The sequence below is a fragment of the Parus major genome, chromosome 4, assembly GCF_001522545.3.
Source record: "Parus major isolate Abel chromosome 4, Parus_major1.1, whole genome shotgun sequence".
Lineage (NCBI taxonomy): Eukaryota > Metazoa > Chordata > Aves > Passeriformes > Paridae > Parus > Parus major.
In genome coordinates this window covers 24,421,272-24,482,219 of record NC_031771.1, presented here as the reverse complement: position 1 = coordinate 24,482,219, position 60,948 = coordinate 24,421,272, and the positions used below count along the sequence as shown (strand labels likewise).

At 41.0% G+C, this 60,948-nt stretch overlaps 2 protein-coding genes across 2 annotated transcripts in view; both read right to left on the bottom strand.

Moving 5' to 3' along the window:
- Window positions 1-2,189: 2,189 nt before the first annotated feature.
- On the bottom strand, window positions 2,190-44,341 carry LOC107202786 (transmembrane protease serine 11E-like). The gene is made up of 10 exons (XM_015623731.3): window positions 44,051-44,341; window positions 35,416-35,537; window positions 34,604-34,722; window positions 22,111-22,178; window positions 18,781-18,944; window positions 10,364-10,402; window positions 8,188-8,383; window positions 7,127-7,386; window positions 6,209-6,351; window positions 2,190-4,871 (listed from the first exon to the last, which is right to left on the bottom strand). Exons 1-10 carry the CDS (start codon window positions 44,212-44,214, stop codon window positions 4,710-4,712), a joined length of 1,437 nt encoding a protein of 478 aa, XP_015479217.1. The 5' UTR covers window positions 44,215-44,341; the 3' UTR covers window positions 2,190-4,709.
- A 6,818-nt stretch (window positions 44,342-51,159) lies between these two features.
- Window positions 51,160-60,948, bottom strand: part of TMPRSS11E (transmembrane serine protease 11E) — an 18,424-nt gene continuing 8,635 nt past the window's right edge. The window contains exons 3-10 of the mRNA XM_033513960.1: window positions 60,707-60,822; window positions 60,227-60,294; window positions 58,551-58,714; window positions 57,574-57,612; window positions 56,320-56,500; window positions 55,828-56,093; window positions 54,781-54,923; window positions 51,160-54,375 (exon numbers count right to left, since the gene is read on the bottom strand). Of these exons, the coding sequence (XP_033369851.1) occupies window positions 54,214-54,375; window positions 54,781-54,923; window positions 55,828-56,093; window positions 56,320-56,500; window positions 57,574-57,612; window positions 58,551-58,714; window positions 60,227-60,294; window positions 60,707-60,822 (1,139 nt within the window). The 3' untranslated portion in view covers window positions 51,160-54,213. The remainder of the gene's footprint in view (window positions 54,376-54,780; window positions 54,924-55,827; window positions 56,094-56,319; window positions 56,501-57,573; window positions 57,613-58,550; window positions 58,715-60,226; window positions 60,295-60,706; window positions 60,823-60,948) is intronic.

The following is a 60,948-nucleotide window of genomic DNA, read 5'->3' as shown; positions in this document are numbered from 1 at the left end:
TATATAAATAATAATAATTTAAAAAATAATTTTTTTAAAAAAATTTTTAAATCTTCTACCAACCATCTTTTTGTCCAGGTCATTACACTTTTCAAGACCTATCTATACAGCCATCTCACATGAAACAAATTTTGCTTAGTCACAGCAAATACTGACAAGGCTTTTTCCTAAGTGGAGAAACAGCAACATCCAGTTAATTCTCACGTAATCCTTTAGCAGTAACCAGGCAAACACTAACCATCAGTGAAACCATGAATATAGGCCTTCTAAGATAAAATGCCAAAAAGAAATGGGCAGATTCTGTTTACCCCAGAAGCCAAAGAAGCAAGTTACCAAATGCATCAATTAGCAGGTGTACCTAGGAACTCTCTAGGCTGATGGTACCAAATCAAAAAACATACAGATTTCCCCCTACCTTTCTAAGACTGCAAAATTTGAAACATCTGGAATCATTTTACTTTCCTTTTTCCCCATAGCCTTCTTCTTAAAAACTACATGTGACATTAAAATCTTGGTAAATTTGGTTAAATAAATTTTAAAGGAAACCTCAGCTCCATATTTGCATCATGTTAAAGTCAGTTATAGCTTTTGAGGCAGGAAGCAGAGCTGTCAGTTTACAGACTTGCTGAAGCAATGAGTGGGATGAGGCTGTGGCCAGGAGAACACCACCACCTCCAGAGTTGAGCCTATTCATGTCCCAGATATCTGCATCTTCAGTGTATGTGCGCCACTGTAGATTCATTCTGCATCCAGGTATTGAATACATCTTTAAAGCCAGTATTTTCAAAAGGAGCTGAAGCTGCAGTAGCTGTAAATCTCTTTTCCATCTGCTGGGGAAATCCAAGCCACTTGGGTACTTTTAGTCTTTAATTTCCTGTTTTACAGGTGCAATTTCACATTCTTAGTGGGGACTTCATAGTGGAGATATGGAGATAAACATTTGTTTCCCTGATTGATTTAGTTAATAAGCAAATTAACAGACAGAACTCTTGTAGTTTTTTCCCTAAAAATGTGTTATTTGAAAATACTAAGGCAAACACAGTCAAGTTTAGCACACAGGCGAGTCCAGAAGTTACCATAAAACTACATCAACATCTTTCAGTGGGTTTCCAAACATCCTGCCATAGGCTACGGCTTGCCCTCAGCTCTTGCAGGAGCAAGGTGCTGACTTGCAAGCCTTTGTCTCCTCTTTTTGGCAACCCATGCAGAGTAGGAGTATTTTGATAGCATATTTAAAATACTGCAGCTTCCAGCAGGGTGGGCCAAAGGATCTTGCCACTTAAAGCTGCTCTGGCAAGTGAAACCTTCCTAGAAACCATGTTAATAATGTTGATAAATCCAGATAAACAACAGCACCAATTGCCTAAGCTGATTTCACACTGAGATGTGTATGACTACATTTCCAAAAGCAAAAGCCTGCTTTTCCATCTCTGTGAATCTGCAGCACAGGCTACAGGTTGCCAGATAAACATTCATTGGGTTTAGTAATGACTTTTGTCTCTCAACTCATCTAATTTGTTAACAGGAATAGCAGATACAAAATGGGATTTTCTACAAGCTTTACATACATAAGGAATCCTGATGACAGATTGATGTCATTCATCCAGACCTCCTCACGTGATTAGGCCTTGTGCAATCAGCCGCTTCTTTCTTTCCTACTGCTCCAAGCTGAAAATTAGCATTGGGAAAGCCCCAGACAACTCAATTTGAATAAACAGAGGTTTGGAACACATTTCTTGATGCTTTAAATCTACCTGGGAAATTCCAGGAGAATTGTCGCAGCTGCACAGAGCTCCCCATAGCCAGTTTGCAGAGATGCAACATCACACACAGGTTTTTTCCTAAGGGCAAGGTGTTGAATTCTTGAGTGAAGCTTCGTTCTCAAATCAAAGATCCATTCTCAAATTTGCATAGCACTATCTTAACTGAAATTCACCTCTGAGTATTTTAGAAAAGCAAATGTCTTACCTTCTCTTCACTGAAACCACTGTTAATAACAAAACAATTCCTAGGATAGGAAATGGACAGAAAGCTGTTGTTTTAGAATTGTTTTATATAAAACAAGGAAGATTAGTATTTTATATCATATTCAAATTTTAGCTTGATCATTCTTATTATGCAAAGAAAAAGGTCAGAAAAAGATCACTTGTTTTTAAATACATTTAATGTTATGAAACATATTGCCTTTATTTTGTTTAAATCCTTGCTAAATCTTAACATCAACAATAATAAAAGGCTTTTAAAAACCTTTTCTTTAATCACACAGTGGCCTCATTGTTTTACTCTAAGGCAGAAAACAGAGTCATCATAAATAAAACACTGACATGGAATATAAGACAAACCCAGGCCAGACAGTTTGCTAAAAAGTTTATGAAAAGTGCATCTGGCTGGCTCAGGACTCCCTGAGTAAGGTAGACATTCTCCCACACACCTCTTGGCTATTTAGCCACTCAACAAGAAAATCTGAAATAAAGGCTGCCTTTCTCATTTTAAAGGTATTGTATTTACATGCCACTTACTGTGTGAGGTAGGAACCAGTTTCTAGGGGCTGTATCTGGGCCTCACCTCCTTATTGTTGCCCCTTCATTTGCTATGCAAAAAGAGATTTAAGTGCAAAACAAAGCTGTAGCTATGAAAGTGAACTATTGTTCATTTTTATGTTTATTTTCAATCACAATTCATTAGCTGATTGTAAAGGACACTTTTCATGATTTTCACCTTCAAAGCAATAAGAGGAACAAAAATCTAGATGTAACTTTTTTTCTTTTTTTTTTCCCAAAGGATGCCTCTGAAAAATGGGGACTTGAGCACTAGAAGAAAACAGTGTGTTCAGGTTATCGAATTCAAAGCTCGATGAAGTTTCTGTTTTGTAAATGCACCCGGCCTGGAGTAAATTCTTAACTGAAAAATAGCAGCAACTCAAAAGTGCATAAATTACAAACTTCATCAATAAATTAAGGAAATGGATTTGCTGCATCTAACTATCCTAACTGCTCCAAGATCCTTTTCTTTTTACAATGACATGGAAAATCTAAATAAAGGTACTACTAATTTGAAATTTTCAGTAGATTTCTTTCTGAGATAAGGCAACTTGTCTTTTACCAAAATTCAAAATGTACACAGAATGACTGGAAGTAGCCCAGTAACAGAGAACCCCTCCTACACCACCAAGCCTTAAACATAGGTTTTTCCATTCATATGTACACTTGTAATTCAGGGTGTGAGTTTTCTAGAAATGCCAAACATTCCCAGGGATTCTGATTACTGGAGAGCTTGTACGGTAGGAAGGCTGAGGAGAGATCCAGTCCTGAGCAGTGGGGGAAGCAGGATGCTTGAGCAGAATTTTCAGCTGTAGTGGGTGCAGCTGCGGGACTTGCAGTTTCATTCATGTCTTGTACAGACTCCGGTGAGTCCTGCATTCGGAGCCTAGGCAGTCCAGTGGCCATTTGAAGACTACAGACGACAGTACTAGAGTGACATTTTGGATCCCCATATTGAAGACCTTGGCTCTAGAAGACCCCCTTCCACCAGTAGTCCACGAGAGGTTGTGCATAGAGGTAGGAGAAGTGCTTAATCAATGTATAAGGAATGCATTTACTCTGAAGTTCTTTAATACGAAATTACTCTTCATCCTCATAAGACATATTCATACTCAGGATCATATTCATTCATGGCAGAGATGAATCCATCAATGAAGTATCAGTAATCCCTTTCTTTGCAGTGAGACGGTTTCCGCTTGCTGGCATGCTCTTGGAAAAGTGTGCTGTTTCTTGACCAAAATAGGTAGTTCCCACTTCATCTGTGGTGAATATTTATTCTTCATTTAGAACAAATTTAAATGCCACATTTCTTTCTAGAGATTTTGTTCATGGGGGTACACTTTTTTAAAAAAAACAGTTTGGGTAGAGCTTGTGTTTCTTCATCTTAAGCATACTGTGTGTTGAACAGAGTAGAACTAGAAGACAAAAGGTACAGAAGCAGCAGCACAATGTTTTGATGAAACACTTCCACAATAGCAACTTCAAGCATCTTGAACTTCACAAAATCCACAAAAGCATTCTTGTTTAAAATGTGCTTTGCAATAAGAACATCAAGCTTTTCTCTTTCCCCTTCCAACCTACTGCAAGCACAGAAATCCTGCTTTTCCTTAGCTAGGACCTAACCTCATTCCTGCCAATCCACTTTCAGTTACCAAGGCCTCAGAGCAAGGTGAGCATCCAGGTTCTCAGCTGGAGTCAGTGCAGATGATAGTCTCTTAACAAGAATAATCATCAAGAGTCCACATTGCTAGAAACACAGCTGTGACAGCATTTGCTTCACTGAAGGAGGAAGATTCAGCTGCAGATGTTGACCACGGCTGAAGAAAAATTTCTTTTTTTTTTTTTTTTCTTTTCCCCTGGAAAATGTTTGCATTTATAAAGCAGGTAAATGGGTAGCTTTCAAATGTAATTTTAATAATGTCAGTTCATAATTTCTGGTAAGGGAGAAAGTTTCACAGCTCAAAGATGAGGCAGACAATTTCATACATTTAGCATGAATTCAGAAGGGGTTAGGATCTCTGACAGCAAAGACAGCGCTTGCTGTGGACTAAGGTTGCTTCAACCAAAATTACATAGGAATATATATACTAAAAAAATAACTTTTCAGAATTACAGACAAATATGAGTTACATGTAGTCTATGTAGTTAAATCCATTTTTTAATTTGGAATTAGATGCCTGTTTTTGTGGTAATCCAGTCACGGAAATAAGTCACTCGTGTATAAACTCCAGGTTTATTTGGCTTGGCACATTCATCTCCCCAGCTCACTATTCCCACGAGGTACCACATGAGTCTAGAGTCTGGAGTAACCAGTGGTCCCCCAGAGTCCCCCTAGAAAAAGAGGAGGGGGAAAAAATATTTAATTGATCAGAAGAGGAAATACAATTCTCTCCATAGATGGGTCTATGCTAAAAGAAAAGTTAACAAGCAGTATTTCAAGAGCAGCCATTTGTGCAGAATTCAGGCTGTTTCTGAAACTTGAGTCAGAAGTCTGTGGCATTTTCCTGTTTGCCAGGGGACCTCCAACCTCTGTCTTAGTAAAAAACCTAACAAAAAGCTTCTGTTCTGTTTTGTGATACACTGCTTCCTACCTGCTTTGTCTTCTTCCTCATACAGAGAACAGAAACAGAAGTATAGGCAGCAATCTAAGACAGCAGGAACCTTTTTTTTTAATAGATTTTAATAGTTAGTAATTTCTATTCTTAAAATAAATAATTTTAGTCACTTTCAGCAATGTTTCAAAAAGGAGCTTAGAGCTCCTTTTGCTTGGAGCTTTCATCAAGAACTTGGTCTTCTAGTTAGATGATATCTCCTTAAGGTATTATCCATTTTTCAAGGCTCAATTCTGATACTGTTAATAGCATGACATGGTAATAAGTTAAACTGGAAACCTTGCAGACTGAGAGGCAATCCTTATGCAAAAGACCAAATTCCACAGCTTCCACCAAAATCATTTACTGAACTAAACAGAATTGCACCCTTCTGCTTATGTCTTTTCAGTGCTGAGCCAGGAACAGAGGAATGAGCTTCCCAGGCTTATCTGCAGGGATTTTCTTTGGGCAAAAAATCTGTAGGACTCAGATTAAGAGTCTGTATAGAACCAGCACTTTAAGAGTACAGCCTTTAAAAATAACATAAATACAGATTATGTTTTTAAAAGTTATCACTATGGAAATATTTTTCTTTGAACATAAGCATTTCCTTGCAGCATTTGCAAACCTGCAGCATGCATGTTTCCTTCCCATTCTTTTACACCTACCTTCCTAATAGTTTCCTTTGTTTCAGATAGTTTCCCTTTCACTGAGCCAAGTCTGTTACCAAAGATCACATTGTAACAGATCTGTTATGATATGATCCAACCCTGAGTTTAATTTCAGTGAGTGACAGTGCATTTTTTCTGGTAATTTAACATTCTTAACCTTCTTCCCTCTCATATCTAGAGATATCTGGTGTTAGTCACTTGAGACATTTAAATTTTAGCTCATGATTAGTATAACAGCATTTAGTGCTAAATGGTGGGTACTAAATGCTATTTCACTTTATAACTAAATTCCTGTCTGAATGGAGCCTATTTAGAGGACTAATACACTGTCCATTAAGATTTGATCAACCAGGTACTGCAGTCACCATTAAAATAGTTTTCCTTTCTAATTTTCAGCTACAATTACCTGACAAGCATCTACTCCTCCTTCCAAGTATCCTGCACACAACATCCTGGGTGTTATGTCTCCATCATACACTTCTTCTCTGTTGCAAGTGTCTGAGTCAATAAGTTTCACTGTTGCCTCCTGAAGAGCATTTGGGGCTGGACCTGAGAGAAAATACAATTTGGGTATTTATCAGCATAATTACTTTGCAGTAGTTAATATACAGGAAGAGTGTTTCATGTCCTCTTATGGAAGACCAACATGACTTGGTTTAATGTGGAGATTTTGCTTGTTGATCTGCCTAGGTCAGGCCCTTAAGGAGAATGTACACAGAATCACAGACTCACTTAGGAGCTGTACCATTAAGACTGAAGTCAAGGTCACATGGTACATAGTGCCTTAAGTGTGAAGCCATATATTTTACACACGTTCTACATAACACAAATGTTCCATGGAACACAAATTACCTAGCACCTTGAGCAGATGATACAAAATTAAGATATCTTGATTCCATTGCTAAATCTACTCTTTGTGTGGTGTGGGAATAGCGTGAACTTGGGTAATTCACAGCTCACTCTCCACATTTACCTGAAAGCTCACAGTTATCTGTAGCTTCTGACTAGTGCTGGCAAAATATTTTTTTTGGTGCTATATAAACATGTGCATGGCTGGACTATCTTTCTTATGAATTTACAATATGAAATGGAAAGGCTGGGAAAACAAGAGTCTCATTTTTTATTTTTTTTTTTGCTCCAGTGGACTGTAGTTCTGTCTTTATCCACTCTACTTTTAGAACAAGAAACTGATGCCTACAATTAGCCAAACCTATTGCAAATATTAGCTTGCTGTCATATCACATGTGGCTACAGAAGTGATATCAGTTCACTCAGAGTCGCTGTTTATGGACTATACAGATTGCCAGGCAGACTCAGGACTCACCATCATTGGTGAGAGCTCCCCAGCCTGTGATGACAGCGTAAGTATTGTAGGGAAAAGTCTGAGATGGCTCTGGCAGACAGACACGGTGTATGCTGCTCGTGAACTCTACTCGTTTGGAGAGCTGCACAAGAGCAATGTCATAGTCATGTTCTGGGTAGAGGTACTTCTCATGGATAATAATTGTCTTGACTGATCGCTTCAAGCTTGGTGGCTTCAAAAGAGCTCCAAAAGTAGCAGTCCACTTCTGAGGGTGAGTCATGCTGAAAAAGGTACGAGTGCTGTAAGTATTTTGCTGTAAATATGTGTTTGGGACTTTAAATTTGCAGAGTACCTTTACTGTAAAACTCCTTCAAGCCAGCTCCCTACTAGACAGCTGTGGCATCCATCCCTTTCCATAACAGAACTGTGGGCTGCTGCTAGGAGAGGGCACTCCTGCATTCCCTCCTCAGCCACGGTCTTGTACTCCTCCCCTGCCCCTTGTCCCTGATCTAACCATTGTGTGGCCATAGGGTGTTATCAAATCCAAAGCTCTTCTGCTGTAAACTCTGCATTTCCCTTACTCTTTTCGCACACTGATAATCTGTTCAATCAACTGCTCCATCTTAAAATACCCTGCAGCTTCACAATTGCCATGCTTTAAACAAAAAATGCTGGGAGTGCATAGCTGAACAGAGGGGCAGGAACATGGGATGGTAACTGCTGGTAGCAGTCTGCAGTGGCAGCAACCCCATTGTAACACGAAGGCATACATTTAAGAAATGTAAAGTGTAACAGGAAACAAATACTCCACCATTTCACTCACCTTACCTTTTCTGCACTTCTTTGGTCAGTACGCCAAGTGACTATAGATTTTCACTCATAAAATTGCCAGTTCTGCTCCCGAGGGCCAGTCTTTAATTTCTCATTGAAACATCCAGCTGATGGGCCTACTTAACCCTGACTTTTCTCTTCCAAAATTGTTTCTCTGGGAAAGAGTCAGGGGTGTGGTGCAAATCTGGAGAGCCACACAACTTGATACAGAAGGGGCACATTCTGCAGCAGATTCTAGGATGGGAACTTACTCTCTGAAGCAGTGAGCTGCAGATACCAGCCATGTGTTGCTGATGAGTGTTGCACCACAGCGGTGGATGTTATTGTACTGCAAACTGGCCTGCCATGGCCAATCCCCGGTCTCTGCAGAAGACAATCCGCCAACAATTCGCAGCGATGAGGATTTTGCCATCGACTTGACGGATCTATTCTGCCGTAACCCACAGACTGTCAGAAAGGACAAAGAGAGTATTAGCTACTCTTCTGTTTAATAAATCCTGTGAATGGCTGTGGGAAACATATGTAAAATTACCACTTACGTTCTGTGAAAATGTATTGACATCGACAAGAAAACATACCTTCCACCAGTCAGTCCCTCCAAATCAGAGCTCCTCATGCACAACCCATGTGTTAGAAGCTTGAATGAACAACTGACTATCATGGAAAGCCATGATGGTCAAACATTCAGGCTTAGCTGTGTGAGCAGCCCAACTCAGGAATCAAAACCTTCACCACACACCCAAGACAATTCCCAAATAGAGGCATTGCTGACTTTAACGTCCCAGGTAATTTCTCATTAGATAAAATATGAAAAAGGCAAAACCTAAAATGGGAATGATCCAAGTCGTGGGTTTTTACCATGCATGCACGCAGATTACATCAGCAAGATGTCACCTAGAGACAAGCAATTGATCACTGCAGTCTGCAAGTGGACCTAGAGAGGCACTTCAAGCAAAGAGCATCACACTACTCCAACCAGAGATGAGAAAAGGCATGGATACCTCCAGTATGGTATGCATCCATGACACAAAATAACCATTTTTGTCCAAACCCAGAGAGAAATTGAAATATACATAGTTTCAACCGTTAAACTCAGGATATTCAGGAGCAACTGAGGCTCCTGCAGAGCTTTAGAAACTTCTTCAATGAAAAGACCTACTTCAGCCGCCTTCTCCCATCCAAACAGCATCAAATCCATCCTACCTGGACCAAGACCCACTAGTTTTCATCCAGGTCCCAATTTCAGCTAGACATTAGGAAAGTTGACACACAGGACTATCCCAATTCATTGAAAAAGAGACAAAGATGAGAATTATTTGCGTAGTGACCGCACAATCCAAACCATTGCTGCATGGCTCGTCTCCCAGAAAGTGACCCAGAAGGGGCCAAAGCAGAACTCGGTAATTCATCACTGAGGAGCTTCCAGCTCCAGGGCCCTTGAAGTCCTCAGAAGTGAAAACCGGAGCAACAGAGAGTGTTATCTCCTCCCTTTCCTGCTAGGATCTGCACAACATTATGTTAATGTTCATGGTCAAAAGTGGCAGGAGTACCACAGCAGACTAAAAGCTGTTCATAAATTTAGAAGAAAGAAAAGTTAAACCACATGTAGAAGTTCATAGGCTCAGTGCAGAGTCTGCCCTCTTCTGAGATTTAAAACCACAATGAAGGAAGTCAGTGAAATCTAAATATACCTGTCCAAAACTTTTGTGCAAAAGACAAACTTCAGAATATACCATAGTTCAAAAGACTGTCTGAACTAACATTTTTCCCTCCTGAAAGCTCTATGTAATCCTCAGTAACTGGTCCTAAAACTGCACAATCCTATCAACCACCTGAGCAGTCAATATTCAAAACACAGGGAAAACACTCAACTCCATTAGTGCCCCAGAACACCAGCACCTACATCAGACCCAAAAAGTGATGTAATTTAATCTTCCATTGTTTGACAGCTTATTGCTAAGGAATTCATCAAACATTCTCAGAGTTAAAAGAAACACAAATTGTAAGCAAAGATAGCTTTTATGACTATTTTATCTCCAAGTAAGCTGACTTCTTTCTCGGAAAACTTAAAAAAATCCCTAAAACAAGGTATCTCTATCTAACCCCTACAGTAATGCATTGAGAAGACCAGTCACATTTCCATATATTTCCACGAGGAAAAATTTTGTGCTGTCAGTCATTCCAAATTCCATAACATTTTCATTTTAACCACAGGATGATGTAACTTCTATACATTTCCTTGTGGTACCTCTCTCCTTTCAATGCATGCTGAAGAAGATGACATAGTCCAAATTTCTGAGAGTAAAAGGTCACATTCCGTAGACAGAAGAAGGAGAAAAGGCTCTTAAGGGCCAGGAAAAGGGACTCTTAACGCTAATTTTAAAAGTTGGAGATGAGACTTCTGATGTTTAAAAAAGCCTCACTTACTGTCATTGAAGATGGCTTCTGCTCTTTTTGGCTCCACATCTGAAACAAACAAACAAACAAACAGTCAGGGTAAGGCCAGGCCAGCACAGACAGGGTTCCTCGTTCTCATGGTCATCCCCCCAACAGTTATTTGAGTACAGGGCACACAGGAGGCATGGCTGAGGGGCTGCTAGAGAAACCAGGGCAGCTTATATGTGATCATGTTCATGTGCTGGCTGTTGACCTCCTCTGCAGTCAGTATTGTCTGAGGACCAGGCTCTTATCTTGCCCATCCTGCTGGCCCTCGTTGTTTCTGGAGTGCAGTACAGACAAAACAAGTCTTGTACTACTCAAGATCTACAGTTTTGTTGGGGAGAAGTTTTTATGGTGGAAATTTTTGAAGCTACTCTATTTTGCAAAAAAAAACCCAATCAACAGTTCACATATTGTACCCAAGACAGGCCCAAAGGAGATCTGGTACTCTGCGCCCTCTTCAAGATCAGAAGGCACTCCACTGCAGCAATGGAAGCTTACAAGAACAGTGGCTCACTCTCCTTTCTCCTATCTTATTGATACACTATTGATACTAAAATAGATAGTTCATAGCAATTTAGTGCATGACACAGCAGGTTCTAGCAATACATTCCCTCCTTTAACAGGCATGCTGTATGTTTACTGAAAACATGGCATGCTGATGCTTGCTGATGGTAGCAAGCATTGGCTCAGTGTTTAAATCTATCCCTTTTCTTCCAGAATACTTTTTCCACTAGAGCTACTACTGTAGTTTCCAACATTCAACACAATTTAAAAAATAATACTATTTTTTTTTTAAAAAACCACTATTCCAATACGGTTTTTTTAATTATATAGAGATTCTATACTAGTGTCAACAACTTTGTATTTTGTGTCTGGATACACTTTCTCAGCAGATCCCTATCCTTATCCACTTCCTTGATTTCTCTTTGCTGCTACACAGAATAATATCCTAGTTTTGAGCCAAACCCACACCAAGTCTGTAGGAGTCTCTTTTGAATGCAAAGGGCTCTGGCTCATACTTGTCACCTGTTGGATTTGTATCACATGTGTTTTGCTGGCAGGCTTGACACTCCCACAGGTATGCAGGGTGAATTGTCTGTTTGCAATCCACCAGTGTCAGATGTGTGCTCATTCATTTCTTAATGTGACAGTAAGCAGATTATGATAGAAAAAAAGGAAACAAGCACAACTCCAGCACATGTACAGCATGTTCTGCAGGGAATATTACAGCACAAAGGCAGTACTAGGGCTGCCATGTGTATGTGCAACCACTGCTTTATTTTATAAGGATGGGAGATGAGTTAAAATTGGACATTTTTAGTCCACAGTCCATTTACTATAGAAAGAACTGAGGTCTTACTCACTATAAAAAAGAACTGTTCACATCATGAAGATAATTACGTTTCACTGGCAGGCAAGACACAACTTCCAAGGTCCTCTCTCAAATAAAAATGCTCACTCGTACTTTCTAAATTCATATGAAAAGAGGAGGAAAACACTAAAAGCACATGTAATTTTGCATTTCAGTAATGCTAGTTGTATTCTGTGAATTTCCATGGATAATATGGTTGGTTCTCTCCTAGAACCCTTACATCAAAATGGAATAATACCACAGAGCAAAAGCTAGGTTGGCAGAGAGATTCAGCAGTGGTGTAAACATTACTGTTTGCTAAACTGTACTAAGGATTTGGCCACTTCCTCTGTATATTTAGATTGGCCAGAAGTGCTTTGAAAAATCTGGCCCTACTTGTTTCTTTCAGCTATGATGAGCAACCAGTGTTTTCCTAGAAATTCATACAGCCTTCAGAACTAGTTCATCATTTGAGTCACACCAGTACTTTATGTCTGGAAACTGGTAAGAAACCAACAAATGTAATTCACAATGAAAGGGGACCTTTTGCCTTTAAGTGCAATATCGACAACAATGTTTTTTAGCTTTTCTCTGGGTGGAGAGACATTTACCACATAATTCATAATTATAAAGCCTGCAGCCAATTATTATCACTTACATTATGTTGCAAAGCTCATTGAGAAGACAAAAGGAGCAACCAGCTTGTTCAAGTGCAGTGCCGGAAGCAATTCAATTGGCATGTTCCCACTGCATTGAGTTTTGCTGTGAGTCACAGGTGCCCTGCAAGGGACCTGTCTATATCTCTGTTTGCCTTTTTATGAGGCACCTAGAAAAAAAGTACAAACCTCACATGGGCAAAATTTTACCCATTGCTTCCACTTAGATTAACTTCTGTGTAATTAGAGAAACAAGTCTTTCCCACACACACTGCTAGTCTGTCCAGCTTGAATATCAGCTTATCTTATATCACTACTATGCAATTGCTATACTCCCCTACCCATCACTGCTAAAGGAAAAAGGCCAGCGATAGCCTGCCAGCAAATCCAGTGCTGTATTCACTAGGGTAGGGTCCCAAACACAGAGCACATGCAGGTATTTGGAAAACTGAAGGAACTGACCCTATTTTCAGATAAGCTGAGCCCACAGTAGATCCCATCAAAAGCAGGGAGCACTTTGCATTACATGATACCACTGAAATTCAGGTTGCTTACTGGTTTACCTTGTTATGGGCTTGCATTCATTTGTTAGCAGCTTCACATTTTGGCCTGATCAAGAGCACAGATGTTCTTAATTTGCCAGCCAACGTGTTGCAAGCCCTGCCTTGAAGCAATCACTTGTAAGGCACGAGAGACAATTTCTCTGCCCTGCTCATTTACTAGTTGCCCTAGTTGTTTGCACTACCAAGAAAAAGCATCAATTAGTAACAATTAAAGTGTCATATCTTGTCCCAACCGCATATGGCTGCAAAAGTAGTTGTTTGTGCCACATTTAGGAAAACAGTGTTCAAGCTCCTGCAGTAAACAAGTTCCACTTGAACCTGCATTGAATACCTGTAAAATGGAGCTTGCTAATGAATTCAAGCTTGCTTAACTATAATTATAAATGAATGTTTAAATTAAAATCACACCAATCTATTGAAATGCAGCTTAGGGATTCCATCTCTTGGAAGAGGGCTCTGTTCTCCAAATGGACAAGCAATTTTGTTAATACAGTTATTTTACATATTTATTAAACAAAATAACTCTAAACCACACTTAAATTCTTAATTTCTGGTTAACTTGCATTTACTATTAAAGGTTAATAAATTATCAGTAAAGAACTTTTTTACTCCTCAACATATGTGTTTGAGCAAACATGGAAGGAAGTGCTCATAGTAAACTGCAGAGTGAACAGGACATCTTATCGGTGAGAGGTTCAGAGGTACCTGTGAAAAAATGTGCTCATTTTGCTAGATCTATAAATAATATCATTGTCACTGCATCAGAGGAACTTGTCGTGTGTCCACTGCCTCATTTAATTTTATCCACAGACAAAATTAACGTAACATAAACAGTGTTTATGTTAAAAGGAAAAGATCAGACTGAACTCTGTGACATAAGTGTATCAGACATTATATTGACATAATGCAAGCAGGACAAGCAAATTAATTACTAGGGGATATTATGCATTTTCAGCATAAAAAGGGCCAGAGATGGCTGCAAAATTAAAGATGATGAATGCTTTAAAAATCTGATGCAGTTTTATCCAATTATATAATTTTTCACAGGTGTTGCTTCATAAAAGAAACTTACTTTTTAGTAAGTTTCTACACCTATAGATTTTCTAGATGTGAAAACATAACTTCTAGTCTCAAAAGCAAATTGTTCCATCCTCTACTATATCAAGTTCCCACTTCTTGCTTGTCTAAGATATTTTTTTCACACAGAGAAGGTAAGATAGATATTATATTAAAATGGGTATGAATGGAGGAAAGGATTGTAAACAAAAATAAGAAAGAGTATGTGCTTCAATACTCGTAACACATTCCTGGAAATGCATTTGAAGCACAGCTTTGGGAAATGCACCAGGGAGCAGAGAAAGCATTTTTCCCACTGTCCTTCACCACATTTTAATAACAACTTTCTCAAAAGGAGAGAGAATTAGAAAATTTTTAGCTACCTCAGAAAGAGGGGCCTCACCCAGTGTTATGGAGGGTAACAATTGCTCATGCAGACAAGAAGAGGATCACTGGCGAGTTTCAGTAGGTCACCAGGGGCAGCTGAGAGGAATGTCACAGAGTGGGTGTCCTGCAATGTAGACAGAGGTGGGGACAATAGCTCTACTCTAATGCTCTTTAATTACAGTAAAGACCACAAAGGTCTGAAGTACTGGGGGAAATGGGAATGAGAGCAGCAGATTCAGTCGTGTTCCAAAAACTGTACCCAAAAGGAACTTCAGAAATTTCCTGAAAGATGGCAAAATATCTTTCTGAGCTTTGTGTTCAGCAGGAAAGGCATGGTCTTGTGTGGTTACAGAGTTCATACATCCTAAAATGTCTCTCCACTAACCTTCCAACATTCTTACTGCTGTCTCAACAGGAATTACCTCTCCAGATTTATGCACTCTTGTAGAAGTAGCAAAGCACGGCTTAGATACAGGTGGTGCAATTCTCATTCCTTCCACAGAGTAACTTGATAGAGACATGACAACTGCTTTCTGCCTCTAATTGTCCCTGTCATCCCAGCTGTTCCCTTCCTGCTGATGTTCACTGCACCTGTCCTCACATCTATGACTCCCTCCACTCTCCCCCATCAACATCTTAATCCTGTCCATGAGGCAAGAGATAGCTCCATACCTCACAGCGTATTTCCAACTCCATCTGGTTGTCCTGCAGCCCAATAAGGGATCTGCTATGTACCAGTTCAGTAGCAAGTATCCAAACAGATATGATTTTTAGCATTACTTTCCTTCCTGACCTACACTCATGCCCCAGCTGCAATCAATAACTCACTACAGTAAAGCCAGCCCAAATTGCTCTGGACCTCTGCAGTCAAGGGAGGGGAAAAAACAAGGTTTAAGGAAGAAAATCAATTAAATTAATGTATCTGGGTCATGAGAAGTGAGGTTAAGATGACTTTCTGCTTAATTCCTTTATCGTAAGCATATCCTTGCACACTACTAATTTGAAAATACATTTCAGTCCCTCCCATTTCAGTCATTCCCTCTAGACTCTTTCTGAAATATACCACCTTGTGCCAAACTAGTGATCTCAAAGTGGAGGAATATGAGACCTCCACTGTTTCCCAATATACAGATTCATGTTCCATTCCACTCCCCAGAGATGCTGTTGTGGCTGATAAAGTGCAAATATCTAGACTGCTCCGCATTATTTAACATGGAACATTCCTCATCAACCCTGTCAGACACTCATCTGCATGACTCCCACAGAAGACTCAATAAAGAAGTAAGAATCTGTCTGCCAGGTTCTGTACTTTGTAGTTGTTAGGAGATTTAGCAAGCCCCAGATTCCAGATAAATAGAAACAATAACAGTTGGCTTGTTGATTAAAACCAATTCATGACTCATTATTCATGGTCAAAACCTTTGGCTGTGCAACAGGTGGGAATACTTCCTACTCACTTTGAACAGTGCCAGTGATCTTGCAACCAGCTGCTTTCTGACGTCAGAAGTACATTCCCAAAAATACATTTTGGGATACTTCCAACCTACCTGACAAAGGGAAATAGTCTGGCAAGCTGCTCTACGCTTTACTGACGGATCCAGACTGTCAGGTGACTACTTCTAACCAAGAAACCCTCAGGAAAATAAACCAGCCTTGTAGGAGATCTCTTTGTTGCCAGAACTGTACAGAAGGCAAACTGCAACACCTTCTTTCAGTGCCAGTGGAAGAGCAAGTCTTAACATGGGTGTTGCCAAGCCATCTGACACTTTGATATCTTACTTTGATTGCCCTTGCACTGCTCTTCAGGGAAGGTAGGAATTAGTTTGTTTAGTTCTTCACTGAAAAATATTTGGGCTTCTAGTGGGGTTTGTACAAGCGCAGAGAATTCTATCAGTTCTTATTCTCTATCAAAATCAGAGGGAATGTCTAGATGTAAGCCATCTTTGACCAGGGGACTCTGATGTCTAGCTAAATAAGAAAGCAGGAACTTCAATACTTTTGAAGGTACCCTGACAAAAATGTATTTTTGCAGTCCTATATAGGGAACATCTACAGTTTAGTGACAGACAAACCAGACACAGTGTTATGTTGTTTTCCTTGAAGTTTTGCACATTTTCTATTTTTCACATATGTATGATCAAGCTTCTCTCTGTTCTGGAAAAAAAAACTAACTAAGAATATATATTGTCTGTTTAGAATTTATCCCCTCTTTATTCCCAATCCTCAGGAATGCAGAGGCAAAGCAGCTTCTATTCCAGTCTGGCAGAATCCTTAGTGTTGTAGTGCTGCCCCAAACTGCAGCTTGAAGGTCCCAAGTGTAGCACCCAGTTTGGAGGAGCTTGTTGGAGCTGATTCTGAAGGCAAATACTTGTGAGTGAAGCACAAGTTGAGACATGGTGTTGAACAACAAGGTGATTATTTCGGGGGAGGAAGACTTAAGGAGGTTCCCTTTATCAGACTCCCCCTAGCATGAGATATAAATAAGTACCTGACCTGGATTTGTTCAGCTAGTGAGCTATGCTTAGCTAAACTAAGCTATGTCATAGCCCATAAATTATAATCTTTTTATAAGTTGGTTGGAAAGAACAGGTTAATGACTTTTTACGAGCCACTATGAAAATGTCATTCTAAAAATGCCTTAGGATGAATAAGGATTCCAGTTGGCAAAAAGGTACAATGAAGCAAGATATAGAAAGGTGTCTGAAGAGCATGGAAAAAGTCTAGGGCTTCTTAGGTTTTCATGGATTAAATACTAATGGTGGACAAGATATTTCAGGAGGGGAGAGAAAAGTAGAAAATGCAAAACCTAGATTCTTCACTGGACCTCTAGGACCTGTTGAAAATTGTCACTTCTCCCTGGTGTGAGGAATAAGGTTTATAAATTGAGACCAGCAGCTCCTCTAAAAGCACATGATCTCTCCATTCTATACTCTTCTCCTGAGTCAACCTGTCAACACCATTCAGGAGCTGGCCTAAGCTTCATAACACTGCTGAAATCCTATTAGAAAAGAAAGATCAATGTTGGTTTTTTTGGGAGAGCCTTTTATTGTTGTCTCTTAGAAATGCCAAAGTATTGTTTATGTTCCTTCGTATCACTTGTAGCACTTGCACAATGCTAGTCCTGTAATGAAAAGCTGACCTGTCTGGTCAGTGTTTTATGGTAAGGCTGGGAGAGCCAAGAAAAGCAGCACAAAGTTTGTCACACATCTTTGATAAGATGCCATCTCTTAGTGAGACTATTTAATGAAAACATTGCAATTCAATTGTATTAGCCAATTTTTTTATTAGCTATTAGTGCATTACTGTGACAATCCTGGGGCAGTTCAAGGTCAACTAAAACAGTTTTGAGTTGCTTCCCACATTTTCCAGACTGAATAAAAGCAGCTTGACTTGATAAGATCACAGTCCATTTTTAACAATAATTTTTGTACTCTTTCCAATTTTATCCTTTACGTAAAGCATCAAATTAAACTGGAGTCAAAATTCACTAACTCATGACCCAACTGTGTAAGCAAAAAACAAAACTCTTTGAATCTCTCTGAGGCCCACACACTGGAAGAATTTGCATGTTCACTTTGTTGAACAGGAACTACTGGCATATAAACAACGCTGCAGGGAAATGGTGATTATTTGCCCAGAGGGATGTCAGGATGTTACCTATCATCCTGAGCCACTCCAAAGGGGAAGGCTGTTGACCCATCAAGAAACAATGGGGGTGTGACAGCTCATATTTGAATTTCATTGCATTACCACAATAAAAATATGCGCCCAGTTCAAGCACCAAGAGGAGGAACAAGAAGTTGCTTCTGCTCATTTCTGAGTGGGAGGAACTCTGGATCCATCCAGCATGGAATCTGGCCTAGGTTTCTTATTCTCTAAATAGAGTTGTCTAGCCTCTGCAGATTTCTGCTGGTTCAAGTAGTCCAGTGTGGAATAGCAAGCAGCAAGCCCCCACCTTATTACTGTACTGTCACCCTTGCACTTAGGAATAAACAGTTCTGCAAAAACAAATGGAGCAAGTATTTGTACCTACCTATCAGCCAGCAGCTCATTCTTGAAAAGTCTGACACCCAGAAAAATTGCTTACTGTATTTAATTGAAACCAAGACAGAGACAAGATTCTAAGTCTGCACAAAAATTCTGTAGCAGAGCTGAAGTGTAGAAGATAGTGCAGTTAATGTTCATATCCTGGAGATTCATGTCTGCTTCATGAAGAAGGGGGTAGAATCCCTAGCTGAGAAGTCAAGTAGATAAGACCATTATGCCTTTCTTTCCCTTTCCTCTGGGAAATTTGCAAGGATTTTGATCCTCCCACCAAATATTATTTTTTCAGTCCCATAAATCAGAAAATGGAATGAATTACTTTTAAAAGAAATTGAATATACTTACTTGAGACGGTAGAAGATCGGACATTTATTCGCAGAGGTCCTGTGTATTTTTTCAGGCCCCTCCGTAAGATCTTTCCAACTCTTTCCCGCAATGCTTCTCTAGAATCCGTAGAGGAGAACCAGAATGTGAGCAAAGCCTCTGCCATCACACCATCAGTATCTGGGCTACAAACCAAGGAAAGAGTCTCGTTACCTTCAGCCCATTTCTGCCTTTCTTACCTTTTATCTTAGCTCCTCTAGCAGTGGCAACATAACATAAAAGATTATATACACTTTCAAACTTGTGAGAAGAAATTTCCAAAAGAAATCCAAGAACACTGAATGGTCAAATGCATCATAGGCTAAAAGGTGGAATGATGCTTTCTGTGAACAAATGGCCAGGCCAATTTTATAGCAGTCTGAAAAGTAGTTGCTGACTACATGCCCTAAACAGAAGAGAGGAAGGAATGAATTGATGTGATTGCAATGAAAAGCTGGATAAACAGCACTTCAGAAACTTGAAGTAGATGATTAATGGTATCTACACAGACCTTTCAACAGTCCTGTACATACACAGAAAAACAATTTACAATCATCATCTAAAAGGTACTTGGACCTTTTTGGGAGATGGGGAGAGACAACACAATCTATTTCCACCACAGCAACCTCTTGGAGAATGTTCCAAATAACCTCATGTTGTGCAACAATAAATGAAACTTGGCAGCATGCCCACAGTCTATTTGTTAAAGTCAAAGAGATGGATCAGCAGCACACACACTGAGACATAAAATTCCACAGTTTTAATGTAAGATCAGAGGAAAGAAAAGGGAGAAAAGTCTTGTAACAGGTTGAATTCACCTGGTAGTAGTATTTCTTTTTCCTTAAATCATCAGATACTGCAAGAGATGGAATGATAGACTACAAACATCAGACAGACTAATCTGGCATAGTAAATCTTGCTCTGTACTTGCAGATGGCTTATCCCTGGTCATCGCAAAGGGAAGGTAAGAGCTTACACCAGGAACCTTCTCTCTTGTGCCTCCTCCCACCTGAACCAAGAAGCAATGAGACACAAGCCACAACAGATGAAATCACAGTTACTTCATACAGGGGGAGAGCTAAAAGCAGGTTGCTCTGTCTTTAGATAGGATAGGAAAAGAGAAGATCTCCTAGCTATATCTCACTGTCTTGAAAATTTGTAATTACATAAAGGAAAAATAGAAGACAGCAGCTTATATAGAACTCATGCAATCAGGCTTTAATCTTTGAAAGGAAAACATACCAAATTGAAACAGATATTCTGATATTTCCAGTGCAGGGAAAGAAAAGGCCATGTGTTTTAAGCACCCCAAGGCATGCCAAGTGGTTCATAGGTGAGCAGAGACACGCTCCTTGCCTCAAGGAGCTCATAATTGAGACTGAGATGTCATATATGAACGTTTCAATGGACTGTTTTTTCCATTTGTTCAACTTCAGCATGATCGTCGCTTCATTTATTTTCCATATATTATCTGATCCAACTGTGGGTGTTGCTCTGCATTTCTGAGGTGTTCCCTTGCCTCTCCCCCCACTCCTCTTCCTGTGCTGTGCCACACTGGAATTACCATATCAACTCTTGCAAGCACACCACACCTTTCGAAACCCTCAGGTAAGTACTGCCCACCTTGATTCACTTATTGTATAGCAGAGATCCAGAGCCAAGGACACCTAGTAAGATTAGTACTGTCTTTCTCAGTGAGCAGTGGGCATTATTATTAATGCATTACTTATACTGAGCCAAAAGATAGGCACAGTCCTTTCCAAGTAGATTCACAACCATGACCCTGCTCAAAAGAACTTGGACTCTGAGCCCTTGAAGAGGCATTAAGAGTGTATATCTGAAAAAGCAAGCAAGCTTTGGCGCATACAAATCTTGCATCCAACACAGCAAATATCACTAGTACTTCAGTCTGTCCTTGGGAACAAGAAGTAGTGAACTATATATTGGCCTCTCAGATCCCTAAATCACCCTATGCTTGCAACACTCTATTTCAGTATCAAAAAATATCCTTAAAGCTACATTCCAATAATGACTTGTGTGTAACTGGAGATTAAGCTAAGGTAGAAGAAGAGGCAGGATGTCACAAACCATGTAAGAACAAGGAGAAGCACATTCACAAGGATTAGATCTTTAGATCTTAGTCTTGCAGCTTTAGTCTATGATTATGAAGACATTCAAGGTTTATTTGCAAAGTGATGGGCACTATCACTCAGGAACAAGATCTTAGTACTACAATTGACGGTTATAAAAAGATCATTTGCAGCACTTAACAGTGGTTAAAAAAATCAAATCAGACATTATATTTCATAATGTCATAATCAGACAGTTGAACAAAGAGTAAAAGAGGAAAAAAAGCTCTACATTGCTCAGTGATAATCTCTACTATGGGTCTGATCCCTTCATCTCAAAAAAGCAGGAACAGCAGACCTGAGAGATATATGGAACAGGATTATAAGAAACAGTTTGAATGCAAAGAACACTGAGTGGACTGGGATTTCCAACTGGAAAAAAAAAAAAGAAAAAAAAAAGAGAAGAAGAGCAGATCTTATTGAATATGGGAGAGAAAAAGGATATGATGGGAGTGTCTGTTATCAGTAATTGCATGAAGAGGAGGGGTAGTAATCAACTTCTCATCATCTCTTTCATCACAAGAGCTAGGGGTCATGGAATGATCCAAAGGAGGTGGTTCTTCACAAATATCTCCTTCCTAAAGGGCCAAGATTTCAAGAGTCCAGGAGACAACAGACAAGTCATTGGGAAATAACGCCACCAAGGGCTGCTAAACAAACCACAACCACTTCAAGAACTCCCAAGTGGTAAATACCTGGAGGCAGGGAGCATACCAAGAAGCAGTTATCACACATCTGTTGTGCTGCTACTGCTCTCTGGGCACCTACTTATGCCCATTCTTAGAGCCACAGAGATGAGTGGGACTTTCTGAGCCAGCACAGCCTGGTTTTACTTGACAAGCCCAGCTCACCACATTCTAGCAATGCTAGAAATGACATTTGCATTACAGAGTAAGAAATAGTTTTGAAAATCCTTTTTGGTTTCAGATAGCTTTAGTTATCTCTGCTTTCATAGCTAAAACTTGCTCTAGATCTGAACACAAACTTTCTGGAATTTGGACTGACTGAAGAGTGTCTTCTGCATTAAGATCCAAAGGAGAGCAAGGCTCAGAACCAGATTATGTTCAGTTAGGAATTATGCTCTGGTTTTACACACAGTACACTTCACTGAATCAGATCTAGCTGGGCTTGTTGTACATTTAATTTTATCTCAGCTGCGTGCATTTATTATAATCTCACATACCTCACTCTGATTAAGCGTGAACGGATGTATTTTTTCCTTAAAATGGAATTGTAAAATGTCTTGTCGATCTGTTGAAAAAAGAAAAATATAAGATAACAACAAAAAAGGAAGGAAGCAGACATATTGCTGGAAGGAGCATTCAGAGAACAGCATTCACTTACAAACTCACAGCTTACAGATCCAAGAAACATAATGCAGCTCAGCCTCTAGATTACATTTGTCACAGACATTTTCTAATCATTTCCCATTTGACCTAAGGGACATCATAAAAAAGCAAGCTCATTTTAATAAATGTCCTATGACTACATCAGTGTGCCACTGCAGTGCTGTCTGGGCCACTCCCAAGTGTAATGAGAGATACATAAACATCTTTGGAACACTCTGCTACAGTCTTCCAAAGCACAGCTTCCTAAAGACTGCCCACAGAGCAGATACAGCATGATGTGCTCTGCAGTGCACTCAGCCTCTCTTGTAGGGGTCCTTTCTAACACAGAATTTACCCTTGGTCTTACAGAAATCTATAGCAAAGCCACCGATAATTTCAAATTATTATTTGATTATCATATTCCCTTATCACCCTTGTGATGCTTGGACAATCATCAAGCAATTCTTATCAGAAACTGGAAGTCTTTTCCATTCCTAAGGAATCGATCCCCAAATAACATCTTTACTGGTTCCTGCTTAACCACATCCTGTCAAGATGTCATCTCAAGATTGCATGATCAGTCTGAGACAGCTCAGTGTGATATAACAAGGCATGAAATTCTGCCAGGAATGGCTCAGGATCACTGAAGGATTGAGAAATATCAGAGTCACTGGTGAGTTATGCAGCAACTCCTCCTACCTACAAGACCCAGTAAATTGAACATATCCTGTAAACATCAAATGCATTACAGGAAAAACTGCACAGAAACACTTTACAACATCATGTAAGCTGTCTTTTTTTCAGTTTCTAGCCCTTAGAAGCTGTCTATTTTAGCCAAGTCTCAAGATGTTCTGTTTCCCAAAGGAAAGGGAAAAACAATGTTTCTCAAATTACTAGTATGTTGAAATATGTCAGATACAGAAATAAGCATGTAAGCATGAAATCTGTGGGTGATTCCTCCCAAGGAAGACAAATCCCCCATTTTCCAGCTTTGGCTGTCACAAGATGAAGCTTCATGGCATTACACAGGGATATTGAAGAAGAATAATTTCAAGGTGAAGACTGCACAGTAATTATTTTAAGGTTGTTTTAAGCATACATTAATAAGGAAAAAAAAGAAACATTTTTAATGGTCATGCATTTAGCTGATGTTTTACCTTGCTCTTAGTGGCAGTTATCTGCAATTAGTTTGGCATTTGGAACAGACAAAATTCTATGGAAAAAGACATCTCAACTGCAACAAGCTACTGTCAATATGCAGAACGCATTTTATCCTTTCACTTTGTAGATTGCCAGCTGCTACCACTGCATTTTATGATGCATCTGGTTTAAAAGAGTTTTATTTCCTATAACTCTGCATCCTGCTCCACCACAACCTCCCCCCGCTATTGGAAGCAGTTGCCCTTAGACAAAACAGGGGTTTTTGCTTTGCTTTTTTTTAATGATAACATTTGCTTGTCGTTTCTGTTCCAGTGTTAACTGCTTCACCAGTGATTGTGTAAGCAGAAGCATGTGGCCTAGCAGCACTGCCAGCTTTGTGGCATGCAGTGGCATGTGCTGTCTTTGGCTACATTATCTTTGAGAACTTTTGAGATGTCTGGGATGGTGACTTCTTTGCGGTGTTCTTTGCAATCAAAAGAGAGCCCTGAGCTGGGCTGAGATGCACCTCCAGCTGCTGCATTGCTAACAAGTACAGTGAAAGCAAAGTGACTTTCAGCTTGGGAGTGAAGAGGGCAGGAATTCGCAATCCCTTGCAAGACAGGGTTGCATCCATTTGACATTCCTAAACCCTTTATCTCCTCCTGGAGAGTAATGTTTTCAAGATCCCTTACTGTCTCTGATGTCAAGTGTTTTTGCTATACTTTCCACCTGCACTTCTGCAGCAGATTCAGGGATCCTTATTTCTGTCACCCATTCTCTTGTGTATCTTTGTTACAGCCTAAGCAGCTTGTGTGATTGTGGTTTTTGTACTCTCAACATGTTCAGCTTTCTCCTGTTCTCCTCAGTCTGGGCCACTTCCAAGATGTTCCATACAGTTTGGTTAGGAACACCGTGTGCTCCAGCAGAGACAAAGACTTCCAGTGGTGTCTCACAAAACACAACTACACAGTTTTTAACAAAAAGAATCTATGGAGTCCAAATGCAACTAACTCAACAACAGACACTGTTCTCAGAGCATTAAATCCAGAAGGCATGTTAGTTATTTTCATGGGGACAACAGGAAGCATATGATTTAAAATTATACTAAATTTAAGTTACTTCCATTCTCTTTCACACTTTCATATCTGAATGAGAAAGTAGGCATTTTTCCCATTACACACTGTCACTAACTTTCCCATCTTTAAGAGCTGCCTTAGCACTACATCACCCACAGACAAAAAAATAACTGAAGGGTGTATTTGTTTTCAGTGAACCTTGCAGGGCCTTTAACACCTTCAAATGTGAGCCAACATTTTTTACTTTTGCAATCTACTGTCTTATCATGGAAGAAAGGCTAGCCAAACCTCTGCACTGTGGCCTACCACTGACCTGCTAATGAATTCATTTGGCAAATATGACTCAAATATCTTCTTTCCTTCAACTACGATTTTGGTAACCTGAATTATTAAGAGTAATCTTTATATTCATGCAGAGTTTATATAAGAGGAGGCTATGTAGGAAGAAGCCTTCAGATAAAAACTTTCAGAGATTAATGTTCTGCCTTATATTTTTACAGTTCCTTTTTTGGTGAAAAAACACTTCTCTCCATTCTGCTTATAATTTTCTTTTCAGCTTGAGTCACAACTGTGGGAGCAAAAGCAACTAGGACTTTGTCCAGTGACTAGGTGTGACCTGGTCCTGCTTGGGAAAAGCATTTACACTCATTTTAAATGTTTTGCTTTGATTACATCCCCTCAAAATTGACACTGTCGTGACCAGATACCTTAAATTTGTCACTGTTTAAGTGCATCTCACTGTTTTTCCTGGCCCTCATCTAGCAACAGCTCAACTGTGACAGCTGTTGCTGCAGGCTAGGTTCATGAGCATTATGAACCAAGTGCCAAGTCCTGTTCCTTTCAAGTGGGAAGCATTTTCCTGACAGCCTTTATTTTAGCATTTAAAAAACCAAGATTTTCTTTTAGCTAATGTTTACTGGCTAGCTTGGCTTAATGACATTTCTAATTTCTTCAGTTTAATTTCATATTCTCTATACATTTTACTACACTTCTCTCTATGCAGAACAATTTTCTTAGACAAACTGGATTTTGTTCCTGAGTGCTGACCCATCCAATATAGTAACTAATAGTGACTAGCACCAAAGATGCAGTAAGAGGGCAAAACATTCCCCCCTGTACAAATCCAGACAAAAAGGAAATTCTTCCTTGTTCATTGTAGCCAGATATTGTTTCATACTTTGATGAACAAGATTTTTCTTTGTCTCAAAAACCTTCAGATTTCATCATCATATTCTTTTTCTTGTGTCGCACCTTGCTTAACCTTCTAAGGGTCGTGAGCAACCTACTGAAATCTCTGTGATTCTTCTTGTAAAAACCTCTGTGATTTCAGAGTCACACAATACGTCCTTCCTCCCTAGGACCCAAAAAACACCCAAGCTCTGGAAATAGGTCATGACAGGGATCCCATTGCTCCAGGGTAGTATGGAGCTGACATGAGCTGGGCCTGCCCAGATGTGTGGAGCTGTCTGTAAGTGACCCAGCAAGGCTGGCTGTGTCAAGCCCTTGCTTTCTCTCACCACACACTGCTCTGCCACCGCACACTGGGTCACAAGGTTTATCCAGAAGTTATCTTAAATCTAGTTTGACAGAACTCTCCTTGGGAATATTTGCTGAACGCACTGAGTTACTTGCATGGGATGTTCAAAATCATTTAGTAGGCTTGGGAGCACAGAGCTTCTTGCTGCTCAATATTATTGCTTTTTTGCCTGCTGCCAGTTTAGTCCTTCAACAGCTATCCTCATACCACATTCTTCCTCTTACCTCAGTTGCTTCTTAGGATGTAAAGCCTATTATTAGTGATTTTTAAAGCTTTTTGACCATAAATATTAATTACAACATACCACTTGATTCAGTGACTCTCCCCAATTTACAGCTCAACATGCTGAGACCTCTAGAGCTGACCATAATATAAATCCAGTAGCTGTTCCTTTGAGTACGTGACATTTTTATTGCCCTAATTTCTACTAAGGGGTTGAGAGAGAACACAAGGAGAAAGAGTGACAGGGACAGCAAAGAAAAGAATGTGGCAATGTTCCAAACCAGGATGTGGACATCACACTCTCCTTGGAAACAGACAATCCAATTACTACCACAGCCCTACAGCCACAGGCCTTGCCTGAGGAGAAGAAAACAGACCTGAAGGAGAGCAAGTGCAATGGTCCCCATGCCTTCAGCAAACCAGAGGATCAGAAACCTCACACACAAAGACAGCAGGTCACACAGTGGGCAAAAGCTGTGTGATCCCAAACATCAGCAAATGGCATCACAAACTCCTCATGGAGTTTAAGCTAACAGGGCTGCTGAAGCTGAGGGGTGAGTGAGCACTGCCTGACTGCACTGAAATAAGGAGCTCAGCTGGATGGTTCCCAGAGGCCACATCTGCAAAAGAGGAATAATTGTCCTTGTACAGCAGTTCCTAAAAAGATTGGTCTTTCAGATAAAAGAAGTTAAGAGGACTAATACATGGGATAATGTCAGGATTTAAAGTTCCATGCTTATGCTTGGTGCAACCAATTTCAAAGGCATGTAATGACATGAGTGTTTCATTATAGTTATGTGTATTAGTGACAGCTGGAATTAAGGTCACCTAAGTATTCTCATTCCTACTCCCTGCTTTCAATTATCCATAATTAGCTTCCTAAAACTTTCACACTGCTATTAAAATTTTGTCCACTTAGGGGGAGGATTTTCCAACTTTTGGAGAGAAAAATCGGGTTTGGTGAGAAAAGCTTCCGTGTCAATATCCGGAGAAAGGCTTTGTGGTTGGGGTTTTTCTTCTTCCCAAAATAACACACTTTCCCCAGGAAAATTACTATGTACATTCTGGAAAATTACTAAGTACATTAAACAGTACTTAGAAGTAAGGAGCTGAAATACAAGAGCAAATACCTCTTAGGAAAATAACAGTTTTGTGAAATCTAAGGAAGATCGTTGGTTATATGTTCAGCTTACAAGTGCCCAAATACCACCAGGCACACAACTTGAGTATTGAATTTGGATTCTCCCTTTGGACCACACCAGGATCTAAGCAGCCACTCTCTTGACCAGCCAGATTTTGATCACTGGTTTGCATCTTGAATCACTTCATTGACATAATTACTTGCAAACAATGCAGTAATTCTGGATTGTGAGTCTATAATTAAGATAAGGTTCTACCCTTAATCACACACACTATCGATAGCTGTGCTTTACTTCATTTTGAATTCCTTTTCCCACCTCAGGTTCACGTCCATTCTCCTTGGGCGCATTTTATAATTTTTCTTGATGCACAGTTTCAGTGTTAAAGTAACTTGTTTATTTGGAGTGAGGTGTCTTATGATTTTTCTGGATTTCTATATGCATAACACAACTTCTGCTTTGATGAGCCAAGGAAGAAAGTGAAAAAGAAAAATCATTGCATGCCTATTGCTTGAGAAAATTGCATTGCATTAGTAAGTCAAAGAATTAGTCAAGTGGAAGGATCACTGAATTTACATGAGAAAAAAGTTGGATATTAGGCACATTTTTGATAACTAACAACTTCATCCTGAGAATCCATGAAATTTAGGTATAGCTCACTGAAAGTTCGAGCTCTTAAAGGTGATGAAAAGCACTAAGCCACAGCTTCATCTGCTACACTGCATCCACTCACACCCCCACTTAAAAGTGCTTCATATTTTCTTCATTATTTAGTTTCCTGTGCTACTTTTTTCTGTGCTAGTTTTTCCTGTTTCCATGTGACCCATGGTAACAGGAAAAACTGGGAACAAAATTAAAAAGCAAGAAAGCATACCATTTTTTAAAATCTATGCAGTATATACCTACGCCAGCGGTCTTTCTCTTCTTTGTGTTTCAATTGGAACTTTTAAAAAAACAGCATCCCAAGTGAGATGCAGGTGTTTTCAGTGAGTTACTTCCTCTCTCAGAGAGCAGCGTTTCACCTATCTCTTTAGGGCCACACCTATATATATACATACTGACAGTCAAGTGTGCTGTCAACCTCTAATTCCAGAGCTAAATAAACATGTTGCCAGGCTGTCATCTTGGCCACTGATCCATTGCTGTTTCCCTCTTGGCTGAATTACTGTGGAAAATCCTTTCTGCTTTGTTTCTAGCCTCAGCCACCCATAGAGGGCACCCCTATTGTATCTCGCTAATCCAAGGGCAATGCTTCCTATTTGTGAGAATCTTTCCCTTAAAATTAAGATTATAAAATGGAAGATGTCAAATCCCCTACATTTATTTTGGTATTTTTCTTCTCAAAATGTTCCTTAAATAACTTTTTTTTATATAGATAAAAGTTTTTTTCCTGGTTTCACAATACTGTTTTTCAGGAAAAAAAAAAAAAAAAAAAAGGAGACTATTATTTTTAAAGTCTCTAAAAAGCTCAATTTAGAAAGCTTAATTAGTCTGGCTTTTGTACTATAGATGCATTTGTAAATAAATTTGCCTTTAGTGATGAACATGAAAATCTTTCAATAAAATTTCTGCTCTTTTCACCTCGTATTGGTACTATGTAATACTTGAGGGATCACATATAAAGACTAGGAATGCTTGAGTTTAAATAAAGACTTGGTTTTTATATGCTGAGATCTTTATCCATAAACACTACCAAATCTCTTCTGAAACTTATTACAGCCAGAACATTCTTACTCAGTTTGGTCTGGGTGCTGCAAGACTCTGAAAAGTCCTTGGAAAGATCTGGCTGCTGCAGATCATAATTTATGATTTGGCTAATTTATATTAAATTTTCCTTTTTTTTTAGGGGCTGAGAGGGAAAAATAAGTGGGAGTTTTTCACACACAGCAAATGAAACTACATGATACTTGTAGATACCTGCCCTTCTCCATTTGCTGTAAAAATGAGAGTCATGCTAGACTCCCTTGAACTTCAGCATACTCCCTTTTCTCAGGGCATGTTTACTTATCATCTCTAAAACGATCCTTGGAGTCTGGTGTCCCAAAACAAATATTATTTAGGAGTGTTTTAAAAACCTGCTGCCTTGGGGATCTGCTCCTACTGAATTAACCTCCCAACCCAAGGATCATAAAGCACTGATGGAGCAAGCCAGTCTTTTGAGCTTTATCTAAACACCCACATGGAAGGTGTGACCTCATACACAGTTTCACCTGGCTTTGCAGCTATGTGCTCTGAAGAGATTTGTATTTCATCACCCTCTCTCTCCCAAATACACACACTTCTGCTCCCCAGGAAGAGTTGAGTCACGTGTGACCTTAAAAGCCCAAGTGCCGTAAAACAGCAGCCTCATCTGCTCACTCACTGCTGTTCTTGATGTTTTCAAATAGGCCTCCTTAGAGTTCAGCTCAGATGGAAACCCTAATCAGAACTCTGACTGATCCTTTGGCCCTGCAGATGTGACAGTAATCTGTTCACAATTTACATGATATAAGATACTTCCTAATATTGGGATGATGCCAGCTTATCCCTGGGTATAAATCAGAGGGCCTTCCAGTTACAAGGATCCTGTTGAAGGCTAGCCCTTGCACCAAACAGGGTTGTCAGGTGTCAGAGCTGGGGGGTGTGAAGAAGCTGCATGATACCTGGTTGCTCCTCTGTTTCTTCCCCACCCAATTCATACTGAGATATGTGTCTTAATAACCTCTAAAATTATCATCTGCCAAGGGAGAAAACTGCCTCCTTCCCCACTGGTTCCAGTACAGGGACTCAGCAGTGAGCCCTTCATCCTACTGAGAACAGGCACCATTATCAGAACTGTTGTGCAGTGTTTTCCTGTGGAATCTTAAGTGGCTCTGCAATACCCAGAAGAGACATAAAATCAAACCCACTCTAATTCAGCTCGATCAGACAGGACAAACTTCAAGAGCTGTATTAATTAAAAACTTTCCCCCAACAGCTGTACTTAAGGACATAGAAGTTTCTCTTGCCACTGGAAGTAGCTGAAGCAAGATGTCTGTTTCTAAAAGAGATGTCCTAACACACAATGCTGAGTTCTGAGGTGAAAAATACTTGATGAAATTCAGTTAATTCAATAGAAATATCTGGATAGGCAGTAGTTTCCCAGGGGAAGTGTCCAGGTATAGTTTTAATATAATCCCTAACCTCTCTGCCCAGACAGAGGGCTCTGATCCAGCCAGTTAGCTCTGTGCTGGTTTCAGATGTTGGAAGGGCAAGGGGGTAACCCAGGTGCCTTCTGGATTATGAGACAAAAGGGGAAACCCATGTCAGTCCATTCCATGTCTCAAGGCACTCCAGGAGGGAAAACAAGCACCTCAGCTCTTCCCCAGCCACCCAACCAGCCAAGGAGGGAGCCATGCTACACTCCTACCTGAGGAACATCCATCCACCCAGCTCACAGCCTGGCTTACCAGCACATGGGAGCAGGGTGGAGTAGGGAATGACAGGACAAAGCCCCAGGAGCTGGGAAGGGAACAGTGTCCAGCACAAGATTCCACAGAGACACACAGGCTCGGACAGGGAGAAGCAGCCACACAGCAGGGCTGGGAACAGCTCTGGCTAGAGAAGGAGACAGGGAGATAACAAGGTGCCTGAGAAAGGAGAAGGGTTGCATGGGCTCTCCTCAAAGAGGGGAAAGCCCACCACTTCTAGGAGGAAGTACCAGAAATTTCTTGTAGTGGCAAAATAGAGCCAGCAGGTACATTTACAAACCCCTGATGGGCAGAGTAAAGGCTGATGTCTGCTTCTATTGAGCAACCAACCATGTATTGAAGGGGTCACCTGCTGTGGCTGCTTGAGATCCACCTGTTTCTCACAGCTAGAAACTTGCCAGCCTTCAGCTGAGACAACTTCCACTGAGATTGAGATACTCATTTCAAGCTCTCCTGACTGCACTTCCCCTTCCCTTGGGGTCAAAAATGACTTTCTACACAAGACCCACCACCCCTCCACCCTTCTTCCTACACACAGGGCAGTTACTACAGCTGCCCAGAGTAAGCAACAGGGATTATCCCAGTCACCCAGGTCTGTCTGATTGTCACAGCTCCCTCCACTCTTTGGCATGCCAGAGAGACTGGAGAAGCAAAGCTTAAAGCAGGGCCTTGGAAATCTCCCCCAGGATTCTGCTAGTAAGAGGGTAGTTAGCATCTCCAAGGCATTCTTGAAAAATCCAAAAGAGTTAATATATTTTGTGGGAGAAGAAAAAGAAATCCAAGTCTGGTGAAGGGGCTGGAGGAAAACAGAAAAAAAAGACACAGATGAACCACAGAATAAGTGAACCCACTATAAAATAGAGGCTCCTTGGAGAAGGAGCCATAAGGCTGTGTCTGTGCTCTTTTTATCCTGTGTAAGAGGGGACAGTCTGGCACAGAGCATTTTAGTTTAGCCAGGGAAGAGGGACTAGTCCAACTAGAAAAACGAGGAGGCTCTGGTGAGCTGGAATCTCTCTTTCCCTAGTGGCATTCAGTCAAGTCTGATTTTTTAAGAGAACACAAAGAGAACACTCACAGACACTCACAGGAAGCCAGTCAAGGAGCAAAGACCTTTCATCATCTGTTCCTCAGTCCCCCCAGCTCCACCCAAAAAGACATTTTCCAGACTTTCCAGTCAGCCCTGAGATGTTGACTGGTGCACCAGCTTCATCAGCTCTCTGGCATGATCTGGCTGCATTCCCTCCCACCTTCAATGAGATAAGAGTCAGGAATGTTGTTCACACAATGGGTGTTACTATTCAAATTTGGAAACCAAAGCAAACATTGGACATTTGCTGCAGGTCCCAAGGAAGTCACGATATGGCTTCCATATGGAAGCAAAAGTATTTTTCCTGGTGAAACATCAGTTCTGAAAAGAATTCCTTTCTGGGCCTTTCTGGGGGCAAATGAAGGAGGGCTTCATCAGGAAGGAGTCAGAGAAGGGAACACTTGGCAGGGAGTTGCATTAACTCAGGTAATTTGAATGCTTCTGATTATCAGAGATGATTCACTTCTGTTCACTTTGCAGCTAGTGTTGAGAAAGACATTGCATTTATCTGCCTTGACTCACTGTTTCACAACATGAGTTTAAGGTATCGTTACTACTATGACAATGGCAAGGCTTGGACATCCAAACCCTGACACCAGCCAGGGAAAGACTGCAAAGGGTTTTGGTAAATCCAGACAAATTAGAAAATGTGATAAAGAACTCAACTCTCTCCTCCTCCATCACAGAGTTGCTGTGAAGATGCTGAGAATAAAAATGCAAATGTTCTGAGACAGCTGTCTGTCAAGATTTCAAGAGGATACGTGTGTGTGGAAAGATTGCTTTGATTTTTATCAGCACAAGATGAGTTTTGCTGTTATAAAATCAGACTGACAAGGAACACACTTTCATTACTGTATGGAGCTGCTTTCAATAAGGTTACGGACAATTCTCAATCTCATACATCCTTGTTCAATGGAACACCTGGAACTAAAACCACAAAAAGTCAAACTTACGGCAGGGATCATTTATATAAGAAAAGAGTTCATTCAATTTGAGAGAGGAAGATAGAATTTAGTGGCTGAATTAAGGACAGCTCTTAAGAAAAGTTACAGGAATGATGGAAAGACAACACAGTTCTGTGTATGTTTGTTATGGTGTCACTTATCAGGTACAATTAACATGCCCTGATATAATAGTTCTCACTGCTCAAGCTGCACTGGTATTTACTGTCACTACTGTCAGAACTGCTCAACACCCAGAGAGGAGATGGGGTTTCTAAAGCATTGGCTTCCATTCAAGCATCTAAATTGATAGCCACCTTCAGAGGAAGTCTGACTGCATTGGACACTGTCTGAAAGAACTCCTCAGCTAAAATAAGTGGGTTTTTGCCAAAAGAGGCACATGTTTAAAAAAAAAAAAAAAAAAAAAGAGGAAGGAATTGAATGGGAGGAAAGGATACAACACAGCTCAGACTCCTTCTCAGTCCTTGCCTTCCTTCCCCCTCAGCAATACACAGTGTCTTGGTCTGGGAGAACATTCCCTCTCCAAGGTCCTATATCACAAGGTGAAAAGCCTGCAATTATTAGGTAATAAATGTCAAGTGGTAGCACCTAAGCAAACACAGCTCGTGTAAGACTATACATACAGATATGCATCAGAAGCACATCCTGGGAAATCTGGTATGGGTCCCAGTAGACAAAGAGGGCAGAAAGAGAACAGACACATTCAGAGAAGATGACAGCTTTACTAAGATCACTGAAACCTTTAGCAGTGGAGGTGTGAAGAGATGCTAGTGTTGCCAAGTCCTACACAGCACCCTCCTTCTCCAGAGCAATGTCCACAACAGCTTTTATTGTGGACAAGTGCCATTGCCCTAAATTAAATGATAGTGGGCAGCAAAGCATTGCCCTATTAACTGGGTATCTATGCATGGTTGCCAAACAGGAGGTAAGAGATATGCATCGGATTCTGATGAATGAAACACAAAAAGATACAAGCACAATCACATGCTTATTGTTGTATAGAGGTGAACTCTGTAATTAGCATCTCTGGGGTAGTGTCTCAAAGAGAAAACAAGAAAGGAAATTACAATGTGTCTATTTATTTCCATAGCTACTGTATGACTGAGATCCACTCGGCAACCTCTGCTATTTGTAGGAGGGTTTCCCAATAAAACATACCAAAGGCGCAGGAAAAGGACTTGTGTGTTGTTTTCTCAACACACAGTAACAGCCCAACAGGCAGAGTTCCCCACCCTGTAGAGCAGAGGGTGTGAAAGAATGCTTTCCTTAGAGATAATGGGACATAAATCACAAGCCAGACTCAGGGCATGGAAAGAGACCACACACAAATGATGAGATTAGCTCAGCTGATTAGAGCCTGCTGCTAAAAACACCAAGGTTATGGGTTCAATCACTGTATGGGCATTTCACTTAGGAGCTGGAGCTGACGATCCTTATGAGACCCTTTCAGCTGAGAGTATTCTGTGATTCTATGATCAGTGATATAGGAGGAAGCTGAGGTTATTTTAAATATCTACTTCACCACTGAAGAGAAGAGACAGGCTAGAAGGTGCCGAGTGGCAAGTGCCCGGTGTGCGATCTATGATCGTGCCTCTCCTGCTATCCATTTCCCAGGTCTGCCCTCCTGGGGACTGAGGGTACACCAGACCCTGTGGTCTCTGAGTGCACTGTTCACATTAATGACTCTTGTATTATCACACAGTCCTTAATGGAAAGGCACAATGATCCAAACTTACCAGTCTTTCAACCCTCTCGCTCAGGTCTCTAAACCTTCCTGAGGACTGTCTGGAAAATTCATTATTGTACCGGATGTTGTTGATTTTTACATTGGCACTGTAATAGAACAGCTTCTGATCTGTAAGGGAAAGAAGAGGAACAGGCAATACTCAAAGTACCAAGATGAATGAACTTTAGAGAAACCCCTGGCACTGACAGATATCCTGACATATAGGGAGTGGATGAGCCTTCACCTGTATCCAACCCATTCAAATACAGCTTCCAAAAGCTAGGAGCAAGCACTCGATTCATTTAGGTGATCCAGTCCAAGTTTTCCCAGCAGTTACATTTCTGGCCAACCAACAGCACTCGGCTCTCACACAGAATCACAAGCTGCACCTTACTTCTTTGTTACCTCCCTTCCTGGCCTGTCCACTCAGCACCAAGCCCTGGCAGGAAGCTGCTAGTGATCAGGGAAAGGGAACATAGAAACACTCCAGGGAGATATGCAGAAGGCTCTGTTTGCCACTCATGTAAGGGAGACCAGACATCATCCCAAAAGTAGGTCATGAGAAAAATGTGAAATGAGTGAAAGCAAATGAAAACCAACAGAAACCACAGCCCTAAATCACCCTGCACAGCAGGAAATGTTCCTAAGAGATTTACAGAGGTGCTAAATGAGGAAGGAAATAGAGCTCTAGAAAAGGCAGTGGGTTTTTTTCCCCAAATAAGCTTTAGGCAGACTGGTAAAAACTCCCAGCATCATCTGGCACAACAGGCACAGAGGAAATTCACTAAGCACAGGAATAGTGATACATTATGCAAAACTTACCATATGCCAGAAAATAAACTAGGAGACCAATGGTGATAGCTGCTGCCACTGCTGTTCCAATAACGATTACAGCAATTTTCCAGGGCTCAAGATGTCTTATTTTGATGGCTGATGGATGAATTCTGGGGAAAAATAAGGACAAAGAGAGATTATTAAAAGATCCTCTTCTATTTAAGGCCCCCATCTCCCCCCAGAAAAAACAAGCTAAAATTTTCTCCCTCAACATTAATTGATTATTCTCAGGAATATTAATTGACTTCTCACCCAACAGCCTTGAAAATGAAACCATGACACAAGACTATTTTGAAATAGGTGTTGGGATGTGCCAGAAGAATGCAGCCAGTTTTGAGGGTTTTAGGTATTATTAGGGCCAAATCAAATAGGAATCTCACTAAGATTCTTACATGACTCCTGACTAGAAATTTGCAAGACTGAAACTTATTTTTCAGCTAGGTAAACTTTCACACATCAATGTACACAGCTTTCAATTGGTTAAGCAAATCATTTATCAGATACATTGGCACTTTTGCTCCCAAAACTGCTTTGTGCAGTAAAATTGGTAAAAAGCACCCCATTATTTGTATTGTATGTATCTGTACATTATTCCAGCTTCTCAGTCCATTTCAGCCTTCAAAACAGAGCTGAATAAAAAGGAGAAAGATTTCAGAGGGACAGCCTGTGTTTCCTGTCATATTCAGACTTAATCTAAACACAAAGGCAAGTACTGCTTTAAGCAGTATTTGCTGAAGTGATAGAATGGCAGGGAAGGGCAAGGACATGTGAGTAGGAACCTCACCAGATGCTTCTCTCTGCTGTGCTCTGAATTACGTAGGTACTAATCCAAATTAACTCATGGAAAGCCAATGGACAGTCAGTATTATAAAAAAAACTTCCCGAAAAAACGTTGGTTACAGGTAATTCTGTCTTTGTCTATAAACTCAAAGACTCCTTAAGAACCTTAAAGCCATTTTTCTATTACATTATCAGCCATTGCAAAGCACAGAACAAGAAGCCACTATTTTTAGTAGAGTCCTTCATTCTATTTCAGAGCCCTCACTCATGTAGACGTGCACACCTACAGGTAAAGGTACAGCCTACCTCAGAAAAGCAGGCTGCAGGGATCCTCTCCCAAGGGTGTGAGGCACCTCAGAGCTCCCACGTACAAAGTGCACACAGCTCACTCCCAGAACACACAGCTCATCAGCCAGAAGTTTAAATACATTCAGGTAAGTTGAAATAATTGCAAGTGACCCCTGCAGCTGTGTGCAGGAAAGGGACAGCAAGCAATGTTCATGGCTCATAAATACCAAAGCAGATTCTGATATTTCATTCTAATTCCATTGCAATGCCTTACAATTGCAATCTTATCACTTCGGCTTGGAAAACAACTGACTCAAGCCAAATATCATGATATGTGATTGAATGAAAATGGGAGTAATAATTTCTCCCTTGGATCTGTTCTGACTTGTTCTGCATGTCCTATTTAGTGTTTCCTTCCCTCCTGCTATCCTGTACAACAGCCATTAACCTCTCATCAAGTTTGTGTCAAAACTCATTTGTGACTCCATAGCAAAAAAACACCCCCAAAATGCCAAACAAAAAACAACTAACCAAACAACCAAAAAGACACCCAAAACACAAAGACAGAAATTAAATAGTCCTGTTAACAGTTCAGAGATGAGCACCTCCAAAATTATTTCTGAGACTGTTCTATGAAAATTGCCTTAAAACTTCAACTGGAGAAATGAAAAATATGGAAGTACAAATAGTCAGGACTCTACTTCATTAACAAAAATATTTCTAAGTTATAGCTTTTAGGTGAAATCATAAAGTCAGTGGTGAATTCAATGTGCATTTGTTGTTTTATGGTTTGATGGGGTTTTTTTCCCTCACCTCAGGTAATAGTCTTTTGCATGGCTTATATGCTTTGCAAATGTGTCCAATATGTTTGAAATGAGACTGAGTTACAAGAAAAGCCAATAAAACAAACACAAAAATGCATTTGACTTAAGACAACCTACTCTTGTATTCTTGTAGATATTCTCATCTAAGAAGCAGTTGTCTTGATTAGGCTGCACAGAAGGAAAAGCCTCAGAAGGTCTTTCAGCTATAATGATCCTGGCATAACCTCAAACCAAAATGCTGGGTTGGAGAAGCCCATTTGAAAGGCTGAATGCCAGCTCTGCACCACAATAGGTGAGCCTGAAGAAATTACTGCCTATCATATCAGTGAAACAGCAGTTTGAGAACAGAAGTAACATGGCTGGGGCACAGTTAAATAGGGCACTATAAATTTTAAACCTTTTCAGCATTCTCTTGTATTTAGTGTAAAACATTTTGTAACTCTAATTCTTTATTTCTTCTATTTCAAGTTCCATGTTATCTTTGACAAACAGAAGTCCCAGTCCACAACAGTTACTCGCACTTGTAATTCTACTCACAGACATGACTTTCACCTAGTTCATGAAACCTGTTTGAGAACATCATTTCAAAGAGGTGCAGAGGGGTCTCAGCACCAGCTTCTAAACTGAATTTCCTCAAAAGCTGTTTGACAAATTCATCTTAGAAAGTCACTTGAGAGGGGTAGAAGGTGCTGTTTGGGACTTGGATGTCTTTTTTCTTGATTCATCCTAAATTTTCCCCCTTCCTTTATATATAAACAACAAAAAGCTATTAAATTTTATCCTCCACTCCTAATTAATTTTAAAAATGAAAATTGGTTTTAAAAACAGCAGGTATTTTTTGAGTAAAATATCCTTGGTTAGGCTGTACCATCTGGATAAACATCTTGAATAGACATGCTGCAGACTAAGAGGATTTCTAATCCTGGTTTTCAAAGATATTTGTGAGACAAACCCACAAAGATTACTGAACTGATATTTTTTTATTCCCATTAACTTTGAACTTTATTACTGCTTTGCTGTACCTTCTAAGGTTCATTCCTCAAAAATTAATTATTTTATCTGATGTGTCCCACTGTGTAAACTTGAACAGTACTTACAGGGATTCAGTATACACAAGAGAAATAACTGTGCCAGAAATGAAACAACTGAGATCCATGTGATGACCTGACAGGGCTTGAACACTCTGGAGTGAGCTGATAAAAGTTTAGTGCTGTGAATTTATTTTTCTCAGACCAAGAATCAAGCAGTCTTTGTTTACTCCATGGCAGCTATGTGCTCAAAGGGAGGCAACAGGGACCAAAGCCTAGAAATGCCTGCTGAGATTAAAAACACTCCAGCTGGGAAGGTCACTGAAGTCCTCCAGAGTAGAAGTGGAAATTTTATGCCTAATCCAAATACCTAAAGATGAAAGCTCCCCATCAACCTCAGAGGGCTTTCTGACAAAGTCCCTTCTGCTTGCAGTTTAAGTGGCCCTTCCCTCTTCCCCAGAAACTCTGCTCTTTCCCAGGAAACCATGCCTGTGCTGTAATCTTAAACGCACTGCAAACAAGGACTGGATTTCATCTCTTGACAGAAGGCTGCCAAGTCTCAGATTAAGATTTTTCCAATGAGGATGAGGAGTGAAATACTTGCTGGCAAAGAAAAACAACAAAAACTGACACAGAATTGTTTACACTGACATAATGATTTTACTTCTTTGTCCTCTCTCACTTTCCCAGTAATTTCCAACATTGTCTCAGCTTATTCCACTGACATTCAGCTGACATTTTCCCAGAAATACCCACTGAGACCTTTCCTGAACACTGGTATGTGATTTGGAGCCCTGCATTCCATACTTGGGTTCCTTCACATCATACACAAAGAAGCCTTTCAGGAACCTTTTCCTCAACAAGGAGCTCACACTAATGACTACAGAGCCAGAGAGATCCCTCCCATTATGCATTTTAGAAGGCATAAGAAGGGCACAGTTAATTACATCTGAGTTTTAGTAACAGAAGAAGATCAAAAGAAAAATGTTGGTTTCAAAGGAAAATTAAAATTATTGCCTAATATTAAAATTAAAAAAAATTAATTTAAATTATTAAAATTAAAAATATTGCCTAATTGCCTAGCTTGGGTTTTTAAGGTTGTTTAATGAACGAATTATAAACATTGTCTTAAATAAATCATAAATGCACTTGCCTCACTGCAGCCTGAAACTCTTAGTTTATATAAGAAATCAGTGTCTTTTACCTACTGAAATTTAGATTCACTTCTTGCAAAGAAGCAGAATTGGAATTGCCATCTGTGAGTCAAACTATCTGCTTTCTGGTTTTCCCCACCAGGGCTGGAAGCACACTCAGACAGCAGTGGAAAACCTCCACTACCTGCAGTGAGCTTCGTGTCCAGCTAAGTCATCATGCACCAGGAAAGGGAGCACAGGCTCTGCTTTGGCAGGCACCCACTGGAAGTGGCTGCTGAAGAAAGGTGCTGACAGGACAGGCTGATGAAAAGCCAAACCCAAAACAGTCACCTAGAGATGATCTCTTGTGGGCTATTGCATGTCTTTTGCTTTCCGTCCTTCCTATAAGAGAGGCATGCTTAGATTGACAAAATTTCTCCACTGTTATATGATACATATAGTACCTATCTTTTAAAGTGCTTTGAGGAAAAAAAAAATACAAAAATCGCTATAGCAGTACTTGTAATATTATTTTACAATGTAATATAGCATAATAAATACACAAATAGTAGGACAGTGCTTCAATTTGTTTGCTGAAATAAATCTCTCTACTGGTACATGAAAACTATACTTACCATCACTCCCAAGCAGTTCTGCAAGTCTGACACAGCTCTTCTGCTGGTGTGCACCTGTGAGAGCTTATGTCAACTCAGAATATGACCCAAAGCATCCACCTTCTTCTGTAGTTTAAAAGCTTATATTTCTGGATAATAACATATATTTCTGTGCTTTATACTTTATGTCCTGGTTTTGACTGGGATATAGCTAATTTTCTCCTTAGTATACTGAGCTGTGTTTTAGGCTTAGTGTGAGAATAATGTGGGTAGCACAGTGATTATTTAGCTGTTGCTCAGTAGTGCTCACTATCAGTCAAGGACTTACCAGTTTCCCACATTCTGGCAGTGAGTAGATGCAATAGGAGGTGAGATGGAGCATGGTCAGGACAGCTGGTCTGAACTGGCCATGGGGCTATCCCATACCACAGAGCATCATGCTCAGTATATAAATGGGTGAAAGTTGGCTAGAAGGGGCCATTTCCTTCTGTAGCATGGCTTGGGCATTGGTCAGTGGGTGAGCAATTGTATTGTACATCAGCTGTCTTTCTTGGGATTTTTTTTGCTGCCTCTTTTATTATTATTATTATTATTATTATTATTATTAGTTAGAATTTCAAATATTAGACTGCTCTTATCTCAACCTATTGGTTTTTACCTTTTTTTCCCTAAATATCCTCCCCATCCCACTCAGATGACAGGCAGTGTGTGTGTGGTGTGAGTGGCTGCATGGCACTTAGCAGAGATTTAACACAGAGGCTAAACCACAATATATAATAAACAGTTGCTAGGCTGGGTAGATAAAGAGTGAAATGTAATCTAGCAATGTATTTTCACTGAACATAGATGGACAAGTTTCTTCATGGGAAAAATGCTGCTGAAATTAGTGAAAGCTCCCTAGACAGGTGCTTCAGCTGATACTAAAACCCCAGGCAACTCTCCAGTGGCAAAGAAATTGGATAATTTCCTGTGTTCAATTCTGTATAAAATCTGTCCCCCTTTTATCATCACATCTGTCCACGGACTACATGAAGCTTTCAGATTGTCTGATATCAGAAGCATGTCAAATTAAGTCACCCCAAGCTTTGTGTTAGCTTGGCTTCATCCAAAAGGAGGGTCCGTATGTAATAAAAAACACAAACATGGAAGGAGCATATGGTGGAAGCAGAATGCCTTGATTTGCAAAGCTTATGCTGACCCAAAATTCCCAATCATAAAACTGCGTGGGAAAAAGCCAATAAAGGGAAACACTTCTGAAAGACCCTCTAAAATGAACGGCAGAGGCCAGAAAAGCTGATGGGATTACACTGGGGCTTGCTCAGGGAATGAAGATGACAATATTTTAAGGCCCAGGAGAAGGTCTTGCCTCATTCTAGTTTTTCTGTCTAAAATGGCCAGAAACTGAGGGAAATCAGCAACGAAACATCAATGGTTCCAATTTCATATGAGGAAAAATCAGATGTGATGTGTACCAGAAGCAAAAGCATTTCACTAGGGTTTCCTGAACTCAGGATCTGCTCTGGGACAAACTGAGCAGATTAGGTTTCTCTTTGGCACCATGCAGGAACCACATCTGCCTCCTGCAATAATCAAGGTAAACTCCCACTAATGCCAGTGGCACGTGAGTGTCCTTGCACCAGGGCTGGTATCTATTTCCTGCTACACCTCAGCAGTCTGTAATTTGCATTCATTTTGCCCACCTACTGCATGACAAATTGGTGCAAGCGGCGCTGCATTTCCACCTGCATATTCACTTTTAGACTGCCACATACAACACCAGCTACTCTGTACCTCACCCTGCCAGGGCACGAGAGCTCCACAAGGAAGCTGCAGAGGGGACACTGCACCTGCTTCCCAGAGTGCAGGACACAGCACAACAGCGGGACAAGACCAGCAAGGCTGTCTACTCCACCCACTTTTCCTCAACAGGTTTGCTTCCTGAAGGATTTTACACAGCACACGTTCCAATTTAGCTTGAAATGCTTTGAAAAGGGGCATCTTGGAACTGGATAAAGTAAATAGTGAAACTCCACTCTTAGAAGGGACTAAGGCGGAGGAGGATGAGCTCAAACAGCAAAGCTTACAGCTCCACACTGATCCACATCCCGGCCCAGCCAAGAACTCTAGACGCCTGACAGGCTACACAGGGGCTTTGATTAAGACTAGGCAGTTTCCATCCCTTCCCAAACATGCAAATATTTAACTATCCAACACAGATTTCCCCTTATGTACTTTAGATTTTATAATAATTTCAACAACCATTTAAACAATTAAATCCTTTCCTAAGTAGGAAACAACCAAACTGTACTCAGAGGCTATTTAACTACCCTCTAGCACAGTGTCATTGAAATTATTTACACCACTATTGATATCACAAGGACATGGCAAATAGATTTACATCTGACTAGAAAAAAGAAAGGCTTTTCAATTATGCTAGGTAGAGAACTCTCTTTTAGTTTTCCCTGTTTATGTAACAAACATAAATTGATAATCACAACTGATGGGGATTTCTTCTTTACCTGACACTTAGAGTAGCATATCTTTTAAGTTATAGATATTAAATGGGGCAGAAAATCTTTGGGTATTGAGCAGGGTACTACTAATCAGCAAAGAACACAACAATGAACTTCATCCTCTCCAAAGTCAGGACTATTGACTAAAATTATATTGTTTCCACAAAATGAGAGCAACCTTCAGTGGGAACAAAGAATAAGTTTTGTCCATCCAGAAACAATGTTTCTATTCCAGCATGCCCTGAAATTATTTTAAAAACTCAACTTTTGAAAATACTGAGGGTGGAAAAAATAAGTAGTACCTTGCAGTCATCCACAGCCATTTGCCCAAAGCAACACAGAGAGAAGATTAATGTTGTAATCTTTAACAGTCACACACAAAAATTAAAGCATCCAGCCAAATCATTAGGATGTAAAAAAATAATTCCATTTCTTTTGAATTTTGTTCCTGAGGTCATACTTTTAAGCTTCATCAAGTGCTGAGAACATTATAATAATAAAAAAACAAAGCCACGGAAGACTGAGCATCCCCCTATTGCCCCATTAACCCAGAATCCAGTGAGTTAAACAGGAATTACAAATTCCAAGAGGCTTCCTGTGTATCTAGAACCCAATCTCTGTTCTGACCCAAGAAACAATAGTAGAGTGTTACAGCTGGAAGACTTATTTTTGTAAAAATACTCTGAACATTCCAGTGCTGTCCGAAACACTGTTATGATAAAACAAAACTAAGGATATCCAGCATCTCTGACTGCATGAAATACTTTCTGATACAAGCCACCTACTCACTACTCCCTAGAAATCATGGCTTCTTCATTAAAACACAAGGGTTAAAACCAGAATGGTGAATACCAATAGTGTTCCCCTTTATGTAGTCGTGCTGACATCACCTATTTAACCAGGATTTTTTTCAGGATTTGGGGGAAATAATATTGCAACTACACCTGACCAAATGCCAAGGTTTTTTCAAAAATCACTTCACTTGATTGTGACACAAATAAAAGCCTTTTGCAGGCAGAATAAGATGATCAGAGGGAAGAAAAGACAAGTGTCAACCTGACTTCATCTTTCTAAACAGACAGCAAATCATTGTGCTCCTGGCCGTGCTAGAGAAAGATTTCCTTCTGCATTTCTCGTTCCAGCCACATTACTCTTTTCATCCAGCCCACAACCTCCAAAACCACCCTTTCATCCTGCAATTTCTTGTTCAGCTTTCCCTCCGTTTATCATCCCTTTTCAGGCTGCACATTTCAAACAGATCCATGATGTACCCCAGGTCTAAAAGGATGAAAGAGGCCTAGGTAGAGCATTGAGCACCAAAGCTAAATCAGATTTCTCCTCTGGATCTGTGGCCTTGAAGCCCTAAAGCTTTCCCACAGACAGTACCCTTTACCATCATTACACCTCCAAATTAAACTTTCCAGATTAAAACATGCCACCTACTTTTGAAGATCCCATGGTAGGTCCCGGTAGTCCTGGTAGCCTTTCTGCCCGCCAACGAAGGCTTGACTAAAGTCTGGACTGCGCAGAGAATGGTGCTGGAAAACACAGGAGTCACATTGACTGGTGTGACGGGAAGGGAAAGGTGTTGAATGAAGATCCTTCATTGAGGCACGGCTGGCGCAACACCCAGCACCCTGTGGGTTATTGCAAAATGAGGGAACGAACTTCAGAATAAAAACAAACAGAGGTGAGCATGGAGTTGATAAGGAGACTGTAACCTTCCGATCAGCTCCGCATCAAAGAGCTCCCCAGGCAGAGATGGAGTGAGCAGATAAACCGGCCCAAGCAAGAAGACTTGTTCTTCACTACAGAGAAACAGGAAGTGCGTGAGATTTCCCTTTTCCAGCACTCCCTTTCTGTCCAGATTTTATCCCTACAGCAGGCCGTGTCCTGAGTGGCTGCACCTTCTACCACATGCTCGTTGTAAAACCCACAGCAGAGAGGCACCACACTGTCCACAGCGCTCAGTCACTTGTCTTCTGAGAGAGCCAACACAAAAATAAATAGGGACATAAATGGCTTGGTCAGCCAAGCCTGATCTACCTCGGTGCTCACTCATCCACAGCTGTCCTGGACTCCCTTGGCATCAGGGACAAGACAACTATAAGTATCCAGCCTCCTAATTACATGTTAGTCATTTAATGGTTGGCATAACCCCGCCTGTGGAAAATGCTTACTCTGTGAAAAGGGCCACCAATCTCCTTGGAATTCCCTTCTCCCAGCACAAACGTGATTCTTCAGAGCCAACTGGAAAGGGGAAAAATAGAGATTCACTAGTGAGAAAATGTGCATTTACATCGAAAAACCAAAAAATCACAAACCAGAAAGTAAAATTACAAGAAAGCAAATCTGTTTTCTGCTGTTTGATGCACTAGAATTTGTGCCAAAAAGCTTGAAGCATTTAGTTTTCCCATGAAGTCTCAAGATTACAGTCATTTTTGTTGAAACATTCATTATCTTCCAGAAACAGCCTCAGCATAAAGGGAGGGGAAGAAAAAAAAGACAAGAGGAAAATCTGAGGAAAATTTTACCTAAACATACCAAGTAGTTTTCCATCTTTCCCCAAAGTTATCCATTCACAGGCATTTCAGTGCAATTGTAGGAGCATCTGGGCAGACCGTGTTGAGGACAGTGGGACAAACTGATCGCTGCTGAACAGCATCTGCTGTTTCTGTAACAATGATTTCTTCATTTGCTTTGATCAAATCAATTGGGGCTTTTTGGCTTCTCCGAGCTCCCTGTGGGAAGGACATTGTCGCAGTTGCCTGCCTTAGCTGAGGATTTACTGACTGAGTGCACAGGTACCTGTGCAAGCACTAATATCCTCCCTGGGCTGTACCTTCCATTCCCCACCACCCACCCTGTTTTTTTCTTTTTCAAAATTAGTAAAACTCAAAAAAGATTGTGCACAAAGGATTCCCTGCTCCACCCAGAAACACACACATCCCCACAGGAACTCAAGCGCTTGGTGGAGTGATGGAGGTTGATTACAAACCAATTCAATGCAGGAGTCAAGAAAACACCTTAGAATTCCTTGGTGAGGTTTTTTCCTCTTTTTTTTTGGGGGGGGGGGGAAGGTTTTTTGGGTTGTTTGTTTGTTTGTTTGTGGGTTTTGGGGGGATTTTTTGGTTTGGGGTCTTTTTGGTTTGGTTTAGTTTTTTTTTTAGGGGTTTTTTTTTTTCTGCTGGGAAAAGGTGGCCCTTGAAGTGCTGACCCTGTGAGATGTAGAGAATTCTCCCTGATATGTGCAGAAGTGACCACCTGGATGAGGTAAAAAATGTATTACAGGAGAAATAGGTTTTAGCAAACAGCTAGATTTTCAGACATCATTTACCTGAAATCTTGAGCCCTGAAACAAGAATGAAAGACATGCATTAGAATTGCAAAGGTTCTCAGGAAGAAGTGCCAGAGAAAAGGAATTGGACAACAGATGAATGAACATCTGGTAACCTTCAGATCACACTAGGATAGACTGCTCTTGTTGTTATCCCAGAGTATGAATAACAAAGATATTCCTGAAAAATTATTTAATTTTCCTACAACCAAGAATATTTTGCAACCTACCTAATAAAATTCTAAGTAGGTTGCCTTTGTTTACAAATTACTTAAACATTAAAATTAACTGTCCTGCAAAACAGTGTGAAATAAGGAAATACTCTTCTTTCAGATGATGCAAAACCAATTTACACATACCTGTGTCCCAGGAACAATGGTACAGACAGACCAAGAAAAGACAATAATTAGCAAATAATTTTCCTCACAATAAATTATCAAGTTGCAAAGTGCTTGGTATTAGGGTGTCATTCAGTAAGCTCGGCAATTAGTAATCTTTTTTGGTTAATACTAGGGAAGGAGTACGGAAACTGGCTATCAAAGCGTGGGGTGGAAATCCAAGAATGTGGGTACACAGGATTTTGTGAATGAAAGTGTAAAAAGATGTAATAACCATTCTCTCTGTTTAACCCTGCAAAGTCAGCCCGGCCGGTCAGACAGACTGCTTGCCTAAGAACGGTAATAACAGACTACCGGGGTTTGTGTTTGCATACTTACACAGGCTCAAGGCTCTAGAGACAAAATACACCTTTAGAGAAGACCACTGGCCAGTCCTGTAGCAATAACATCTTCGGAATTTACAAGCAAAGATGTTTTGCATAACTGCCTACCAGTTACTCAAGCCAGGCTATGAATTTCAGACCAAAGACAGCAATCAGTCATTAATTTTAAACTGAGAAGTGAGTGTTCCTTTCAGTGATGTTTAACAGAACTGACAGAAAACAGCCTGAATGTTAAACAACCTGAATTAATTAGAGCTGCTCTGAGCAGGGGGTCCGACGAGATGACTTCTGTCCATCCCTCCCAATCTAAATTACTTTGTGATTCTCTGTGAGCATCTGACAAGACCAAACTTGTACACTGCAAGGAAATCCTTCCCTTGGACAAGTCCACTCCTTTTTCCATCAGCACACCTGGACAGCTCAGTTATGGTTTCAGGCCTCCCCCTCCCAAAAAACACAAAAACATGCTGCATTTGGTCTTCAAAAATCAGCAGAAACTCTAAATGGGCTGTATTTCATCATACTTTTTAATTTCAGCTGTGGACATGCTACACAACTTTACTCTTTTGACTGGAAAAGGTCACCAGTTCATTATCCCACGCTTTCCTATGCTACATGAAATACCAGCCATGGCTTTTAATAACTGATGGCGGTTAATAACTGATAAGTAGAAAAACAAAGGCAGAAAATCCAGAGCCAATGTGAGGGCTGGGAGGGAAGCCAGGGCCTTCACCTCGAGCCTTGAAAAGTCACTTGAGGCAAGATTTTATTACGCGTCCATGTACCTTTGAGATACTGAACGCGCGGAGACTGGGATGCTACAGCAATGGCCTGAAGCTCTGAAGTATGCTAGATCCTGCCCTGGCTGGTTTCCAAGCAGTCCCTCTTTCCAGGCCCTTGTAACAGAAACTGCTACACCCGTCTGAGTTGCAGCCAGGGAGGCCAGCCCAGAATACCAGCAACGCCCTTCAACAACAGAAGTCCCCCAGTGCCAGAGTCATTAAAAAAGAATTCATAGCCCATCGTCCTGTTTGAGGCAAAAAGGTGGCACACATGTGCCTGTGCTCTGCAGCTGCCCAGGCAGAGCTGCTGCTTGGTGCAGTGAAACAGGCCAGCCTGCATCTTCTTCTGTCAGGCTAGCAAGCTGCTCTCTACATCCAGTGCATGAATTCTCCTCTCCCTGTTGCTCTCTCAGCATCTCCAAAGAGGCGGGAGATCTTCACATAACTTAGACTAGGCCTATAAAGAAACAGAGCATTTAAAAATACAAATAAATCCTTTACTGGCACAGGTCCAATTAACAAAAGAAGAGCAGCATTGTTTCACATACCTGAAGTGCTAGAGGCACTGGGAGCACTTGGACAGAGGTCTGGGGATGGAAGCACATGCAAAACAAGGCTTTTCCTACATCTCTACATCCCCAGAAAATAGGTAGCATGGGTTTGATCTCATATTATTTGTTAGCAGCTAAGTTGTCTGGTAGAAGCCAAACAGAGTCTGAGATGCTTTCTGCCCCAGATATTATCTATTCCAGTTTACTCTGCAGAAGCATACAAGATCCTACATGGCATTCTTGTCAGTGGTCACCTGATTTATCATGCATGAGCCTTCAAATTTGACATAATGAAAATCATGTCCAAGACCTCTATCCTGCAGCTGTTTTGACTCTGGCTGTATTTTCAGCCACAGTTCAGGGGATCAGTCACTCTGATAGAAACATGCAGAGTACCAAGTGAGGGTCCCACTTGGTTCACTGCCTCCCTATGACAACTTCTGTCTGAGCTCTCTCTCAGGTAACTTGCTTTCTACTTAGGTGGCACAGAATGGATAGCTTTCCCTTCCATGCCCCGCTGTTTCCATTGATTATTCAAAGGCAACAGTGCCAGACAAGTTTGGGACAACAGCACTGTTACAGCACCTGAGGGTTAAGCATGAAAAGGACCTGGTTTCAGGCTTCTTCAGGCTGGCTACCAGAGCACTCGGCTGCCACAGACACAGCTGAGGGGCACAGTCAGCTCACCTGAGACAGTAGCCACCCCTTAGCCATAGCCATGTGCCTTCCCTGAAGCTTCTGAGGCACTTGGGCAGAACAGAATCACAGAGCAGCTGAGGCAGAAAGGGAGCTCTGGAGATCATCTAGCCCAAAATCACTGCTCAAAGCAAGCACAGCTGGATGAGTGTGCAGAGGATCATGTCCAGTTGTGTTTGGAGCATCTCCAAGGATGGAGACTCCATAACCTCTCCTGACAACCTGGTTCAAAGTTCAAGTACTCTCACAGCAAAAAAGTTTTTTCTTATGTTTTCATCATGCTCTAGCATAGGAGACATTATTTCCTAGCACAGTCCCTCCATCTGGTCTGTCCACTGGAGAAGGAATGCTGCCACCAACAGCCCCCTTTGGTATGCAGGTCGTCTGCTGGCCTGGAGAACAGTGCCAGACTGTCTGAGTCACAGCTCCAAAGGCTGCAGGTGATCCCAAGAGCCTGGTGAAGGTCAGAGATGTGTGACAATTGCTGTTTGTTTGTACTGATTTTGCGAAGAACTGTGGTTAAAACAGGCTCTGGATGCCAGGTGATGGCAAGCCCTTCCTCAAGTAAGGGACAGCCCAGTGGCACAGCTGGAAGGTGGAAAGCACAGGCACAGAAGAGACAAACATCACATAGCAAGCACAACTCTGGTTTACTGCAGGGAGGAAGAAATTCAGTAGCTAATCAAGTGAATTGGAGGTATGCTGTGTATTTCTCAGACCTGTGCACACTTATATAAAAGAAAGAGTTAGATTTGCTGGGTGACAAGTTCCTTAAAGCTCTTTCTTAATTGAAACATTTTTTTTGCACGTGAGAAAAAGCCACAAAAAATGAATGGCAAACAGAATATTCTTCAAAGGAAGTGTGATTTAAGAAAGGGTTCAACTAAAGATAAAGGAGATTAACTGCCATTTGCTCTATTTGTTTCTGAAGTCTTCTCTCCAGATGAGTTTTGAAAAGTTATCTTTGCAGCAGTGATAGATCAGACACCCACCAAGCTGAAATACTGACAGCTTTGTTTTATAGAAGGATGCTGTTTAGCCACACATAAAAAAGATCACAAGAATTATTTTTCTCTTTAGCTCTTCACTTCAAGCTCTTTGACAGAAACTCCACCCACATAGCCAAATACAACCACACCAGCTGAGCATATCCTTGGGTCACAGCACAGTTACCAACCTAACTGAATGCTCATAAATGCTTCAAGTATTACATACACAACACAGGCTCTATCAGAAACTCAGCACAAAGCTGTTTTCTAGGCCATAAAAAATATTTGTTAAAATTATATCCTTTAAGAAGTCTGTCTCTAACGCTCCCTTTTTTGCACTGGACCCAATAAAATGTGACAAAAGGGTTACTCTTATTTTAAACAAATGGCCACCTTCCCATCTATAGCCAACATGGCATGTCCTGTAATACTGAAATAAAGCTTTTTATTCTCTCAAATAACCTCAAATTCCAAGTTCATCCTGCTGGCTGTTAGGTACTACAGACCAGGATTGTTGAACTCCAGCATGTAGTTCCCTTTCAGTTCAGAGTATGGTACAATTTGTACCAAATTTCTCATAACAACAGTGTTTTCAATCTACAAGAATCATCAGGAATTATCAGTATGGGAGACCAAAGCATGCCACTGCAAACCTCGCTATCTTTATCCTTTATCCTTTATTAACTTTATCAAGTTGTCAAAATTACTGCTGCTCTGATATCTTGTTTGCAAGAAGGCTGACAAGCTCAAAAAACTGACCCATGATGCCAGAAACACCTGACTATATTCCTTTCCAGCCTACTCTTCCACAGGACAAAGCTCTGGCTTCATTGTTGCAGATAAGCAGACAAAACCTGCTCAGCCCTTGCTCTCACAGCCGTAGTCTACTGTACTTAACATTAATTTAGGGGAGAGAGGGATGCCAAGCTTTCTGATAGGAGAAGCCTGAAACTCACGCAGTGCCCCAGGTACCTGTGTTTAAAGCCTCCAGCTTTAAGCAGCTGCAGCCTTCCCAGATTTTGCAGGCAAACTAAGTAGCATCTCTGCATCTTCAAGGCAGCAGGAACACAGTGCCTTGTCCTCCAGCTCCTCTCTAGTGAGCTGAAGCAGAGCACCACCACCAGCTGCCAAGGGCATACAGCTCTTGTACAATACGATTCACCCTCTAGTGGATGATACAGGACCTGTTTACCTGCACATAGATTTGGGTAACTGCTGGCCAGGTGGGTAAATTGTGTCCTGGTCTGGATGACATTTTGCTCCTCTAAAAGCTTCTAACAATCAAAAAAGCCTGATGATTAAGAGTACATAAAAGCCAGCACATAAATCCATGGTATAGGATCAGTGTAGCGTTCTAATACAGGGAAGTCTCCAACTTACAGTGGCTTACTGTGATGCAGGAAATTAGTAAGTACATGAAACAGAAGGTAAATGTAACAGATTTTATTAAATTTACATATAAATTACAGTCTTGTATGTTATGCATGATTGTATAGTTAGATGTATCTCATTCTGCCTTGAGTGAAGATGTTAATCCCTCTAAAAACACAGATGGGAGAAACTGCAGCTTGTAGCTTCACAAATAGGTGAAAATGTGGCTTAAAATAAATACAAGTCTGCTAGAGCACCTAAACCCAGTAAAACATTTTGGCTTCAGGTTTCCTTAATTTCCCTCATGAAAAGTCAGACAAGGTTGACATCAGAATAGTTTTGCCACAAGTAAGGGGTTCAGACCCATCATGTCCAACCACACCAATACTCCCTTGGATGAATTCTGTTCTTTCAAATGCTCTTCTTGATAGTCACCATTTGTACTGCTCTGCATTATCAAGAGATCTCAGAGCATGTGAACTAGGTTGCTTCCAGAAAAACTGGAACAGGAATTTCCAGATACTATAAGGAGAATCTCCACAAGGTAGTCGAATAGAAAGGCTTCCGAAACATCCACCAAGTAGATGCCAGGTCCTCTTCATCCCCACTCCTGGCTGCACTGTGCTGGCACTCAGCAGTAAGGGAGATCAGGTTCTCTACAAGTACACCCTCAGAAATGGCAGCTCCTTAAGCAAATGACAAGTTGAGTTTCTAAGTTTTGTTTGAGACGCTTTGGAGAACAAAGTTTACCCCAGCCTTTGAGACTGAGCTAAATGCTTAAGGCTGCCTGATAGAGTACCCAAAAGAAGCAAATTGGAAAGTTCACCAATTCAAAATTAATTTTTTGGACATCCACTTATCTATTTTGGGGAATCAGTGAGAAAGTTGGTATTTGCAACCCAAAAATGTGAAGTGTGCAAGTTACTATGAAATCCAGCAGATGGGGAAACCATTAAACTCCTTGAAGACCCAAGCCTAAAGTGCTTTAAGAACTGAAAATCTATAATATTTCATAATGATATTTATGAAGAAAAGTATAAAATTTTATTTACCATCCTGGCAAGGCAATTGCTACAACCAAGAGAAAAAGATCATATATAACTTTCATATATCAGTGTTAAGCTTCCTGTAACAAGCAATATATGTCAAAGACATGTTTGGCTGAAGAGGCTGAAATGAAATTGGTTGGGCTCAGACCTATGGAACCAGTCTGATAGTGTTTATTCCCTGTGTAGAAATTAAACCACCAAGTTTGTTTCTGAAGCTCACAACATTCCACAATAAAAGTTCCTGGAGGGAAAAAATAAAAATCAAGTGCCAGGTATACACAAGTATAGAACACACAACAGCTGCAGACCTTCTGTGGGCTTCCAACTATTCCAGTACCTCCAGTGAGACTCTAGAAAAGCATTGTTCTCTGGACTGAGAAACAGATCAAGGGACATGTAACCAAAACACTTCTGTTATCACTGCTCTGGAGGGATTGCTGCTCTGTTTGGCAGCACTGGCAGTGAGCTGCAAGGTCCAGAGGGGATCCCTGAACTGCCATTGACTTTGCCAGCTGACTGGTGTTCAACTTGAACAACATTCTGGTCCTAAGACTATAATCACTGAAGGCCTGTTTCCCCTGGCCCTTATGACTAAGAGCATGCTGAAAGCCTGCTGTTTGCCTTTTCTAGCCTGGCAGAAAGTCCTTGCTTGCTTGCCATGCTGGACCAGCTCTGAGTCTTGGCAATGTGGCCAGTGTCTCCTCTCCTGAGTTCTTTCTCTTCTGACCACAGAAGGAGAAGAGAGCAGTTGAGTGGCTCATTATCCAGCAATTAAGTCCACAGCACCTGCTGTTGTTAGGATCAGGATCCACATGAAGTGTTGGAAAGCTTGCAGACACACCAAAAAGAGCACCCCCACCAAGAACAGGTGTGTTCTGCTGCTGGGTTGTAGAAAGCATTGGATATCTACCTGGCTGACAGAAACATGGCTCCTGAAAACATGAAGCCAGAGAGAATATGATGTTTGTGTGGCAGTGGTGAAACGAGTCAGCTACAGTCTGGCAATGAACACAGGCAATTCTTACTTCCTGTGAGAAGAGAGAGATCTGTACATAAGATTTCTTATGGGTCTGTCAGAGGTTCTGTCCTGCCCTGAAGGAGAGGGACATTTCCATTGTAATGCAAAAGCTTTTTTTTTTTTTTTTTTAAACAAGATACAGCTAAAGATGCACATATAAAACTACAAAGACTTGAGAACAACATTCACAAGAATAAGAAAAATAAGTTATTTTGACAATGTTCATACTAATCATCCAATCATCCATCCTACACAAAAGGCAAAGGATTTTTATTCAGAAAAATACAGTCTGGAAAGATAAAAATGTAAATTAATTCAGCTAAATATTGTGCTATGACAACAGACTGGTAAGAACATAAAGTGGTTTTTGGTCTTAAGTCCAGCAATCACTCCCCTGGCAAATACTGTGGTAGAGACTTTTTATGTGAAGAGATGAGCAGGCATATGTTCACTTGTTCAAGAAGGTGGACACAAGCTGATGTTTTCCACTGAATTTCTCTCTCAGGCAAGGAAAAGTTCTCTATTCACTTAAGTAACAGTCCAGTGTGATATTAGGAACCAGGACTTCTCTAAGCCATCTTCCACTTTCCATTACAGTGCATTCCCTGGAATGATGCAGGAGCTCAAGAATTCAGAAGTACCAGCAGCCTTGGAGTCAGGGTCTGGATTGTAGCTTGTCTGTGGATAGATAGGGCCTTGTGAGCACACAGCAAATGGATGGGCCAGGTTTCAGTTATGGCTTGTCTTGGATGCTGGTAGATGATTGTTTGGGCTCAAACACTTTGCTTGGGTATAAAAGCTGGGGCCAAGACATGTGGCCATGGAGAAAAAAGGGTCAATATATTGCATATAGATGAAGGCAGTTGTCCCTCTGACAGACTACTTCCTGAACACACAAATGTCACACGGATCAAGTCCGCTCCTGTCTGGCTGTAGGCCAAACCAGTTTCAAGTCCTAGACTGCTCCCAGCTTACAGGTACTTTATACACGACCACAAGCTAAGCCAGCAGCTGCTTAGAGGGTGACCACAGAGCAGGATGTGTCAGAGGAATAGCTGTACACAGGCCACAAAACTTAACCTGCTCCAGGTTTCAGATGCCCGTTTTGGAGTGGATCCAGTTTCGATAGTAAGTCACTCGTGTGTATACTCCAGGTTTATTTGGCTTGCCACATTCATCTCCCCAGCTCACTATTCCAGCAAGATACCAGATTCCTCTGGAATTCGCATGCACCAGTGGCCCACCAGAGTCACCCTAAGGAGAAAAACGCCAACAGACAAAAAAAGTAAAGTGTTCACCTCACTCATGAACTCAAGTTCTCAAATTCTTCTGTTAAAATTGACAGGTATTTGTCTGTAGACCACAGCTATAATTCAAGTTTCACACAGTTTACTGACAAGACAGAGGCTCACAGCCTACGTCTAATTCAGTCTCTGACAGTCCACACCCTCACATCTGCATTCTCACTTGTGCTTTGTATATAAATCTCATGCAAACTGAAGTGCAGACTCCAGCACATGAGCCTTGAAGCTCTTCATTTGTACCTGTCAAGATATTGAAACTCAAAAGCTTAAGATTGCCCAAAGCACATTTTGTTTCTAGAAAACATCACCTTCCACCCCACCTATTTTCCTTTTACTACTACTGATAAAAACTTACCTGGCAAGCATCCACCTGCCCCTCCAAGTATCCAGCACACAACATTCCAGGTGTTATTGCTCCACCATACACTTGTCTCCTATTACAAACCGCAGTACTTATAATTCTCACTTCTGCTTGTCGAAGCTGATTAACACTATAGCCTAGAAGGAGAAATGGCATTAGAATTTGCAGACAGGGTAAGCAACATAAAAATTCAAAGATTAAGAGTAGCCAAATTTTCCTGCCACTTTTCTGCCATCACAGGCAAATTAAGGAAGCTACCCAGAAAATGTTTCAGGATTAAGAAGTTCTCCCCACCACCAAAGTCCTTCACTCACTCCCAAGCATAACTCCTATCCATCTTTCATCATCACCAGATGCTCATTAACATAATGAGCAAATGGATTTTTGTACATATTTCAGTGCTGCATTCAACTGTAGACTACATGGTATGTCCTTGCAGTCACTGGAAAGATCCATTTGCTTAACTGCAGTGTAGCTTTGGGCAATCACTACACATCCCAAGGGTCTCCCATGAAACACAACCTATACAGTTCAGTGGCTCTCACAAGCAGATTTAGAGTCCCATCCTCTCTAGCCTCAATGACTGCTTTGACTAATTTGAAAGATGATTCATTTGAAAGAAGCTCACCCAAATCACTGGATGAGGCACTATTTATGACCAAAGAGAGAATAACTGATGGAAATTGTCATGGTGCATCTAGAAAAAATCTGAATAGCAAAAGAATTCATGTCAAAGCTAAACCCAGAGGGACTGGAGAACAGACTTCATTCAACTAGAGCTGTGCGTGCAGCAGCTAATAAAAAGCTGCTCTTAAGTCCTGTAAGATTAACCTTCATTGTCTTCCCCCCATTTCCAACCAACTGACCAAACCAGGAGAAAAAAAATGCAGCAAAATAAGTCCAAAAGTATCTCACTGGGACATGCACCTATTAAACACCAAGTCTAAGAAACTCAAAATAAACAAAAAACCCAAAAAAAACCTAACATTAATCTTCTCAGGCACATGCGTGACAGGGCACAGGGAGGCAAGAAACACTCACCATCATTCTCCAAAGCTCCCCAGCCAGTGACAAAACAGGAAGAGTTGTCTGGGAAAATGTGAGATGCTTCAGGAAGGCAGACACTGTGCACGTCACTTGTGAACTCAATAGCAGAGGCAAGTTCCACAACAGCCACGTCATATTCATGATCAAGGAGATTATCACCGTATCTCTCATGAACAATAATTCTCCGGACAAGTTTCTTCTGTTTTGGAGGCCTCAGCAGAATTCCAAAGCTGGCAGTCCACCTCCGAGGATCTCTTACTCTGTAAGATGTTTGAGGTTATACTAGAGACACACAAAACAACATCCCTAAGGGCACTTAGGTCTCCATTTAAGCATCAAAAAGCAATGTGATCAGGTTTGCTAAAGGGGAAGAGAAGAGTAAAACATCATTATCTTTCAGCAGATACAGATATTACAGGGTAACAAAAGGTCAGAGCACCCAAGAGTCCTAAGGTCTGTAGGATCAGAGAGGTGCTGATGACTTACCCTCTAAAACAGTGGGCTGCAGTCACCAGCCAGGTGTTACTGATGATCGATGCACCACAGCGATGGGTCCCATCGAGCTGAATGCTGGCCTGCCATGGCCATTCTCCCTCCCGTGCACGCTGCCCACCGGTTATTCTTTCCACTCCTGTGAAGGAGAATGCCTGTCTTCGTATTCCACAGCCTGTCAAAGAAAAGGCAGCTCTGCTTTAGCTGATTGAAGGCCCTCATGGCTGCAGGCACGGGTGTAACAGGGCAGAAGTCTCCATCAAGAGACAGCCTTCACCTAAAGCAGGGAAACCAAGTGCCATGGCCACAAGTGTCTCAGGATAGATGCAGGGTAAACAAAGAAGTTTGGTAGAGGAGTCAGAACTTTTTCATTAAGCCAGTTTTCAGACACACAAACCCATGTGAACTCCCATGGGAACTGAAGGCTGTGTATCTGAGACACTGAAGAAAAAGGGATTTTGTCAGGTCACCTCCAGATTAGCCTTGGCAGAAGCAACAAAAAAATAGTGTCCTCTTCCCAGCAATTTACTTACAGCCACTGAGCCAACAATCAGGTATTACCCAGCTGAAAAAAGTTAGATTCAAACCAGTTAATTCTCAGAAGCCATTTGGAGGTGGAAAGCTAACATGCAAAGTCTTCAAGAGCATGCAGTGAACTGATGGAGTGCCCTGGGAGGGTACTCATGCTGTCTCCCAGTTTCCAGAGCAGCTCTAAGACCTCAAGGGGAAGCAAAACAGGAGGACTGAGAACCTGCCACTCTCTGGGGCGGTGCTACTGCCTTGCTCTGAGTGTGGACAGCTCTTCTCCCTCTCCCACCCTCTGGCCTTTCCTTAAAGTTTAGCTCAAATCTGACAGACACCTATTGCCAAACCTTTCTTCAGGGAGGAGGAAGAAGGAGGGAATATGTTTTTTGAAGGATTCCAGCAAGAATCATGGCCCACAGCAAAACTGTAGTCCTTCTGCAAACTTGCTAACAGCAGCTCACTGCATGCCCCTACTTCCAACAACCAACATTAAAGCAAGTGCTTCCCACCACCAAGCCAGAATGCTTGATTCCACAAATGTATAGAGGCAGCAAGACTGCAAGGAAATGAGCTGAAGTTTTCCTGGCTCATACACTGTCTACTGCTCTAATATCTGCAACAAATTCTATTCTCAACTTGTATCATGAAAATATAAGGATTTTGAAAGCACAGAATGGCCAGCACTATGTCCCTGGACCTTTACTATAAAGGACTTGTACTTACAGTTGTTTAAAAGGTTATCTCCCTTTTCCTTGTTCAACTCTGGAATGAAAAGCAAAGACCACAGTAAGTTTCTCTCATATGCTACATGATCTAGCCCAGACTCTCTCCCTGTACCAGGAAACACAAATTAAATGGCTTGCACTGCTGCCTGGAGTGACAGTAGAAAAAGTAGTAATTTGCTCTGTTGGAGAAGTTCAGATAAGCCTCTGTTCCTCACTGAAAGGCCATAGGATGCACCATGTTTGCCTTAGCTCAGAGCTAGCAAAAGGAGCAGTGACTGCAAGTGGGTCCAAGTTACATCGACATGTACAACATGCACAGCCACCAGCAAATGCCTACAGGACTTTGTTCAGCTTTAGTGTGGCAAGATGGTCAGATGAGTCTTCACAAATCTTCAGTGCTGGGAGTGTCTGGAGGTAAACTGCAACATTTCTAATTTCTTTCCTACAAAAATCCCTTTGTCAGAGTCTGATGGCAATCCACAACTGATCCATGGGAGAGGATTACTGCCCAGGGATGCTCATTACAGCATTCTATCAAATAACAAAGCAGAGGGTAGAGAAGGGAATCACCTCAGCCTTGCATTTTTTTAACAGCTTGAGGACTCTGCATTTCAGTGCCTGGTTATAAAGGCTCTTGTTTAATTTACTGTATGTCTTAAAGTTGTTTGTGAACCTATGGTCACAACGTTGGGTCTTTTTTTATGAATCGAGTGGGACTTCTCATTCAACACACAGGGAAATCCTCTGATGCATGGAGAAGAGTTCACACTCATAAATCAATGCCAATGTTTTAGTTCTTTCCACGCTCTGTCTTCCAACTTCCCAGATTGTCAGCCTAACAGACAATTTTGAGAAGGCAAAAAATGAAAACATGAATAACCCATATTTGCATACTAAGGTGAAACTCATTACACTAAGAACAGCAAAGTGTGAGGAACAAATTCCAAGCTGAAAACACCAACCTAAGGCACTTGCCTGTGAGTCTAATGGAAGATTGGTCAACATTCAGGTAAGTCGAAGTTGCTTTCAGCCTTCTGAGTAACACACGGTTGACTTGACCCCAGGTCGCTGCTTCACTGTCAGCAGAGGGAAATTTAAATACCAGAACAACAGATGCAAGCACTCCAACAGGATCTGGGCTACAAACCAACAAAAACAAATGGTGTAGTTCTCTTTGCCTACTAACGCCCCTAGTTCTGCTTTTTACTGCCTGCCTTCTTTATATGAGAACGGGTCTGGTCTGCACAGATGTCCAGAACAAATAGCATGGCTGTGCTCAAGTAAAGGAAGATGATGACATGTGAGCAAGCAGAAAAAGCTTCTAGCTAAGACAGTGATCAAAGGGAATTTTCTGGGAAAAGTTATTAGCAGTAGAACTGAGAAGCAAAGAAGGGATCACTCCCTTTGGCCTCCAAGTGGGTCCTTATCAGCAGGACACAAATGACAGAGGGAACACTACAGCAAATTAAAACCCCTAAACAGATATCCAGCAGGCCATTCCTAACAGCCAGTCAAAAGATCCAGTTACAACAGAAGTTAGAAAGGTCTTTTGGCATTTCTTCCCATTTAAGTCACGTGTCCATTTATTGGCCAGTTAGATCTCTCACCCCCATACAACATTCTCAATGATTTGAGGTCACTTACTGACACTATTACATATCTTAAACTAACCATCTAAAGGAAAACCATCTGAAGCTCTGAGGGAGAGAGAGCAGAGGAGCAGCTAAGCTGCCCCACTGCCTAGTTGTACAAAGTATCTGTAGTGAGAACAAGTTTGGAAGAGATCAACCTAAAAGGTGTAGAGAAGTCACTCAGACCCTATCTAGCTCCTAAGCTCTGCAATTTCTCTTGACATACACTGTGGGAGGCTTGTGGAAGAAACCAGCATCAGAAAATTATGTAGAACAGTTTAAGAAATTACTCATTTCATCTAGAGACAGGTAAAGGCAAAAAAATACCAGAAGTTCTGTGAAGGACATTTGTGGGAAGTCTGGAATTTTTTTTTCTAACTTGGGAAAAATAGTCCACGGCAGAATTGAGCCTTGCAGAAGTACAATTCCAAAACAAAGTAACATGGAAGAGAGGGAAGCAAGGGCTCTTACCACTGAGAGTGATACATAATTACTGCAGGGGAAACAGTTAAATCTCTAACACAGGGCCCTCTACTATATCCATGTCTAATATATCTACTATATTCCCTCCTCTATATCCTTGTATCTCGTAGTGGAATCATTGCTTCAGGCCTTTTCACAGGGAGGAGAGAACAGTCACCTCCTATCATACATCATTCAGCTCAAGCTTACACAGGAAGAAATAATGTGAAAAAGAGCTTATTCTTCATCTCTCAGGCTGTCAACCAGTAGTGAAGATGGGCATCACCCAACAATCCAGTTACTGTATCACATCCACAAACAACTGGTGTACAGGTACTCAATCTGCAGAAGTAATAAGGCCAAGCTTCTCTTCCTTTCTGACCTCTAAGGGTAATTCACTGCTGTGAGCACTGGAGGACAGCAACAACCAGAAAAGGCTTAGTCACCCTACTGGTGTAACCCAAGCATAAGCAACCAGGAATGCTCCATATGGTCAACAGGTAGGAAGAAAAGGTATTTAGCACATCCCTGCTTATTCCTGGCCTTCACATTACTTACCTTAGACTGACCACATGGGACCTGATGTATCTTTTACTTAGAAAGGACCCCCTGAATACTTCAGACATCTGTTAAAAGAAAAGACTGTGTTAAAATACACCTGCAGTAAGTACATGCTTTTACAGTATAACAGTCTTGTGAGCCTCTGAAACACACAAAAATACCTTCAGATCTCTACCTCCACACCAAAGCTACCCCTAAATTTCCATCAGAGTATGTAGATCCAAAATGAACAGCTGAGTTGGCTGATTTCACTGTCCTTTCTCCTCTGTGGCTGCCATAGGTCTTCTGGAACAGACAGCACCTGTGCTTATCATCTGCACATGCAAAGTCAGCTATGCATCTTTAACCCACATCAGCAAGGTGTGAAAGGTAAGGCCAGCCATGTAGGGATGAGGCACAATCACCTCTATTTTCCATCACACATTTACAGAACTCCTCACCACAGGCCAGGTGTAAACAGAGAAGCTTTTAGTTTACCATGGTTTCAACATCTTCACTTAGGTTCCTGAACTCATCTGTAGTTTGCCTTTCATACTGAGAATTGTAGTCGACATTGGTGATTAGGAAAGATGCATTGTAATATCTGTCTTGATCTACAGAGGAGAAAAAGAAGGAAAGGTAGCTGATCATCTTTAGTACAATTCAAAGATGCACAGTATCTCATAGAACATGGCACAAGCAAGGGTTCCTGACCCTGGCAGTGATCCTGCCAACTGTGA

What these genes read in the sequence shown, in the direction of transcription:
- LOC107202786 (XM_015623731.3), bottom strand. Translation starts at nt 44,214, where the DNA reads ATGAAGGATCTTCATTCAACACCTTTCCCTTCCCGTCACACCAGTCAA. An exon ending in AGTTTATTTTCTGGCATATG is followed by an intron (nt 34,723 to 35,415) that starts GTAAGTTTTGCA and finishes TTTCCCTTACAG; the next exon opens with ATCAGAAGCTGTTCTATTAC. An exon ending in CCGATCTTCTACCGTCTCAA is followed by an intron (nt 10,403 to 18,780) that starts GTAAGTATATTC and finishes TGTTTGTTTCAG; the next exon opens with ATGTGGAGCCAAAAAGAGCA.